Source organism: Amphiprion ocellaris, chromosome 19 (genome assembly GCF_022539595.1).
Source record: "Amphiprion ocellaris isolate individual 3 ecotype Okinawa chromosome 19, ASM2253959v1, whole genome shotgun sequence".
Lineage (NCBI taxonomy): Eukaryota > Metazoa > Chordata > Actinopteri > Pomacentridae > Amphiprion > Amphiprion ocellaris.
Genome location: NC_072784.1, coordinates 9,195,680 through 9,267,315, shown reverse-complemented (window position 1 = coordinate 9,267,315; position 71,636 = coordinate 9,195,680). Strand labels below are relative to the sequence as shown.

At 39.3% G+C, this 71,636-nt stretch overlaps 4 protein-coding genes across 6 annotated transcripts in view; all 4 read left to right on the top strand.

Annotated features, from left to right (window-relative positions):
- The window catches only part of LOC111583643 (zinc finger FYVE domain-containing protein 1-like), a 10,264-nt gene extending 8,959 nt beyond the window's left edge, over positions 1-1,305 (top strand). The window contains exon 11 of the mRNA XM_023292826.3: positions 1-1,305. This exon is cut by the window's left edge and continues 1,222 nt beyond it. The gene's annotated coding sequence lies outside the window, so the exon portion shown is untranslated.
- Positions 1,306-1,552: 247 nt separating this feature from the next.
- On the top strand, positions 1,553-20,582 carry LOC111583644 (zinc finger protein DPF3-like). Of its 2 annotated transcripts, none has more exons than XM_023292829.3 (11): positions 1,553-1,649; positions 7,985-8,145; positions 9,828-9,935; positions 12,147-12,274; positions 13,578-13,673; positions 13,847-13,907; positions 14,425-14,466; positions 15,071-15,211; positions 15,603-15,716; positions 16,958-17,718; positions 18,552-20,582. In XM_023292829.3, exons 1-10 carry the CDS (start codon positions 1,618-1,620, stop codon positions 17,116-17,118), a joined length of 1,044 nt encoding a protein of 347 aa, XP_023148597.1. In that variant the 5' UTR covers positions 1,553-1,617; the 3' UTR covers positions 17,119-17,718; positions 18,552-20,582. The 2 variants fall into 2 exon arrangements, with proteins under 2 accessions (XP_023148597.1, XP_023148595.1); XM_023292827.3 differs by having other exon boundaries at positions 1,554-1,649; positions 15,603-15,749.
- Positions 20,583-36,306: 15,724 nt separating this feature from the next.
- On the top strand, positions 36,307-59,012 carry glyr1 (glyoxylate reductase 1 homolog (Arabidopsis)). Of its 2 annotated transcripts, XM_023284157.3 has the most exons (16): positions 36,307-36,428; positions 38,650-38,686; positions 38,783-38,862; positions 38,954-39,092; positions 40,678-40,788; positions 41,906-41,989; positions 46,444-46,497; positions 47,529-47,579; positions 47,795-47,868; positions 49,256-49,355; positions 49,782-49,892; positions 50,578-50,679; positions 51,955-52,117; positions 53,369-53,548; positions 54,642-54,766; positions 56,208-59,012. In XM_023284157.3, the coding sequence occupies exons 1-16, from the start codon at positions 36,391-36,393 to the stop codon at positions 56,280-56,282; spliced, it is 1,524 nt and encodes a 507-aa protein (XP_023139925.1). In that variant the 5' UTR covers positions 36,307-36,390; the 3' UTR covers positions 56,283-59,012. The 2 variants fall into 2 exon arrangements, with proteins under 2 accessions (XP_023139925.1, XP_023139927.1); XM_023284159.3 differs by lacking the exon at positions 41,906-41,989.
- A 2,120-nt stretch (positions 59,013-61,132) lies between these two features.
- rogdi (rogdi atypical leucine zipper) lies at positions 61,133-70,583 on the top strand. Its single transcript, XM_023284186.3, has 11 exons — positions 61,133-61,317; positions 64,115-64,186; positions 65,043-65,125; positions 65,321-65,375; positions 65,473-65,553; positions 66,065-66,160; positions 66,271-66,369; positions 68,403-68,516; positions 68,607-68,656; positions 68,922-69,048; positions 70,121-70,583. Exons 1-11 carry the CDS (start codon positions 61,243-61,245, stop codon positions 70,160-70,162), a joined length of 894 nt encoding a protein of 297 aa, XP_023139954.2. The 5' UTR covers positions 61,133-61,242; the 3' UTR covers positions 70,163-70,583.
- Positions 70,584-71,636: the final 1,053 nt, after the last annotated feature.

The following is a 71,636-nucleotide window of genomic DNA, read 5'->3' as shown; positions in this document are numbered from 1 at the left end:
CATGTTTAAATTTGTTTTCTTGACACTTTCATTTTAGTTATTATCTAAATATTCGATTGGTTGTATGGATATTGTCTTTCAGACCTGAAGAATATCCAGATTTGTCTTCAAACTAGTTTTATGTATTACATTCACGCCTCCAGGTCTCTGTAGGCTTCAGTCCGACAGCACAAGGACGCCTGACAAAGCTCAACACGATTTGTGTTGAGCTCATCACAGCTTGTTTTTCTGTTCCTTTACATCCGTTATTGAAATCTATTGTATATTTTCTTTTGCTGGATTTTGTTTGACACTAGTTACTGTATGGATATTTATATACTTTGTAGTAGCAGTACGTGAACCACCCTCTCTCTACCATCTTCTTTATGTTTTTGTCTTTCAGCATTACACAGAAATACTAATGCTCAAATGTGGCAATGACGAGACATTGAACCATATTTAGTGACTGAGAGCTTTAACTTGTCTTGCTTCTTTACTAGTTTTTGTGTTTTTGAGCAGCGAGACCATTACGTGTGGATATCATGCAAAGCACAAGGTGATGCCTTTTAGATGTATGCTTGTATTTTATTGATAAAAATAAGAAAAAAGGGGTCTTTGTTGATTGTAAGCTTTGTAGATAAAGTTGATTCTCCCTTTTGCTCCTAACGTGGAACTTTTTGGTTCTGATGAGAAGATGTGTCTGCCCTGTCTCAAAATAGATTTATCTGTCTGAATGCTTCATCACACGCCCTCCTCTGAGATGCTAATATTGCACAGGATAGAATAGGAAATACATCCTGTCAGATTACTGGAGTTCATTCCCATGCATATTTGTGCAGTCTGTTTCTGCAGATATCCTTCATGGTGTACATACATTTCGTCCAGTTTGGGTCAGGTGCTATTATCAACTCTCCTCACCCACAGACTACAAATCGAACAGGAATGACTGACTTTAAACTGTTGGAAGCTAACTTGAAGAAATGATGTGTGAACACTTGCTAAACTGGTGGAAGATTTGCATAAGATTAAAGTCGTATCAGCTCCCGTCTGTCAAAACATAATCTGGAACTGCCTCCATGTCTTTAGTGTGTGTGTGTGTGTGTGTGTGTGTGTGTGTGTGTGTGTGTGTTTTAAATCTCCCTGTGTCAAACCACTTACTGTACTGTATGTGGGAGGAATAGATCGTGTGCACGCCTGTGTTCTCAGCCTTGCTTCCACTCCTCTCCAGCACTGCAGCTTCAGATAAAGTGAGGGAAAATTATCTGCTTGGTGCTTATTGATGATGATAAATGATTTATAATTATTTTAATAAATAATGAAACACGAGCTTCCATGTTGATATTCTGTGCCATTTACACTGCATGGTGTCAGTACGCCAGAGGGGGAAACTGCACTTGATATCTATCCAAGCTTACAGTAAGGGTCTCTTTAAAAGTGCTGTTATTCAGTTGTGTACAATATAAATACAAGGGAAAACCCTTTAAAATAATTTTGACAGTTTACCCCATTAGGCCACGCCCCGTCCGCTTATGCTGCAAATGTATTGGTCCACGAATTCACCCCGAGCTCTGATTGGTCAATTCCCCTAGGTTTCCCTCAGAACTGCAAGACGCCGATATTGCGTTACATTGTAGCAAAATGGCGGCTGTCATTCAGAATCCACTAAAAGCGTAAGTAATTTAGACACTGAGGAAATTGTGAAATAATTACTTTGTTGCCAACTCGTACGTTGAAAGCGGCTATTCGTGCATGTCATTTCCAGCCGTGTGCATATGGCAGGTTAAGCTGTCCAAATTCATTTTATGTACTTCTTGCATGGCAAAGTAGCCTCGTATAGTTCTTTTATTCCACCAGATTCCAACATTTAGTGTTAAACATGTAACGTGGGGCTGCCTGACATTTTCACTGCACTAGAGGAGCTTCTCGTCCACACGGCTTTGCACACAACACCGGAGAGTGTCGTCTTTCCTGGGCTGTAAATTTATTTGAAAACTGTCGACAACGTGCCTTTGCGCTGCAACGAATAATTAAAAGCCGATTTTCTTCGTGCTCGGTTGGACACAGTGGCGGAATATCATCTGACATTCCGAAAGTCGTTTGTAGTTGGCGTGAATTGTCGACATGTCAACTTTGGCTCCTCCGAGCGCAGACGTGGTCAGGACCCGGTAAAGCAAAGGGAGGAGGCATTTTGTATTTGCATGCTTGCTGGCGAAATCGACAAAAGTGACAGCAATTTGAGTCCGCCGCTGAAAATAGACTGTCACTCCGAGCTCAGATGGCCCGAGACATAGTCGTTTTTACCAGCTCAACTTCGAAGAAATACTCCACCTTTTTCTCCTTTGTTCTTCTGTATTGTTTCAGCAATTCCACTGGTAGACATGTTACTGTAAGTTAAGGCTCACTTAACCTCTTAGCTTCTTGGCATTTGGTGTTGAAACTACTTGATAATTCGGGTTTTTTTTTTAATCTTGAAACGCACATTCAGGTGTACGTGACAGCAGCAGCAGTCAGCCTGTATTGATGGCTTATAATCATCATGGCTCTTTGGGACTGTGGAGGTAGAGCAGGCACTCCACTGTGCCTTTAAGTGGAGGAGTGCTGGAGATTAGCTTGGTCCAGGATCCTGGGCCCATCTGTCAGAGAGATGCTCCGACAGAGAGGAAGTGTTGGGCACAAGCAGGAGAACCATCTGCTCCTCCACAGAGGTACCCTGCCACCTCCGTGGACTGTAGCACGAGGAGTGGACCTCCACAGCTCCTTGCACATCACCCACACTGCTGCTATTGTTGTTGCTACACCTTGAAAAAGGGATGCAGCATCATGTTTTTGCACCTCAGTGCCCATTTCAAACTTTTTTTTTCTCCCATTGAACATTTCACAGGGGCATATTTTTTTGCAAGTTAATTTTAAGATTCCACGCAGAGGCCGTGCATCCTCCACCTGCACGCTCACTGGATGCTGATCAAGACTGTTAGCTTAATGAGAAAAAAAAAATCAGTTGAATCTGTATTTACTCATTAGTCGACAGAGCGTGCTTGCACTTTTCGCACAATGCCCTGCTTCACAGTTTTTGCTCACCAGGGAATCACCCAGTACAGTCACAGCTTCCCTCTGCTGGCACCTGAACAGCTCAGTGAAGCTGCTTGATGTTAAAGAGTTCAATGTAAATGTTAAATAAATAATTCTTCCACGCAGCTGCCTCTCATCTGTGTTATTCACCAGAGCAGGATTATTGCTGGAAAGTACATTTCATTGTTGACTCTGTCTTATGTCCCAACAAGCTTCAGTGTGCGTCTGCTGTCAAGCTGCTGTTTCATCTCGGAGACGTTTTAGCATTCTGATGTGGAATGTCTCCTTGCTATAAGCTGTGCTTAATGAAGTGTTTCAATCTGCTATAATTAGCCTCTGTCTCGGGTTTCTGACTTCATTTCACACGTTTGTCAGATTTTAATTAGTCACACTTGACACTAATTGGATGTCGCTCCTGTGGACCAGTTTGACCTTTTTTTTGTATTAAGATGATTCACTTTAGGGAAATGAAAGCGCTGGTTTGACTTTGTTGTAGAGAGATGTGGCGGATGAAGCTGCAGCCTGCAAGCCGGCGCACGTCTGTGTGAGGTCTGTCCCTCGTCTGAGCATGGGACGGCAGTAATCTCCAGAATCTGCTGATTAAAATGGAGTCTGGAATATTTAATTAATAAAGAAGCACATAAAGCTGCTCATTAAAATTTGAGCCACAGCTGGAGTTGTCTGTGGGCTGGACACGTCTTCCGTCCACAGCTCTGCTGATAGAAGCCTGATCCTTTCTCCTGGTTTGTCGGCCTCCTTGTCGCTAGTGTTGAGTAGACTTTGAGTGAGTCAGGCCTGCTGTTTCTTGGCACTGCAGTGTGCAAGCTGTATGGTCTGGTTTTACTCCTGCCCTCGCCCAGACTGTGCAGGTCTGATTGGTGTAATGTGAGGTTGTTCTGAGGATGCAGTCTCTCCGTAGGCCCTCCCCTCCCTTGTTATGTGGTAGCTCTAGCTTCCTGTGAAGCAGCAGTGCACCTGCAAATTTGAGAAACCCTCCAAACACAGCACAAGAGACAGACCTTGTGCTTTTGGATTCAAGTTTTATCCCCTCATGCATTTTACACATAAGCCCGATCTCTCGAGGCCATTTTAAAGTTTTGTCATGACCGCTGATCGCTTTTGTAAGCTGCTCTCCTGCACGCTGTAGTTTGTCGTCAGATATGCAAAATGTGTGTTGACACATGCTCACATTACGGACGCAGCCATGTGACACGGTGAACCGTTGACAGGAACACTCTGATAGCGGAGGCCCCACTGGCCACAAGATTTGCTTTTGTTCCTTGCCCTCTTGCACACACTCACCTTCTGTACTCAGCTGGAAGACGCTGAGGATGTGTAGCTCAGACCTCTCAGGCCCTGACACGCACACAAGTTTCTGGTGTTTCTAGTTCACTCCGAGTCCCTGGGACGTTGCCACCATTAGGCAGCTAGACTCAGAAGGATTATCCCGGTTTAGTGCAACTTGGGTAATTATTTTGTCAGTTTTGGGAGAACTGTTTTCACGAAACTAATTGCTGAGATGTGGGAGCACAGGAAAATTAAAAGTCCAGTGAACAAGCAGTCAGGCAAACAAGCATGTTGTAAACAGGCCAACAGTTTAGCTGGATTATGTAAACCAGCGGTTCCCAACCCTCTCAAGTGGTTGCAAGATGAATTTGAGGGGTCTCATGATGATTAACCTTAGAGGAAACATATATATTTATCCCTTATGTTCTAATGATTTGTTTTCATTCTTCAGGCCTGCTTCAAATATTTACTTGTCTGTAAATGACTGTATAAATGTATTCCAACGGGGCTCAGCAACATTATTTGTTAGTAAAACTGAAAATGTTTACAAAGGAAAACTGCGTGAACACAACGAATACAAGGACGTCAGAGTTGGTCCAGGGAGCCGGTCTGTAAAGTGTGATGGATCTTTACACCGGACAGTTTGGGGAGTAATTTCAGCTTTGTGGGTTTTGTCTGATGTCGTATATTTTTGCCCGATCACATATCATAATCAGGGGTTTTCCTGCATAGAGGAAGTTTTAGTACACCACAAAGACATTTTATGTGCGCTCCTCAAAGAGGTTTTAGTGAGTGCTAAAGGAAAATCCCCAGCACTAAACTGTAAACAATTAGAATAGAACAATATATATGAATATTATTTTAAGCTAGGTTTGTTAATTGGGGTGTACAGACACATTGCCTTTATTTTATTATGCTTGATGTCATGCCCAGTCAAACCCCAAAGGTCCACTCTGAGCCTGGAAAAGCCTGATAATATTTCATTCTTAGATCCCAGCAATTCTCTTGCTCCATTTGAAATGATTATAACTGATAGAAACGACAGCGTAAACAATAAAAGCAGCACCTGAGTCGCAATAAACTAGAGTAATCCTTCAACCACTGGTCAACAGACGGGGGACAAACAGAAACGTGTACCTGAAAGAGGGGGAAAAGTCAGAGTGCTGACGTAAAGGTGGTGTGTGTGTGTGTGTGTGTGTGTGTTAGGTCTGACTCTCTCCTGTGCTGCTGGATGCGTGGGTCATGTCACTCATTACAGGTGTCGGAAAGATCTGTCACCTAAGTCGGTGCACCTGCTGCTCGGGGCTGCTGATGGTGAACGCTGCGCAGCCGAGCTAGCATCCACCACGAGACTTTCACCCACTTACTTGTTCCGTCACTCCCCCCGCCCACCCAAGCCCCTTCACATTTCACTTGAGACTGATCAGCATCCTCTCCTGGTCTGTTTCGACTCGAGTAATCACAGGAGTTTCTTGGCACCGGCAGCGTGCGCTCGTGGCCGACTTCGGGGAGCATTTACAGCTGGTCTGCTTTTAGTAAACTGATATGTCACACTAAGTCCCATCACAGCTGTGTGTTGATATCAAGGAAGGGCAGTGAAGCACACAGGTTAGTGTGACGGGGATTTACTGTTGGAAACGATACGGCGGCTCCACATATGGTGCAGATTTGACAAACACATTTTTTTACATTTCATTACACAGCTGTGTGCTATTATTTTTTATTGGCCAAATATTTATCTTAAGCCCCTGATCAAGCTACTGGTTAAGATGTCAAATCTGTGAACTTGAGTGTTCAGCTCTGTGGCGAATCTGTTTTCAGTCTATCGCTGTGTGATTTCTCTTGTAAAAATTCCTGCATCTTAAAGCCTGAGGAAGTTCTGATGAATCAGTGTTGTTTTTTGGCTTTATATGCAGTAAGAAACCTTGCATGAGGACTTTACGAGGCACAGAGAGGTTTTGATATGATTATTAACTGCAATATAGGCACTATCATGGTACAATAAGAACACGGGGAGGGAAAATCATTCTCAATTTTATTAGTCATGGTCTGCTTGTTAGCTGTTTTGCACGCCCCCCCCCCCCCTGTCTTGCTTTTTACTTTTCCCTCACCTCTCTTCCTGACTCCTCTCCCTGCACTCACTGTACCTGCGACTGTTTACTCTTCTCAGTCACACTGACACGAAGCCTCCCTTTCCCAGCAGCCCTGCACACTGTGGCTTTGTCTCCACCGCAGAGCCGTGGGCTTTGTGCGGGACAGCATTCCTAGCACGGCTGTTTATCTGCTGGACGTAGGGCCAGAGACGGAGGGAGAGAAGGAGGGCAGGATCTGGGAGACGCTGACAAATCAGCCTCCCACCTCCTCCGCCACTAGTTTAAGATTCCAGGCTCAACTCGCAGCCCGCAGCTCATTAGTTTCACTTCAAAATGGCCGTCTTCCTAATGTTGTAATTGAGAACACGTGGAGGAGCTTCATTATTCGGATGTGGGGATGTTCATACCAGAGGAACCAGGCTACTATTTGCCCTGTTGGCCCAGTGATATAGCAGACAAATGTGCAAAACACATACAAAGTACCTTGTCATGATGTCAGGGGTGCAGCATTTACCCCCATCTTTGATATAGTCAAATTAGAACCTGCCCTTGTGCTAGACACTCTGAGATTAATTAAGTAGGCTAATTACCATACCAGGCGTGTGGCAGCGATTGAGGGCTTGAATGTGAAATATCCTCCCCCATTTCACTCTGAATATTAACATTGAAAGCCTGAGGGACTGCCAAAATCTCAGTGGTGCTAAGAAAAGTGGAACTAAAGTGTGAGAGTCTTAGCCGCTTGCTGGCCGGAGGAGTGACTTCATATCAGACCTCAGATTCACTCACAGTGTCGCTGTGATAATCTAACTCCGTTAGCACCAACATAGCTCTCAGTCTGTCTCAAATCAGATCAAACAAAGAGCCCACAGAGGTAATAATATGTGTAACCTCAGGAGTGGGAGCAGCAGAGCTGTTGAACTGTTGTAAATGGGTTGCATTATTTTTCCTTTTTTCTTCTACAAATTCTCCCCGATGGCAAACTGGAAACAGGAGAGAGGCTCAGCTGTCAGTTTGATACTTGGATCGAACCAAGTTGATTAAAAGTTTGAACAGACGCTAACGGCATTATTTAGGTTCGAGAGGGCTGTAAATGGAGTTTCATATATACAGATGGTGTGAAAAGTTTAGCTTACCTCTGCAGATTTGCACTTGTTTTAACGAAGCAACTAGTTCTTCTTTCTTTATGTGGTATCGATCTGCTTTCCACTATCTTGTAGCTGCAGCAGCTAGTTTCCATTTATTTATTTATTCAAATAAATTTTGCATCTTTATCCATCTACTCAGCTACAATAAAACTTTGGTATTTTGCAGATTGAGATTAGAAATTCAGAACGTCATCAACAAATAAATTAGAATACTTTATTACAGATAAGAGTTTATTGATGCCTGAAGCAAGAGTCACAAGCTTGTCGGCAGTGTGTAGCAAAATCAAAATGAGTCCCGCCAGTGTCTGCTGCAACATTAAAGTGAATCATCAATGCACCACTAATATGATTTGCAGAATGAGAACTTTTGGTACCAGTGTCGTTGACCGCTCCTGCTAACGTTCTCTCCAGGTTGGGCGACCAGTTCTATAAGGACGCCATTGAGCAGTGCCGCAGCTACAATGCCCGCCTGTGTGCTGAACGCAGCGTCCGCCTGCCATTCCTGGACTCTCAGACCGGCGTGGCCCAGAACAACTGCTACATCTGGATGGAACGCCACCACCGCAGCCCTGGTGGGTGAAGACACACCAACATACACAGAAATAACGTGTTTTGGGAGGCTTGGAGCTTGTATGAAGGGTGTCTGCAAATAATTATTTTCATTACTGATTAATTTGTAGATAGGTTTTTATTATTGCTGCTTCACTGATCAGTCATTTAGTCAATGAAATGTCAAGGTGCTTCTTACATCTCATCTTCAGACTATTTTTGTCCAAACGGTAGCCAAAAATCCTAAACATATTCAGATTTAAAACTGTTTCCAGCCTTTCTTTGTTACAGGCCATTAACTTAAATATCTTTGGCTTTGGGGCAGTTTTGATTCAGATCATGCCCAAATTCAGAAGAGAAATAAATTATTTTGAACATTAGTTTCATTGAACAAATTGTACATGATTACCCAACCATTCAAACAGTGCATACATTTAAACAAGATATAACTATAAGAAATTAAAGTTTAATTTCCCCTGCTTCCTTCAAACTATTTTCCTCTTAGCTCAACAAAAACATTTCATGTAATTTTCCCTCACCTTTCTCTCCTTTCTTAGCCATCATGCGAATAATCCTTAGTTAACACAAAATTGCCCCCAATTAAACTGAGGGTAGATGTGGCTTCATCTGATTGGTGTGAATGTGTGGCTCATGTATCCAGGCCTCTAGCTAATAATAGGTCGAATATGTGCATAATGAGTGTGAATGCATGGCAGGTACACTACTGTTTGGGGTCATCCAGATAATTTCATGTTTTCCATGAAAAGTCACACTTTTATTCATGTGCTAGCATAATTGCACAAGGGTTTTCTAGTCATCAGTTAGCCTTTCAACACCATTAGCTAACACAATGTAGCATTAGAAGACAGGAGTGATGGTTGCTGGAAATGTTCCTCTGTACCTCTATGTAGATATTCCATTAAAAATCAGCCGTTTCCGGCTGGAATAGTCATTTACCACATTAACAATGTCTAGACTGGATTTATGATTCATTTAATGTTATCTTTGTTGAAAAAAAATTTCTTACAAAAATAAGGACATTTCTAAGTGACTCCAAACTTTTGAATGGTAGTGTATATTTTATTTCTTTATTTTTTCATTTCATTCATTTAGGCTTCTTGCGATATGTTTATTTCTTCAGCTAATATAAAAATGCAATTTATCTGTTTGGTATTTGAACACATCAATCTTTAAAACTGTTAATTTTTCACTGTCTTCCAACTTTTTATAGACATACATGTAATCGTAAAAATGACTCATGTATTAATCTGTGATTAAATAAATCACTAATTGCTTCACTGAATCTTATAAAAGCAGTAAATCTTTACATTTTCGACAGTGAAATCAGTAGATGGACTTTATTACTGTTAATAAAGTATTAAATGTCAGTATTGTTGCTGAATAATTTTTTATCACCTGCCTATTTTAGCACTTCTTGTTCCATTTTCAAAGTGGTCTCAATGATCAGTTGTTTGAGAAATGAAAATTGTGTCAAATTAAAATAATATGATTGCTGTTGCAGTTTGTCTAGAAGATCGTTGTGTGGTTCGCAATATAGCTGTTATTTTTATCTCCTAAACTGCAGTAAGATTGAAAAATAGAAAAACTACAGTCTGAAACTTTTTTTTTTTTTTTTTTTTTTTTTTTAAACAATAATCATGGTTCAGCAGCTGAATCTGTCTTGTGGATGACTGTTATTATCCAGGGGTTGCAGCGGGGCAGATGTACACGTACCCCGCCCGCTGCTGGAGAAAGAAGAGACGGCTGCACAACACCTCAGATCCACGTCTGGGCATCTACGGTCTCCAGCTCGGTAAGACCCTCCAGCCTCTCCTCCGCGAGCCACCTGCCCGTCGTCACTCTCCGCTCCTCTCGGCTTCTCCTCCCCGCTCAGCCTCTCCCTCCCCTTCCGTCTCCACCCACCTCCTCCACCTCCTTCAGCTCATGTGATTACTGGTGATGATCTGGAATAATCTCGCTAAAAGCATATCACTCTTTCTCAGCGTGCTGAGCAGAGCAGGCTGCCAGTCATTTTTCAGAGGATGAAATGTGGCTGTGTTCGCCCCGGCTGGTAAACTTGTTTTGTGAGAAGTAGAACATGTAATTAGATTTACCACTGCTGGGAGCAGCGAGACAGAGTTCGGCCACTGCAGACAGTATTTAATAAATGTTATGGAATGGAGTTTGGCCTTCTCTGGCTGCCACTTGAAACAGCTCACTCAACACATTTACCCTCTCCTCTATATTCTCGCTCTATCTTATTTTCTACTTACCACCTCCCTTGCTGATTGGTTTTGTCTCTTTCTCTCTGGCAACTCTTTCATCTCTCCGTCTCTCTGTAGTCTGCCATGCAGTCTGTGTGTTATGTGGTCTGTGTTCCTGAGCTCAAGTAACTTGTCCATTCTGTGCCCAAAGCTTTCATACCCACTGGGATGTTACACTATCCCGAGGAAAGATTGCAACGAAAGAGAGAATCCAACACAGAAACATGTTACTTCCATTCTTTCTAGTGGTTTCTGTAAAAAAACGTGAGAAATGAATTGTGCTTTGACAGAAATCTCCAGGAAGCTTTAGTTCAGATGTAATTTCTGCATAACTCGTTAGAATGGCAGATTTATGGGAAGCAGAGAGAGACCCAGAGCCTGGAAAGAGAAAGCAAGATGTAGCGATAGCATATGAACCAAGCCTTTGTTTCCCCAACACATCCCATTGTAGCCTATTGTTTTCCACTGAGCTTGTGCTCGCTAAGACCCCACCACCGTCCTGCTGTCCCTTCCTCTCTCCAACAAAAGTGAATTGTATGTGCTGTCTGAGCATGCCCAGCGGAGGGGAAACATACCCTGATTTAACCTGGCGTCTCTTATATGGAGAACGTTGTGCAGCTGGCCAGAGGTGGCCAGCACAGGGCAGCAGCCAGAGTCTGTCTCGCTGTCTAACTGATGCTGTGCTAGAGAGACTGGGGCTGCATGCAGAATCAGCTCCGTGCTGCAGGCTGCTGTCGGCTCTATTTTTAGCCCCCCAGCTCCCATGGGTTGAGGGTGGGGGGGGTTGTCTCGTCGCGGAGAGTTGAAAGTCAACGTGTGCAGACACAATGGTGAGGGGCTGCCGCCACATGGTGGAGGGGCCCATTTCAGAGAAGCATGCTAAATCTGCTTCTCACGCCTACCTTTCCTATCTGCCTCTTACCTATGCAGCCTTCTTCAGCCCTTCATGCTCAATATTCTGTAACAGTCTTTCTAGTGGGCGCAACGGTAAGATGAAGGGCTGATAGAAAGCTGGAGTCAGGGGGCTTTGAAGTGTGTCCTCTTTTCAAAGATCCACAAAGCAACTGGATGATCATGAAGCTCTCGGTGGAGAAGAGATTGTGTAAATAAGATGTGCGGATCCGACTGACTGTCAAAGCTTTTGTTTGTCCTGCTTTGTCTGCTCAACCTGCTCGCCTCCCACACTGTTTGTTTAGATCTTCACTGTAGGAGGAGATATCTGCATGATGTGTTCAGGTTAAAGTGATAAGCCACTTAAGGACATTGTACCTCAGAGATTCCTGTGGAGAAAGGTAACCTAATGTCTGCATAGTGCAGCATTATGGAGAGCACAGTCACAAGGCATTTTCAGTGACTGTGCAACATGCATGTTTTTACTTTCTTCCAGCAATAAATAGTGAAAATAGTTGCGATGACACGTTTTGTTGCTGGCAAGAAAAGAACCAAGATGACAGCCACTGTAACAAACAAATGTCCCAGCGAGTTGCCACATACTTTAATTAGTTCTAGTAAGAGTGGAAGAGAAGAAACATAATGGAAATGTGGTGATAGAAATCCATTTGCTCGGGTCACAGTTTGGAGCACTGGTGTTCCTGTCACAGTTGTAGTGCTTGATGGTGACAAACAACACATGCTAGAGAACTGTAGCATTTTCACCTCAAGTCAGCAGCAGACATGTGTTAGCAAGCCACTGTAGTACAAACATTAAGCTGGTGTTGTGATGATTCATCGTGGGGGCTTTTTTTCTCCTCTTTGTGGAGACGGTGGCCTCATGTCCAAGGACACTCTGCCGACCCAGAGCACGACTCTGGAGGCTCTGCTGCGAGGAGAAGGACTAGACAAGAGGAACAACTCCAAGAATGACGAGGAGAGTCTGCTGGAGATTCAGGTGGGTTCACTGTGTTGTGTCGGTGTGGTTAAGAGCATCAGCTAAACGTTTAAAATGTAAATGTTCTCTTCTCACTCAAATGACTGAGGGCCCTGGCACTCAGAGGGATGTGTTGCGCCCCAACTGGTTGCCACGGCAACTTGCCAAGTTTTTCCAGCTGACCTGCAGGACTCGTTAGCTGACTGCTGTGTCACTGAAAGGCATTTTAGACAAGTGGACTGCCTCAATACTGACCGTTTACTGGCCATTAGATTTGGTGATGATGATAATAAGTGTTGCCCACGTAATGACATGATTAAAAACAGGAAATATATGAAACGCCAGTTTAATTGCAGTGCCAATAAAAAGACTTATTTACAGATAGACTTGGAGCCAAATGACTCCTCTCCTCTCAAGACAAAGCAGCAATGCAATAAATTTAAATGTAAGTATTTCAACATTGCATTACAACATGAAGTTAGGCAAGTTAATTCGAATCCTACAACTTTTTTTTGCCCCTTTGATATAAAAAGAAGGCTTGCTCAGTTATTGTTTTCTATGACTAATCAACAAGAGAAGCCTGTCTTCTAACATAATTTGCTCCTTTTTTAGACCACTGGGGGTTTTTCATTGCAGAACACAGAGTTTGTTGACATGCGGGCTTCACATGTGCACAGGAAAATGAGTTAGAGGCAGGAGAAAAACACTGAAAAGGAAGGTTTGGTTGCAAAAAAACAGCAAACAAACATAGTTCTATAGAAATATATCAGTGTCTTGCAATTGTTGCCACAACAGGAGGTGATTTGTTTAGGTTGTTTGGCCATTTAAATCAGCACCACAAAGCTTTGTAGGATGAGTGGAAAGCCAGATCTGAATGTCATTAAAAGCAAAAAATATATATATTAAAAGTATTTGAATGGCTTTGCCAGTGTTAAACCACATCAAGGTTTGAAATGTCTTTTCACCTCTTTAAATTTTTTTTATACTTTTCATGCATATACACTCCCCTACAAAATCACCCCGGTCATTCTAAAACGATGAATTCATTTCCAATAGTTGTCCAAGTCATCTGGTGAAAATTCCTGTATTTTTCCAAATTGCGAAAAAAAACAGATAAACAAAATATAGTGTTGTCAATTTTTCCAATATTGTGCAGCCCAAATAGAGACTATTGTACAGAAACGAAACGTACCCTTAAAACAAGCTTGTTGTATTAATAACTGATAATCGGATTTTACTTTTATTGCTTCTTCTCTGTGTTTTGTTTGTGTTTTTGGGGGAGTTTTGTTGCGTATTGAAGCAGCCTATCTTCTGTTTGTCTCAGAGGGTTCTGGAGGCTGATGCAGCCGAGGACGCTTTCAATGATGACGATGATTACGAAGTGGACACTCCCAAGAGAAGACATCGGGGCAAAGGAAGAGTAAGTGACTGGAAGGACAACTGTGATCATCTTATTAACTTACAGTTTTACACCATAATTACATCAAATCACATATAACTCCTCAGTGCAATTTGTTCTCCGATGAAGTGTTTGTGTGCACATTAAAACACAGGTTTGATTTCAGGTCGTTAACAGGATCTTTTTCCCCTCAGGGTCGGGGTTCGGGCCGCAGGAGGACAGATCTGGATGATGACAAGCCATATGTCTGTGACAGTAAGTAGAGAGGAATTACTAAATGTTGTTGGGTTTTTCACAGTTTGTACATTTTGCTATTTTCTGTCCAGTTGCGTTTATGCAAGACCTTATATAAACTTGCCAGTTCTTTATTTTAAAATATTTTTGATCTAATTAGAAGTTTTCTTGTCTATGTAATGAAAATTTTACCACAATATTTAAGCTGTTATAAATAAATGCCTCCCAGGATCTTACAAATGAGACTTGGTGTTTGTCTTAGCCTCTTTTTTGGTATTGGAAAGAGGACACAGATCTGTATAGAACACCAACCTTCTGTTATGAGCATAGGTCTGTAAAATGGAACTATGCGAGGAAACCAAGTGTTCTAGTGTTACTGGAGTCTTACGTATTCCTGTACATGCAAGTTGCATGTGGAAAATCCAAGGAGGGGGTATTGGATTTTTCCACAGTTGTTGTGGATGTTCATGAACAACACATTCTCATGTTGTTTTCCCCTTCCAACATTTATTTTCACATTCTGTCTTCTCCATTTCAGACAGATACAAACAAAAGCAGAACTCAAAATCTTCGACCTCAGGTACGTTGGTTTGTTGAACAGCACTTTTTAAAGATATTTGTTTTGATAGATTGTTGAGTGTTCATGTTGCAAGTGCTGTGATTATTGATTTACCCCTATATTATCTTACTTTTCTGAAGCTAAAAGGGCCCTTGATGCTGTGAATGTGAGCCATGGTTATTATGTTGTCTGGGTTGGCGTTTTATTTGAGTCACTACTGTAATCAGATCTTAAAGTGCTTACTTCTTTCCCTTTTGGAGCTAGAAGTAAAATAGTTATCTCCATTAGATGCCACTGGCCATTTCTTCCATACTTGATGATATCAACATTCTACTCTTTTTTTTTTCTTCTGTAAATGCACTAAGTACATGTAAATATTTGTAGATATGTGGCTTTATAACTTGCAGGCAGCACTTTCCCACCAAACTCTGGGTGGGTGTTTGACTCACAGCTTTGTGAAGATCTCATTACAATCAAAGGATATTGAGGCCTTCATCCTAAACACTACTGGCCAGAAAAAGAGGGGAAAACTGTCTTTAGGACTGGTGTGCTGCCAAAATCAGATTTATATAATGGAAATCAGCCTCAGTAGTGAGACTGAACATCTGTGCTCCGTGTGTTGCAGTCTGTGCAAAGCGCTACAGGAACCGCACAGGACTAAGTTACCACTACACCCATTCCCACCTGGCAGAGGAGGGCCGAGCCGGAGAGAGGAGCACGGTGGCATCCCGATCCCCCTCTGCACCACAGACTGACAGACACAAACGTAAGACACCTGACATCTGTTAACAATGCTTTATGGTGCTCTGTTTTTTGTTTATCACTACATGATATATGGACTCATGTCCCATTAGATTTCTCCACTCCAATGTCTCGCCAAGTACAGATTGCTTTGTCATATTTTAGGTCCAACATATTCTTTAATTTGATAAATTTTTTTCTGTAATCATGTTTTTTTTGTGACATTTTGCATTGAAAGCCCTGCATAGCTGCAATGCAGTTGTTTTCTACTTGTAGAAATAAATATTTCTGCAAACTGCCTTTTGTAGAAAAAGACTCCCTTATGCTGTACTTGTATCTGTGAGCTGTCATGCATGTGCCCAAGGTTAAATCAACTGTCACCAAATCTTTGCCTTTTTTCTGGAATTTTGTTTTAGGTCCTAAAGGTCCAGGTGGGACCAGCATTCCCAACAACTACTGTAATAAATGCCAGGGCTCAAACAAGAAAACGGGTAAATCTGGCTCTCCCTGCTCAGCCTGCCAATGCACAAGTGAGTTCGTTTCACCTACAGTGCACAACAGAAGTGAGTACAACCACGTGAAATGTCACTTAAATCACAAATGCTTCCGAATTGTATCACCTTAGTGGAACTGCATTAAGTGGACAATTAGATTTTTCTTCTTTTGAACAATCAAATGCAATTTCTTCAAACTATATTAAAAATACAGGCCCTGAAGTTGAAACCTGGTTTAACACTGACACACAATTTTGTAATTATTGAAACAAAATTGAGTAGATTTGGGATTTTCAATTAGTGTAACTGCATGAACATGATTTATAAATTGTGTCTCTTTCTGTGTGTCTGCATCATGGCTCCATATGTACAAAAAATAAATTAAAAAATTGCTAGAGGAGCTCAAAAGCTGGATTGTGAAGCTTCACAGAGATGGACAAGGATACAGGATTGGTGACAAACTTCAAATCTCTGTAAAAATACAGTTGCAGCAGTAATCAGAAGGTATAAAACAAGCCATAGTACCACTAATCAGAGCCACAGAGCCCTCTTTAAATGATGCCCCAGACAGTCCACAATCTAGCTCAGAAAAAGTCAAGGGCTTTGAACTTTGAATCAATGGAAATTGAAGTTTCTGTGAACCCTCAGACTCTGTGAATGACACTACATGACATCTACCTCTATCCTCCATCTGTCCTGCAGAAGAGAAATATTCCACTATGATAGTGATCCAAAGCACACTGCCACAATCACACAAGAGTTTTTAAAGTAGAAAAAAATCTGAATAATATGACTTGTATGTGGTAGTGACTTTGCCTCCAGCAAAGAGCAGCTGAAGAAAATGTGTGCAACAGCGGTATCCATGCTGAGGAGGATGGTGTCTATCATCAAAAACAGAAGTGGACATATGAAACTTTGAAATGATAAAATATTTGAATGTCAGTAAAGAAAGGTATAGATAGATTCATCCCCTTGGGGAAATTCAAGGTATCCAGTAGCTCCTAATTCCTAAAGAGGAGTGTGCATTTTATTACAATATATCTAAAGTGTTGTGATGTTGCACAAGTGTGTACTCACTTGTTGTATACTGAAACTATGATATGCTATACACCTAAATTTTATCTACTCAAATTTATACTTCAGCGTGTGTGAATTTCGAAATGCAAACTGTAATGTCTGAGGATTTCCCCAAAACTGAAAAGTTAGCTATCTGAAATGTTTCTGCTTGTTATCGCTCACCTGTTGACTGACTGTCGTTTTTCTTTCCTGTGTGCCAGCTGACTGCGGAGAAGAGAAGGAAGACGGGACTTTTACTGGAGCCGAGGAGCTCTTTGGCACCACTTCGGAGAGCGACACTTCCACCTTTCACGGCTTTGAGGACGACGAGCTGGAAGAGCCGGCCACAAACAGCAACGGGATATCCGGCCGTCACAGATAGAGCGAAACTATTCAATTTGAAGAGATGATGTTTTTATATGGATTAACCTCTGGCAACATCTGCTGCTTCTTTTTCAATGTTTTTTTTTTGTTTGCAGAAAGCACAAAGTGATAATTTCAGGACAGAGATGCAAGTGGTATTTTATCTACTGAACATTGTTGAATAATTTATGAACACCTTTTTTTATATATGAATATATATATTAACTTTTAAGGCAACGAACGACCGTCAGTGTTTCCTGACAAGTGACTCCGAGCAAAATAGAAGATGTTTTTGGAGTGGTTTTTTTTTTCCCTCACTGGAGCAGAAGGAGCTTAAAGGTTATGAACAAAAAAAACACTGGAGAAATTGGAAAATTGAACAACTGAAAAATGTAAAGGCATGAATGATAAGTTTGGATAGATGACTGAATGTCATTGCACAACTACTGGATGTTTTTGAATCAGTAGTTGGTGGAACTATGAAGGCCTCTTTTTCTGCTCTAACTTACACATGTATGAAAATGAAGGAACCAATGAAAGGACTGCCACCGGCCACTGGAAATGTTTGGATGAAGAAGCCTTTATAGTCTTTACAGATAAGGGACAAAACAAATGAAAGGTAAGCAACAAAATGAATAAGTAGCCTTGTAGTGCATCACTGAGTGTGTGTCAATATAAATATAATTAAGACTAAATACAGTATTGCCTATTTATCACTCAAACAGATTCAGTGTATGTCAGTATTTCTACTTCCTGCTTTTGTTTGACTCTGCACAGATTAACAAATGGAGTTCCATATCTAAACCACTGTGTACATGATACAAGTATTGTATTTTTGACCAATTTGAAGGTTTTATCACATTTTGTTCTTTTATCCACCCTTCTGGTGATATCAGGATAGTCTAGATTTTTTGTTTTTGGCTCACATGTATCTTAACACACTGCATGTTTGATTCAGATCAAAACTAGGACTGGATAATGGGATCTAGTGAAATTTATAGAATCTGTTTTTTAGTTATTATTTTGAACCTGTTTTTCAAATTTTCTCCAATCTGATATTTAAAATTTGATTGATCGAAAATTTACTTCTTAACAACTGAGCGCAGAAGGTGAATCCTAATGACTGTGGTGGTGCCATGGTTTTTCCTCTGGTACCACCATGAGGTTGACATTTGTGTTTTGATTAAAATATCTCAATAACGTTTTGACAGACTATTATACAATTTCTTACCTCCTAATATTTCACAATTAGTGCTAAATATCAAATGTTAGTGTGTTAATAACATGCTAAATATTGCACTTGCTAAACGTCAGCATGTTAGCATGCTGACATTAGCATTAGCTCAAAGCACCGATGTCCCTGATTGCAGGCCTGCTAGCATGACTGCAGACCTTTAGCTCTGGTCAGACATATTATGTGTCAGTCTAACCATTATTGTTTGTGTTATATAGGAGCACTCAGCACACTGGCATGTGGCCCAGGGCTGAGGGTGACCAGTGAAGAAGAGGATTTAACCCTCAAACTAATGAGCCTTCATGTCCCTCCTGATTTGGGCCTAAAATAACTGACTGAAATGGATGCACAGACATCCATCACTTCTACAGGCCATGTGGCTTAATTGAAGCAACTGCTCCCTTGATAATATGTATCGACCCCTTGTGAACATTTTGAAATGTGAGTATCCAGCTTCGTCTCATCCTTTCTGCACTGTGCTGGAGCTCCTCTCTGAACTATGGGAACACTAAAGGCCAGGCCTTTGGACTGTTTGTGCCCAAAGGGTGCATTTGGGGCCCCACGGCCCAGCCTGCCCACTCCTGCTCTGTGACTGTGTCTGCTGTGTGATCCGATGTGACACTAAGACGTCATTATCCTCATCACTGTGCCAGCCTGCCGCTCTGCACTGGAAACCAGCTCTGACAGCCATGACCCTCCAACCTGATTGGACCAGTGACCCTCTGACCTGCAGCCATAGAGATGGTGCTCACATCCACCACTATTACATGCAGACCTCCGGACTACTGTAATAATACTCTGACATGGACAAAAAGGTTTTCTGCTTCTGTCCCTCTGTCTGTTTTTGCTCGCTGTTTCCTCAGCCTCCCTGATCTCAAATGGATCGCAGTGATTTAGCTCACTTTTTCTCGCATCTTTTCTCTGTTGTATAATATTTCTATGTTTTGAACTCTTTAAAGTTTGATTAGTACGACTTCTTGGGTTTGTTCAGACTGTATTAATACCTCTGTCCTGATCAGGTGCACAATAGCCACAACTACTCAGGCATCTTTCATTTCCTCTGCTGTTGATTGTTCAGCCACTCAGCCCTGATTCATGTGATTGTATTCAGTTGGCGAGGAGGGACAATGACACCCACACAAGGATCCCATTATAATCAACTCCCAGGAGGGATTTGGGATACTGCAGTCTCATGCTATAGGAAAACATTGCAATAACAAGCTTCAGCTTCATCTGTTCTCTGCTGATTTTTGCTAGTGTCACGCTTGCAATGAAAAACCTCTCCGCTTTCCGTTTCAAAATCTGCAGCTTGAGCGGGTTTTGGCAACAGCGAGATTCATCTCAGATGCATTTGAAAACAATACTGTTGCTCGACAGACATGAGTCTGCTCCGTTTCACATACTTAATGAGGAGTGACAACTGTAAATCCAAGTTTCTGTGACATTTCCGTTGAGTGCTTTAGAGGGCCTAATTGCTTTATGACATTTAGCAGGTGCTTGAAGTACTGTATCAAAAAGCCTTTTAGGTCCATAGGTTGCACATACTGTGTAAGAGGTCTGTGTCCTTCCATGTGATTATTCAGTATCGCTGCAATGTAAGCCGCTCCGTTTTTGAAGCTAACCATTACTCCTATGTGTCTGTTAACTTGCATAAAGTCTTTGTGCATTGGAACCATCTTTCTTCACTTCCCTCAGGGACCCTCCACACAGCAGTTTATCTCCACTGGACAAAGAATGCATCCGAGACATGTCAGTTACCCTCTCTTGTATCAGTTATGTGGTGTTTCCATGGTAAAATGCGTCTTTAATCTTCCAAAGTCATGCCAGTAAGTGAAAGCATGTGTCATTAGTCATAACCTGCTACATGTTATCTACCGTATATGAACAGGCCTAGCGTGGTGCAGTTCTGAACAAAAGGAGAAGCTCCTAAATACAAAAGTTAGCGATGTCTGCTTCAAATAACGTGTCACCAATCATTGAATAGCCTGTATACCTCGTCAAAGACACAGCAATAGGCCCTGGTACTCTCTTGTGAAGCCTGCCGGGGGTGGAGAGGGAGGATCGGGGTGGGAACAGAGCCAAGAGGAGATGAAATGGACGTGACCGGGTGTTTTTTTTTTTTGGTTTTTTTTTCATCTTCAGCTGTAAATACAAGTCAAAATGGAGAGAATGAAGAAGTCTTTGTTTGTTAAACTATTTTTATTGTTCTGAAAAAAATAAAGAAAAAATAAAGGAATATTAGTGCGTGATGTTTTCTTCTGAGAAGGGGTCATTTTAAAAAGGCAGCTGATACAGAGAAGAATTCTAGACTGGATCAATCGGTGGGAGTGATCCTCAGACTCTGAGCAGACGGAGAGGGAAAAACAGCACTTGAGTACGTGAGAGCTGCAGTAGCTCTGGATTCTAAATAAGATACAAGATGACAAAAAAAAGGTAGCTCACAGAGATCTTATTGATCGGTAGGTGCTGCTCTGCTTGAGAAATCACAAGTGAGTCTGTAGAAGTCAGAATGCAGAGAGAAATATTTACTGTTGGCAATAATATGGGACCTGAATGTTAACTGCAGGTATAAAGAATAGTTTGGGAGTCTCAGGAAAGACTGAGGAGAAATGTTTCACAGCAGCTGTCATACAGATCCTATTAAATGTGTCAGACAGGAAGTATACTGTAGTAGCATTTTAAGCAAGAGCTAGAACCTGGATAACCAGATGGAAAACATTTCATTCTTGGAATTTCGAGAGGTCAGCATAAGAATTTTACTATAAGATTATCTGGGAAGCAGTGAATGGTCCAAAAAAGGTGTTTACTATTTGTTTTAAGACTCACATAGCTTATTTTATGGGTCTATTTATGGGGCCAACACAGGCTGAGGCATGTTAACTTCTTAGTCGCTAGTAAGAGGAACAGCTTCCAAAACTCGTATCTTTTTATTAAACACTCCACCTCCTCATAAATGCCCTTAGCTGTGTCCCAAATCCAAACGACTTTATAATTATATGATTACCGAATACCTCAGTTTGTACTACACACTACTTACTGTAATATATTGTTCCTGCTGTTATTTTACAAAAAAAAATTATTAGCACACTGTACCACTTTGTACGATCAGGAAATGATAGAATATGTGAGCAGTTTTAGAAAGCTGTATTCACCACCCATATTTATTTAGTTTTTTTTTTTTTTTTTAATTTTAAATTTTTACCAGCTTTAGGCTGTTGCTCCATTTTGAACAACACACTGCCAGTCTGTAGGGGAAGTTTTCTGCTATACATTCTTGGTCTCTAACCAAATCTGATGACATAATACATTATTTTCTCAGACTTTACAAAGCTCCTCCAGAGCCAAAGAAGACACTGCACAGCTTGTTGTAAAGACTATTTTAGATTCCCTTGTTGTTGTTTGGTTTTTAGTCTAGCAGCTTGGCTCAAAGGGTTGAAATCGAGGTGTTGCAATATAGCAACATTGACGATAGCAGTGATAGGTCCACCACACTGAACAGCCACAACATTAAAACCACCTTTGTAGGTCCTTCTTTTGACACTAAAATAGCTTTGACATATCAGCACTAGGGCTGGACAGTGGCGTGGTGGTTAGCACTTTCGTCTTGCAGCTAGAAGATCCCCGGTTTGCATACTGGCCTTCCCGGGATCTTTCTGCATGGAGTTTGCATGTTCTCCCTGTGCATGTGTGGGTTTTCTCTGGGTACTCAGGCTTCCTCCTACAGTCCAACAGCATACTGAGGGTAATTAATTATTCCAAATTGCCTGTAGGTGTGAATGTAAATGTGATTGTTTGTTTCTATATGTAACCCTGTGATAGACTGGTGACCTGTCCAGGTGTCCCCTGCCTTCACCCCAAGTCAGCTGGGATAGACTCCAGCCCCCCACAACCCTCATGAGGATTAAGCAGTGTATAGATAATGGTGGATGGATATCAACACTTTGGTCGTGGGACCTTCGAGGGTGGCAGCGGATCCTTTGGGTCCTGCGAGTTGCGAGTTGGAGCTTCGATGGATCAGACTTGTTCCTGTTTAAGAACAATCAGATTTGTATCTGGGCAGTTTGAAAGCTGTTCCTGAGAAGTTTTTGAGGAGTTGCGGGGCACATAATCTCAATATTTAGGTGGTAAGTGTGAAAGCAAGATCCATATATGAATGCCAGGACCTGAGGTTTCCCATCTGGATTGTAATAAGATGATCAATGTTGTAGCTTTAATACTGTTGCTGATTGGTTTATCTTCAAAATACATGTGATAAAATGGCAAATAATCCAACATATTCTATCGTAGGAACCTTCCTACACTTGTATTCTGAATTTGCCAACGAAGAGACAAAACATTCAATATTTAAAGGTAAATATCATTTCAAAATTGAGTATAAATATCACAATAATATTGCTTTCATGATTTGTATTGCCCACACTAATTGTGTCGTGAACATCTGATATTATGAGCTCTAGTATGTATCAGTCAGTCAAATGTTGCAGCTGCTATTAGACTGTTTGCACCAACAGATATTGATGCCGATGACTGCTTGCGACTTTATCCTCAGGTGTAACATTGGTGCATACTATAGCTTATCTGCAGCATGAAAAGTGTTCTCTGCACCTGATTAGGACATCATCACCAGTAAATCTCAGCCAAAACAAATTAAACACATCCTTCTTTTTTCTTCATAACTCAGCAAGGCAGCAAACACCAACAAGACAGCAGCACAGAGCAGACAGGGTCCGTGTACGGATCTGGCAATTGGATTTTCCGTTCTGAAACGGGTATTGAAAAACAAAAAAACGAGTGGTTATTTGATTTTCGTTTTAAAATACAAAAATTAAAATTGAAATACAAGGCGTTTTTCCTTTTCATGATCAAAAAGGGATATACGATTTTTTAAAAAGGATTTGATTTTCGTTTTATATTTAGAATTACAAGAAAGTAAAATCAGTAAGAGACAGAAACGAAAAAAGGTCAGTTTTTTCATTTTCTGAGACCGGAAGTGGTCATCAGCAAGTGTGGAGCCAAACAGAGTACGGTGCATAAACTGTATATACATTTTTTTCGTTAGTTTTCATGGTCAAAATGAGAGAACAGGTGGCCGAGCTTAAAATAAATTAATACTGATTTTTTTATAGAGCGTTAAAGTTTTGCAAAGCCAGGGGGCGGGACTACTTGATCGACAGTCCGGACTGGAATGATTGACAGGTCCTATGGAGGAGGCAGCAGAGACTCTGCTCTCCTCATTTGGATTAATTCTGATATAATAACTGTTGGTTTTTTTATCGGTGGAGCAGCACAACATTTTCCACAGACAGTTTTCCTGCCCGTTGGCTTGTTTTAGCCAGTTTTCTACCCTCGGCTGATTCTACCAGCAGACACTGAAAGGACTCTGATAGTTCGGTAAGTAAATGTTTATTTTCGTATCGGTGCCGCTTTTAATGCACTTTATATGCAGCTTTAGTGTCAGATATAATGTGTGCCATGCACTCCAGATGTTGGTGGAGCTTGTTTCAGTGTGTGTTGACCAGAGAAGAAAGTTAGCATAGTAAATATTAGCTTTAATGTTAGCGATGCTAACCGAGCTAGCAGTTCAGTTGTAGCCTGATTAAAGCTAACGTAGCATCAAGCTAATGTGTTGAGTTTCATGTAAACAGCTGAAGTGTGTTGTGTTCCAGTAATGTGGTTCATTAAGTTCATAAAAATTTGGCTGGGTGACATTAATGTAATGTTCAGGAAACTTAAATGTGATTAAAACAGTAACGTTAATGTTCTAGTTGTCAGTAATCAGCTTTAATTTGACACTAAAACAGACTCTGATAGTTTTAAATGACATCAGTTTCATTAATTTGTTGAAAATTGTCTCATTTGTTGTTGTGATGTTGCTGCTGATTCATTAAAAGCAGATGATCCGTGTTGAAGATACGTTTAGTTCTAGTATCAGAAGTACAATAAGGAAAATGGAAGTTTAGTTCTGCTACATCAAAGATTTCAGGATTAAAGTAACTAAATGAGTCTTTATGCCTCAAACTTTGTTTTTACAATAAAGAAATAATGAAATAATCACAGATAATAAAAATATAAATAGCAGAGAAAACCTGAGAGAATAATTTCCTGAAAAGTCTGTGAAGGAAAATCAGCTTTTTATCCTGAAAGATCAGAATCAGCTCCAACATCTGCATCTGACAGAATCAAGTCAACCAGAAAGAAAAGAAAAAAGAAAATGACTTCTTTCTGATCACATCTGTTCCACTGCTCACAGGTTGCTGCTGCTCACATTCTTCACATTTATAGTCCACTTTTAAAAGTTCAGCAGACAGGTGCTCTGCTTTGGAGTGTGATGATGTCGTCGGTGATGTGGAGAGTGAAGTTTCCGTTTCACCCACAGCATGCTTTAGGGCAGCCGGGTCAGACTTGATGTTTGAAATACTGACCGACAGCTCAGATTTAACTGTCTGCAGTTTCGTTTTGATGGATGTTAAATTTTCACTCAAAGCCGCCAGGAGCTGGGTCTTTAAAATAACCGCCGTCTCGTTACAGAGTGAAAGTAGCAATTCCTCCTTAAGGTCAGAGATTGCAGTCTTCAAAAGAAGACGTAGTTGATGAAGGCGTTCTGGAGCAGGACCTGAAAGCAGCCTTGAGATCTTAGGCAGGGTCTCCCTCAGGTGGGTGTCAATGGTGTTCACGGTCAGGTCTGTTGTAATCCCGTCAAAAAACAAAACAGAAAAAAATCTAGATTATTAATCAACATGTAACCAAAGCACTCTGTGTTTATACACTGAACTGCATCCTATACTATGGCATTATAGCCATAGTATAGGATGTAGTTCAGAAAATGTCAAAGTATAGTATACTTTTCAAGAATAACATAGTATGGCCTGTAGTTCATAGTATAGCATGTCGGAAAAAAAACACAACTGATTATTATGTGGTTCAAAAAGTACAAAATGATAGGATGTTGCTTAAAATTGTCATGTATGATATGTGGTTCAAAAATGTCATAGTGCAGTATATTGTCAAAATGGTATGTTTTTCAAGAAAACATCAGAGTATGTTGTCTAAAAAAATGCCATAAAATAATATTTCATTGCACAAGTAAAAGTATAGTAATTTTCAAAACTGTTAAAATTGTTATATGTTGCTAAAAAAACAAAAAAAAACTAAAACAAAAAAAGTCATAGTAATATGTCAATTTAAAAAACCTATAGTATAGAGTGTCGCCCAACAAACGTCATAGTGTAGCATGTCGCTCTAAAAATGTCATAATATAGCATGTCACCCTAAAAATGTCATAGTACAGCATGTCGCTCTAAAAACGTCATAGTATAGCATGTCGTCCAAAAAACATCATGGTATAGCATGTCGCTCTAAAAACATAGTATATCCTTTGGTCCAAAAAATGTCATAGCATAGCATGTCGCTCTAAAAACGTCATAGTTTAGCATGTCGCTTTAAAAACGTCATAGTATAGCATGTCGCTCTAAAAACGTCATAGTTTAGCATGTCGCTCTAAAAACGTCATAGTATAGCATGTCGCTCTAAAAACGTCATAGTTTAGCATGTCGCTCTAAAAACATCATAGTATAGCATGTCCCTCTAAAAACATCATAGTATAGCATGTCGCTCTATGGTGTGTTGCTCCAAAAACATTAGGACCCTGCTGTCTAGGGTCGCCGAGGAGCAACACAAAAACAGGACAAACGCTGCTTTCCAGGGGGTTAGGAGGCTATTTATTTGAAAGAGGAAGTTTACAACAACACGTGAGCAGAAAAATCACAAAGTCTGTCTTTAGTTCAGCTGAAAATATTAGTTGTCAGAGATTGAAGCATCTGAGGGCCTCTTCCAAGGAAAACATAGTTGATGAAGGTGTTCTGGAGCAGGACCAGAAAGACCACTACCAAGAAATTTTGGACGACATACTAAACTATGACGTTTTTGGTCGCATTTTGGACGGCATGCTCAGCTATGACTTTTTTCCCACATTTTGGACGACATACTTTTTCACGGCCTCCTTTACATTATTTCATCATATGGCACGTTTTTACAACATGTTGAAAAATCGCTTTTTTTTTAGACATAGTATACTATGGCGTTTTTTTGCGCCAAAATTCATGATGATTTTTTTTTTCAACGAAAACCTTTCTGGAGTGTTTTTCACGGCCTCCTTTACATTGTTTCATCATATGGCACGTTTTTACAACATGTTGAAAAATCGCCTTTTTTTTTTGACATAGTATACTATGGCGTTTTTTTGCGCCAAAATTCATGATTATTTTTTTTTTTAGAAAGAAAACCTTCCCATAGTGTTTTTCACGGCCGACTTTACATTATTTCATCATATGGCACGTTTTTACAACATGTTGAAAAATCGCATTTTTTTTCGACATAGTATACTGTGGCGTTTTTTTTGTGGCAAAATTCATGATGATTTTTCTTTCAGAGAAAAGCTTCCCATAGTGTTTTTCACAGCCTACTTTACATTATTTCATCATATGGCATGTTTTTACATCATGTTGAAAAATCGCATTTTTTTTTCCGACGTAGTATACTATGGCGTTTTTTTGGGCCAAAATTCATGATGATTTTTCTTTCAAAGACAACCTTACCATAGTGTTTTTCACGGCCTCCTTTACATTTTTTCATCATATGGCCCGTTTTTACATGTTGAAAAATCACATTTTTTTTCAGACATAGTATACTATGGCGTTTTTTGCGCCAAAATTCATGATTATTTATTTTTGAAAGAAAACCTTCCCATAGTGTTTTTCACGGCCTACTTTACATTATTTCATCATATGGCACGTTTTTACAACATGTTTGAAAAATGGCATTTTTTTTCGACATAGTATAGTAAGGCGTTTTTTTGCGCCAAAATTCATGATGATTTTTTTTTTTCAAAGAAAACCTTTCTGGAGTGTTTTTCACGGCCTCCTTTACATTATTTCATCATATGGCACATATTTACAACATGTTTGAAAAATGGCATTTTTTTTCGACATAGTGTAGTAAGGCGTTTTTTTTGCGCCAAAATTCATGATGTTTTTTTTCAAAGAAAACCTTTCTGGAGCTTTTTTCACGGCCTCCTTTACATTATCATTATTTATTTCATCACATGGCACGTTTAGCATGTCGCTCTAAAAACGTCATAGAACAGCCTTTGGTCCACAAAACGTTGTTTTGTCCTGGCTGTCTGAAGTAGGTGAGGAGCAACACAAAAACAGTCCAAACAATGGTTTCCAGAGGGTTAGACGAGTATTAATGTGAAAGAGTAGGTTTACAACAACACAACATGTGAGGGGGTTAAAAGCAAATGGGCGTTAGTAAATTAAAAATAAATAAACAGAACTAAAAGTGAACTTCATGTTGACATTGATGGGCATTTCAACCAGCAACAAAGTAAAAGATAATCAATACGGAAAAAAACCTCTTCCTGTTCACCTCTTCAAGCCCAAAAACACACCGCAGTAGCACCCTAAACTAAAACTACCAATGGGTTCTTTGTTTTCCTTTCTGAACAATTCAAAGGTGCCTCTCTATCTCCCCAGACATCCACCAACCACTGGAACACATCTCCAAAGTTCTGCTGGGCCAGCTCAGCTTCCCCTCAGAAGAAGTGCCGCCACCTGCCAGATGAAGGAGCCTTTTGAGAGGCAGCTGGCATCGTGATTGGACTTTACTTTGGTCTGTTCCAATCCAGCTTCAGCTCCAGAGACGGCAGGCTGGACGAGTCAACGGAGGCCGGGTGGACGAAGGCATGCAGCTGAGTACAATCCAGAAAACAACAGAGGAGGAGTGCAGCATCCCAGGGCCAGAACAACCAGAGTAGCATCGTATGTCTCTTAGAAAACATCATAGTATAGCCTTTGGTATGAAAAAACACCATCATATACATCGTATATTGTACAAATAACAAGTCAAAGGAAAGAGACATACATTGTAGAATTGTAGTAATTGTGGGCTGACTGATTTACTGATTATCAGTATTTTATTTTTTACCGATTTACGGTAATAAATCTATTTCAAAATGGCGCTACTTTGGCTCTGAACCTTTATCTACCTGTGGTCGCTCTGTCTTCTGGAGTGATTTGATTGGTTATACGTCACGAATAAAACTCCTTTAACTTAACATCTGTAAACAAAACAAAAACGTATCAACAAAGTTTTCTGTTAAAGTTTGTGTTCTTGTAAGTTTAACTCCAAGATTATAAATACTTTCATTTACTGCAAATGAATATCCAAATGAATATACTCCAAATGTCTCACTAATAATCATTATCAGCCTTAAAAACCCACAAAACATCCCTCTATACGCGACCACACTTAGTACAGTCCGGTTCCCCCTTCTATAAATCTGCTTGGAATCTTCCACTTCCTGTTTGTCAAAGTGGCCTTCTACCTGGACAGGTTTTGTTGGAGTTCATGCAACAAACATTTTGGGTAACTGCACTTTAATATGGATGGATGACACTGAATAAGAGTTTGTTTTCATGAGACTGAGTTAAGATGTGTAGCTCTGTCATTAAATAGGAAATTATTTCTCAGAATTCACAGAGGAAAGTCTGAAATGTTTGCTAGGTTAGCGTCCCACATGTTCTTTGGCTCAGCTAAAGCTAACTCTCCAACTTCGGATCTCTTGAGTTGCTTGTTGTTAAAATATCTTGCTAGATTTGCTGAAGCTCAGAAAGTCTGAGATGTTTGTTCAAAATAAGCTCATTCTCACGTCTTATCTGAACTGTCCTCTTTTGTTTGAACTTTCCCTAAACTTAGGAGTTAATGACAGAGCAGCACATCCAGACTCAGTCTCATTTATGTAGAGATTAAACTTCAGTGTCATTTATTGATGTTAAAGTGCAGTTTTTCAAATGTTTGTTGCACATGCTCCTGACCAAACCAGTCCAGGTGGAAGACGATGTGAAGAGAAAGCTCCAGAGGATGAATATCACACATTTACATTGGAAATAAATGTCCTTTAATTTGACATTGTCATGCAAATGATGTTCAAATCTTTGTTGAGTGTTTTGTTGATGTTGGTTTCTAAATGTTTTCTGACACTCGGCCCCAAAGATTAAAACCTTCTACGGCTCACAAGCTGCAACAATTCACACATTATAAACTATCTTTCTGACTAAACTAAGATAAAAAGTGAAAAACTGCCTGATTCCTGCATCATGAATGTAAATCTTTTTGGTTTTTATGACAGTAAACTTAATATATTTGGGTTTGACATTTTATAAACCAAAACAATAAATGAATTACTGGAGAAAACAATCAACAGATTAATGGACAAAGAAAATGTGTTTTCCAACATATATGGCTGAATTACTCCAACATTACAAGATATATACAATTTTAATTCAATTTTATTTATATAACACCAATTACAGGTCAAATTGTCTCGACACTTTATTTTTATATTTTTTGTCATATTTAAAATATGACAAAGTAAGAAATGTAAACCTCTTGACTAATCCAATTTATTATTTGGTTTTTAAGAGACTATTGGACAACTAAAATAACTTTCTAAACTAAAACTAATAAACGTGAGGTCAAATAGAAGGAAGAGTTTTAAATACTGCAGTCCCACAACGACAAGAATAAAGTTTGTCAACAAAAAGTAAATCTGCTGGTGGATTCCATTAAAGTCCTAATAAATGATGATAAAGTGTGATACTAAAGGTTTGTGGTGCTAAAAATCTCCAAGTAAAGATATCAAGTTGAACATCTGGATGGAGGTTGATAAAAGTTGACCTCCCTTCATTTCTCTGGAGCGACTCCATGGATTTTATGGATGCTGGTTAAAGTTCTTCTAGTCGTCTTCCTTCTAGTCGCTGTAAAAAGTCAGTCCATCCTGGCCGACTTCAACACCTCTTCATGACAACTTGTTCTGCCTCCAACCTCGTGGAAACTCCAGAAACTCGGGAAAACCTGTGGAGACTCGAAGAACTCGTGGAGACTCGAAGAACTCGTCGGGTGGGGGAAGGTGTGGTGGGCGGTGGGGGGAGGTGGGGGAGTAGAGGGGGGAGGCCGCCACCCACCTCCCCGCCTACTCTCCGCCCCAGCTCCACCCAGACTCCGCCTTGGCTCCACCCATGTGGTCACTTCAGGAACTACGATGTCAAAGGGACGACGAAATCATTTCTTTTTATCTGATCTGTAGCTCAGTGAGTTAAGGATTTGCCTATGGAGCTGCAGGTCGCTGGTTCAAGACCAGACACTTCTTAAATTTTCTCAAAATCCTGACAAAGACAAAGAAAGAAAAGGGCCAGTGGCGGGTCTTGAACCTGCGACCTTCCACTTGGTAGTCTGTCTCTTATCCTCCTGAGCTATTCGCTCAGATACTAATTCTTCTCGTTTTTGCGCATTTATCATCTATTTTTTGTCGTTTTCGAATTTTTTTTTAACTCGAGTCTCGACTCGACCGTTTTTCTCAGGAGGTTGGACTTCAGCCTTTGTGCTGGAGGGTGGAACCCTCAGTTCCAAGACTTTCCAAAGCCTCCAGACCTCCCGAGTCCTCAGGACCTGAGCTTTCACAGTCTGAGGGCTGAAATTTTCTAAGTCCCACAGTAGTTCTCTGTTAGTTTGAACCTTCAGACAGTCTGAGGGCTGAAATTTTCGAAGTCCCACAGTAGTTCTCTGTTAGATTTAACTTTCAGACAGTCCAAGGACTGATATCCTCTAAGTTCCTGAGTAGTTCTCTGTTAGTTTGAACTTTCAGACAGTCTGAGGGCTGAAGTTTTAAAATTTTCTCAGTACTTCTCTGTTAGTTTGAACTTTCTGGTTAACAGAAGCCTTAAAACTTGTGACCATGAGTCTTGATTTCACATTTAGACCATCAATCTGAGTTCTTCTCAGACCTTCACCTGTGGGTTTTTTAGAAATCCTCAACAAACTTTGATTCTCTTCACTGAACAGTAAAGTTTGTGGAGATCAGAAGGTAACATTAGCTTGATCAATGCCTTCAACTACTAGTAGACTTTATCTGGAAAGCAGTTTTCTTAAATGAGTTCTTAGTAAATCTGTCCACAATCAAACCAAGAACATAGAAAGAGGAAATGTTTGAAGAAACAACTTGATGTTTTCATTTCAGACTAGAAAACACTTTAAGACTTTCATCTGTTTTTGCTCCTTTTGATCGTTTTATTGTCTCTTCTGTTTAATTTGATCTTCTAAAGTTTAACTGGTGTCTTTTCAAATGTTTTGTCTTTAGTTTGATTCTTCTTAAATGTTTAGTTTTGCTCTTTTCTCACATTTTATTATTTTCTAATGTCTGATTTGATTTCCAAATGTTTTATCTTTTTAATGTTTGTTTTTTCAAATGTTTTATCGGCTTGTTTGAAAAACTTCCTTTTCTTTCCCGATGTTTAATTTTTCAATTAAATCTTTAAGGTTTTACCACCTTTTAATGTTTAATTTTCTTTTTAAATGCTTCATTGTATTTTCTGTTTAATGCCTATTTAAAGTTTTATTGTCTTTAAGATTTAATTTTCTAATTAAGTATTTATTTTTTTAATTAAATGTTTTGTCTTTTTAAAGGTTTAATAATCTAATTTAATGTTTTGTATTTTTTTAAATGTTTAATATTCTTTTTGTTTAATTGTATTTTTTAAATGTTTATCTAAAATATTTCATCTTTAATGTTTAATATTTTGTTTAAGAAATTTTGTTTAATTTCATAATTACATGTTTTGTATCTTCTGTTTAATTATCTAATTAAATATTTTGTCTGTTTAATATTATTTAATTGTATTTGATATTTAATTTTCTTTTTAAAAGTTTTATTGTATTAAATGTTTTTTTCCTTTGATTTAATTGCTTTTTTCCCCCCAACTTTCTTTATTATTTTCTAATTGCTTTTTTAATGTAGTTTATTTCTTTAATCTTTTTTTCCTGTCAAGATTTTAATCCCAACCTTAAAAATGAAACAAACTCTTAAATCACAATGAAAATACTTCTGTTGTCACAATCATGAGTTAGTCAATTATTCAGTTTATCAATTCAACTTTATTTGTTTAGCATCTTTCACACAGATGACAAAACTAAACAAGCAAAGAGAAAAAACTATGCTAAAACTATGATTAAAACTCAAAAAGATATTAAAAAAAAAAAAAAGATTTAGCATCGTAATAAAATCTGTTGTGTCCAGGGGATGGATGGAGTTTATTGAAGTCTTCTTGGGCTCACATGGGAAATCATTTAAAATATAAACTTGATATTCAGTCTAAGGAAACTGCAGAGCGACAGAAGAACCAACAATATCTCCCGTTTTCTCCTTTAATGAGTTGATTCTTGTGCTTTCAGACCAAAGAACTACAGATTCTTCACAACCTGCTCAAACTCTTGGTACAGGACCTCACCACACGGGTCAAGAAGGTTTCTGTCTCATTTCTACTCTGAAGCTCACCTTCTCCTACTCAAACTGCTGACAAATGTTTCTGCTGCTCTAAAGTCTGGTCTCCAGAACTTTCTAAAAACTCTCAAAGTCTCTTCTGCTGCAGGTTGCTTTGTAGAACTGTTGCAGAAAACCTCACTAAACCACATGGAGGGGCCTCAAGATAGTTGTCCAAATGAAACCATACAAAAACCAAACTAGCACAACCCAAACGCTAAAGTCTCCTGCAGCCTACCAGAGAACTTCTGAGAACAGAGAATCAGGACAGGAACTCTTACCTTCTGGACAACCAACATCGGTTCTCAAACAAGAATACAGAATGTGTCTGACCAAAAACCTCTGAAGACTCACTACAGCCAAGATAAAGACACAACTCAGCTGCACCAAATCCACTAATCACTGCACACATTATCACCATGTGCTAACTGTGGCTAAAGAACCACATTTACCAAGACAACTATCCAGTACAAAGCCCTAAAACACACCAAGAAACACATTAAAGACGATTTTACTGCTGGAAGCTGCAAGCCAACGCCTAAAGAACAAACTAAAGCACGGAGCCAAACCCAGTTCACTGGTGAACAGAAGCAGAGGAAATGTTTGTCTGCAGCTAAATAAAGCAGGAAGACACTGAGCTGCTCAGGTGTTCCTGATAACACCAATCAGCCACCTGGACAGCCAATAGGAACACAGCTTACTGGAAGTCCAGAGGGCTGGGTTAGTGAAGGAAATTTAATTTAAAGTTGAAGCAGAAAGTTAACAAAGAAAGTTGAAAACCACCTTCTGATACCTGAAATCTCTGAGTTTTCACACAAAGAACACCTGAACATGTCAAACTGGTTCCATAGTAGAACCATCATTGTAAAAACATCATAGTATGGTGTGTTGCTCAAAAAACATTAGGACCCGGCTGTCAGGGACAAACATGTAAGAAACATGAGAACAGAGAGAATCCAACCAGTAGGTCACAGTTTATCATCCCCCAGTCATCTCCTGAAGTCCATATGGTGAGAGACATCAGTATCTGGTTGTTAATTTACCAGAGGATGCTTATAATCATGCTGATGTGGTCTGTACTCTACAGTATTTTAGTGACTCAATAAATGCCTAAGTTGTTTTTTTTTAATGCTTTTCAGTTTTTAATAAACATTTAAGAGTCTATATGTAATCAATAAATGGCCTTTGCCTATCTTAAGAAAAATTCACTCAGAACTCTGATATGTTAACAGTACTAAATAAATCAATAAATACATGCATACACACATAAATAAGTTAATACATTAACTGTGTTAAGATAAGATTTAGATTTTTTTTTTTAAATTTGTTTATGTTTTTGCAGAATCCAGTATTGCTCACTGGTTGGTCATTACATTTTGTTAGTTTGATTTCACTGTTTAAAATGATGCCACCTCTTTTCAGACAGAACCTGTGATAATAAAACAATACAAAATTTTTAGTTCTGTGTTAATAAAGCATTTAAAGCTTTAAGTATGGCTAAATGCTTTTTTCAAAATTAAATATATCACTCCTTAGGTGGTAGTGGCCCCAAGTTCAGTAAAGTTGGAAAGATATTCACAGATTCAGACTTCCAGCATCAACAACTCATTAGATATAGGTTGTCAAAACATAAACGGTGCCTCTTTCCCATTGTTGCAAGGCAGACAATGTGCTACAAGCCCAGTTTTATCAAAAGTAGCTGTCTTTCAAGCTACAGGAATAACATTGGTGTCTATGGAGTGAACAGGGTCCGTCTGCAATTTGCAAAACCGCTGCAACAGTAAAGAGAGACAAATATTCAATAACTTCACTCTTATACATTGTAGTGTCACTAAAATCACTGCAGCCTTCAACTGGCTCCTGTTGACAAAGTGTTTTAACAGAAATGTAAATGCTGTACTTTGATTCTTTTAATGAACCATGTAACTTGAATGGATGTGATGCTGGTGTGACCACAGTGCACACGTCTGATGTTGCTCACAGTGGTCCAAGGAACGCTCAGGGAGTTTGTGTGTTTGCTCACACTCAGGAAAAATTACAGGGAACATTGTTTGGGACTCAAGCAGTTCCTTCTTTTACTCACTATCTCCCCAGCCTTAGAAAAAAAAAAAAAACCTGTTCACACGGCACAGATGAGGCTGAGGTACACAGGAAATGTTTGGCTCCATTGTACAAGTTTGGGTAAACGGTTTTGTGGGTTGCCCAGTAAGCCAGTGGGTCTGCCGTTCTTTCTACAATTGCATTCGCTGTGGCGCTTTGCATTTGCCAGGCTCTACTTGCGTCTTCGTCTAATAGGCTCCACAGTTGAACTGAAAAATATTGAAGATCATCATCATCATCACCAGAAATGTCAGTCATTCCCTATTCAGAAGAGAAAAAGAGTACCTGTGGAAGGTGCTGCTGGTGGTGGAGGACGAGGCTGTGGTGGTGCTTGTGACGTAGATGACTGCTGCTTGGTATTCTTTATGTTAATTGTTGTGCATTCTGTTATTAAACGTTCTTTCACACTGGCTGCCACTCTGATTGGTGAATCCAAAAGTTTTGAACTGCAGAGCCACAAGTGTAGCAACAGTCAGTGAACTGTTCTTTTCTTTGGTTTGTAGTCTGTCAGCTAAGCACCTGACAAGGTTCTGTGCCAGGTGTTGTGGCATGGGGGTGGTGAGTTGGGGAATATATATATATATATATATATATATATATATATATATATATATATATATATATATATATATATATATATATATATATATATATATATATATATATATATATATAATCTATCTATATATAATCTATCTATCTATCAATCTATCTATCTATTCTCTACGAAATACGAAATCTGACATACTACTAACTCTCAAAGCAAAAACAACAGCAAAAAAAACAATCTACTCTGCGAGAAACAATTCAAATGAATCTCCTAGGGATCTCCTATCCCGGAACACTCGATCCCGCTGAGTGATTCACATAACAAACCGAACCAATCAGGTGATTCGAAGCAGTTGAGTGCTTCAAACGTCACTGAAGTGATTCAACCGTCACGAGTCACGTGACCAAACCACGCCTCGGCATAGTGGCTCGATATGTTTGCTTCATGAGCTACAGCGCATGTGTCGAAGCCTCGGGTATCAGAGGACCATCACTAACCACTTCCGGTCTCAGAAAATGAAAAAACTGACCTTTTTTCGTTTCTGTCTCTTACTGATTTTACTTTCTTGTTATTCTAAATATAAAACGAAAATCAAAGCATTTAAAAAAAAATCGTATATCCCTTTTTGATCATGAAAAGGAAAAACGCCTTGTATTTCAATTTTAATTTTTGTATTTTAAAACGAAAATCAAACAACCACTTGTTTTTTGTTTTTCAATACCCGTTTCAGAACGGAAAATCCAATTACCAGATCCGTACACGGACCCATACAGACTGAACCACATACGGAGTTTTCATCTCTATTTATTTGATATTCTACGAGATGTTCAAATATGTTTATGTTTTTATATATATTGAAATTACTACACGATATATGTAAGTTGGCGCTTGAAAGGAGCTTTCATTGTTTTTGTAAAGTACTAATAAACAGAGTGGCGGATGTTACATAGGGAGGAAGGACCTGTCCTCACATGTAATTAGTGGGTGTGTGTTGTCTTTTCCACTCAGTGCGACGTTTTATTAAAGTTGTAAGATGGCGACGGTGCATCTGAGAATCGGGGATCTAGTATGGTGAGGCAACGTTTACACACTTTAAACGCCCCCCTTATCTCGTATTGCTCAAAGTAGTGTCGTAGCAGTTAGTTTAAATGTAATGCTCAGCTGTTGGTGTTAACAATGTATAATTCATGCTAGCTTTCACGTGCTAGGTTAGTTGGTGGTCAACCTAAATAAATTGCTAACTCAGCCAGCAGCCGTCGTTAGCTGCCAGCTAGCGGACAAGCGATCGGACAGGTTTAGGTTTTGACGAAAAATCTGCTTTTTTATAAAACACAAACTCGTATTTTATTGGTTGAACTCATGCGTTGAGGTGTGTATATGTAGGGCGTCGCCAAATTGATGTACTTAGTCGCGGTGCAGAAATGTTATGATCTGTGTCGAGCTTTACTAGCACCTTAGCTAAAGCGGATATGTAACCCAGTGTTAACTCCAGTGGCTGGCATTTGGTTCTGCTTCCGTTTTATTTGTAGCGTGTCTGTAACTGTCGTTTATCTGTGTTATTATAGAAGTTCGTCGTGAATCTTGAATTTAGATCAACTGAAAGTCGACTTACTTGTGTAGACAACATCGTAAAACTGGTCGCCTCATGTTGCACCTATCTGTCATGGAGCTATTGTCAGCAACATCATGAACTGGTACTTAGAGGAGAGACAGTTGGGGTAGTTTTTGGACAGTTGTTTCATAAAACCTGTATTTTTTGACGGATTTAGTTCAAGTTGCACTAGCAGATATCCCTTATTTCTTCCCTCATTTGCCTAAAGCTGTTTGTTCGTTGTCAACATAAGATAAGAAGGCTTTATTGTCATTATACACACTGTGCAATGAAATTCTGGATGACTTTCTCGCTTTTAAACATACAAGATAATTAAGATAAGAAAATAGAACAAGAATAAAAACTAAATGGTGTAATAAATAGAGATCTTTACAAAACGTGTGCAACATATAGCAAAATAATAGAGCAAGTGATATAGTGGCAGATAGTGCTACTGCAAAATGGTGTCCAAGTGAAAATGTGACTCTTGAGTTTGATGCACAGGCTGACAAACTGTACAAATTCACACAATATGGCAGGAGGAAAGGTTTGTACAACTTCTGAGATCATAATGGCAAATTAAAGTAGGAGATACTCATGGAACAATTACAGCTCAGTCAACCCAGGAGTGTACAAACCCCACTGGACAATCATTATGATTATACTGATGAAAGTATGCATCCCAAGCCACACTTGATAAACCAACAGTGACCTTCCATTGTTTTATATTACAAGATTGTTGCTATTTTATACAGTTGTGTTTTACAGTGTGTTTGAGTAAAGTTTCAGATCAGCGGGTGAAAATATTCACATTTAATTATCTATCTTTTTACAAAATACTATGAACAACCTGCTGTTTCTTTAGAAAAGTAAGTTCAGTTTCAACAATATTATGCCTCAGTTTATCATTCACTCATGTGCATTACAACTGAGATCACAGTGTATATACAAAGGCACAGAACATTTAGTCACAGGTATCTGGAACTGAACAATATAGTATTTTACTTTATGATCAAAACAGCTTGTTAAAATGTAGAAATTATCTTAAATTTACGTTCATTTCCACAACTATGTAGTAATCCTGACCACCTGAACCGACACACCACACATACTAAAGGGGGAACTATTAAGGAAGAAGGTTAAATTAGCCCCCTGCCCTGTAAATATATTAAATTTATACATAAAAATGACATAAAACTTGTGGCAGTACAGTGGTCAAATTAAAAACAGCTGTCACTTTTCTTGAAATATTGCAGTTAATGTCGTCTCTGTAATTTTTACACTTTGCAAAGTCGTCCCACGGGCCGGATTGGACCCTCTGGTGGTGCAGTTTTGGGCATGGGGTTGTATATTTGACACCCCTGAGTTAGATATTGTTGAACCTCAGACAAGAACTGAAATTAATCTAAATGTTGGAAAGTTTCAGTTTTAGCAGACACCGTCGTATTAAATATAACTCCGACAACACTTTTGATCCCAGTTATCTGTCCTGGGTCATTTTTAATATACAGTGCTATGGACACTTGTCAGTTGTTATCAAAAATGGATACCAAGGCCCGCCAACAAGTTGTGTAACTGGTTTGCAGAGATTAGGTGACATACAATACAATGAAGTGTGTTAACCCACCAAGAGTGTGTTTTAAAGTGTCTCTGTGCTGGAGAGAAAACATACACCAGGACTAAATCTGTCACTTGTTTCAGGGGGAAGCTTGGTCGTTACCCACCATGGCCAGGAAAGGTAAGGACTGACAACTTGCTAGTGGCCTATTTACTATCAATTCTAGCATGACAATATTATGTTAACGCAGCACTAAAATATTTATACACTTTTCAGATAGTAAGTCCTCCCAAGGACCTGAAAAAGCCCAGGGGCAAAAAATGCCACTTTGTGAAATTCTTTGGAACTGAAGACCAGTAAGTATGGATCATGAGGTACCTGTTCTGGCTGACTTTGCAATTCCTTCTCTGCCAAATGTCTCAGAGTTGTTTCTGTGTGCCTGTCCAGCGCCTGGATCAAAGTGGAACAGCTGAAGCCCTACCACGCCCACAAAGAAGAGATGATCAAGATAAACAAAGGCAAGCGCTTCCAGCAGGCGGTCGACGCGGTGGAGGACTTCCTAAAGAAAGCAAAGGGGAAAGAACAGGTGATGAGATTGTCTTCTAACAGTAAATCCAGCAATGTGACTTTGCTCGAGTCGAAACACTGTACTTCTTCCTTTTCAACCAGAAAAAAATCTTGCCTTTTGTAATAGCGTGTTGATTTGTATTCACATACATCAGATGTACAGATTTCAGGCTTGGGGGAGGCTGAAAGGCACACTGACTTCTAGGGCATAAATCACAGGAAGTTGCTGGTTACAAAGAGTGTAATGTAAAGTTAAAAAATGACTTGTTAAGACATTAAACATTACAGTCTGATGAGTTGTAACTTTCTTAGAGAACCTGAGATCAGATTATTCTGATGAAGATTTGGAATCTACAGATTTATGTTTTTAAACATATGAAAAAGTATACCACAATGTCAATTTTTTTTTTTTTAGTAAAATTATTTCCTGAGAGAGAGGCTGGGTACTTCTTGTATATCCCTTGAATCCATTTGGAAGTACTCAAGATACCTTCTGAAGATTAGAAATAGAACTTGAGGAACTGGGGACTCAAACCTGTATCAAAGCATCAGAATTTTTTTGGTCCGTCCCATTTTACACAAAGCAACATGGGATGGAGACATGACAGACTAAAAAGTTTTGTAAGCGGTCCTGTTTCAAACTGCAAACCGTTGCGTAATATAGATAGAGGAGGGTGATGGAAGCTTAAGGGCGAGGAGCATGTTGCAAACCCTGTTAGTTCACAGAGATCTCTGCAGACTCAGTGCTCTATGTTGTGTGCCAGGGAGTTCAGATGAACACCATCTGAACCATGCTAGGCTGTGGCACCACATGGCTGAAAGATCTGTCAGGAGGCAGGCAGCAGAGGCATTGCGTTTTGCTTTTTGTAATACTGCACTATGATAAATGTCTGAGTTGAATTCTGATGTCTGTTACAAATGATAAAAATGGTGGATCCTAGTAAAACATGATACTTGACATTCATGAATGTGATGTTTGGGGTAATTAAACAGTGTCTGTATATCATGTAGGTAAAATGTATTGGTGAAAATGATAGGTTATCTGCCGATAAGGGTGTGTATCACAAACAATGTCATCTCCAGTTAGCAACGTAGCTCTGGTTTCATTAACTGAAACAGTATATTTATGCCTAAAAACATTTGGCTAAGTGAATGAAATCATAGAAGGTTGGAATGTTAATGGTTAAGAGTCTAGTCCTCTATAAATGTTGCTCCAAATAATTTACGTTTTATTGTTTATTGTTTGGTTTAACAAATCAGGATATGGAATATATTTATTTCAAACACTGAAACTGATTGAAATGAACTAGCAATCATACAAGTGTGATTTCTGTCAGTGAGTCCTGTTCATCCATGCTGACTTCATGACATACTAGTACATGTGAAATTCAGTCTCAACAGATGTTTGTCCTTGTAAACAACAACTGTCCACCAGAGTTGGTGCATTCAACATGTGTCTTCTAATCCTTAGTGCACATGCAACCTGATCAGACAGGGTTTTTAATGCTATGCTACATTTCAAAAAGTTGTCAGACTGCTGAGAACTCTTTGACATGTCAGAATGGCAGCACGTAATGACAAATGACAATTTCTGCTTTTGACAGAATTCAGATGGCAAAGGTGATTTGAAAGGAAAGAAGACACCCAGCAAGCCACTGAAAATACTGGAGGAGGACGATGAGGATCTCAGTGCCCTGAAAGACCCCTCAGAGAAGGTCAGTCGGCCACTGGCGAGTTAAAACACTGTCCTGTCCAGAAAAGGTTTCACTGGAAACCTACACTATCTGAAACAGATTACAGAAGTTGGGAATGTCAGCTGTTATTGTGTTTTAAAATGACATTGGTGTCCTAAAATTTTGATTTAAAAAAAAAAAAAAAAAAAAAAAAAAAAACAGCAATTATGCACAACTCTTAAACAAGCTCAATTTAAATTAAACTTGCAAGATTTATTTAGTGGACTACAATTGTACAGTGACCACACCCTGTTAAATTCAGTTCATTATAACAGAAGCATGCATAACTTTCCCCTGCCGAGTCTAAAATACATAAGTGAACACTGCTCCTAACAATATGAATATGTAAGTGTTAAGCTGCACCTAATCCAAATGCCAGTGATGAATCCTTTTCCACTTATAAGGATATTCCTGGAATTAAACTCAGGCAAAGCTTAGGCAAGTAAAATACCACATTCGAGCTCCCGCCAGGGGTTCCTGATGAGTCTAGCGAGTGTATTTATTCAAGAAAATGTGCATAACAATACAACAAAAATAACCTCAGGAACCACCGTTTTACCCCTGCATCGACTGGAACAGTACTTCCAGGGTCCTTAGCCAAAATGCATCAAACTTTTTAAAGATTAGACAGGATTCCAATGTTGTTTGACATGTTGGATCTTTTGCAATTTCCATTGTGTTATTTAAGCATGAGTATTGTCATCAAAACCATACATCTTCCAGGTTTTGTGTTTTGTTCCATGCCAGCCTGGGTAATACCTGAAGTGTAACAGGTTGAACTACAAAGCAGCTGAGACTGTGGAGCTCATGGTGCCGCACTTTCATCTGTACAACATCAAAACCATTACATGAAACAGTGTATTTCACATGAAGCGTTACCTGTCCAAGGAGATCAGGTTGATGTTACTTTGTGAACGGTGTTTGGGGATTTCAGCCTTCATCTTAATACAGTGGTTAAGGATTATATGATTCTATATTTGGTGCTCAACACTGTCTTCTCTATATGTGACGGAGAAACGCTCCCTGCTACAACAGCCGAGGACTTCTACAAATTCACCGTTTGATCTAAAGGTGAATATGTGTCTTTCTCATCCTTAAGGACTTAACTGACTCTGACCCCGAGCCGTCCACTCTTGAGAGGCTGGGGGCTGGACCTGGCTCAGGATTCAAATGGGAAAGCAGTGTAGGTGAACCCCTCTTCCCACCAGGCCTGCCTTGCCTTGCCTTGTTGTTCTTCTACCTGACCCTTAACCTTTGGCTTCAATTTACAAACAACTGCAGACCTTTTCCTTCTGACCTGTGTGCTGCTCCTCTTGACTGCTGAGGCTGTTTGATTGGTGTGTGCTCTTGAGATGGCCAGCAAATTTGTATGCAGTGGCTTGAAAAAAAGGCTATGGTTTGCTTAACTTAACCCATAAATGCAATTTACTGATCAGCCTTCGGGTTTTTGTGAACTGTGAAGGAAAAGAGAGCCAGCCTGCTCTCCATAAAACAGGAGCGATAACCACTCTGAATTAATTGCTCTTAAGGCCTCTACACACTTTGCGATTTTCAGCCATCCCAGAGAAACGATAACAATCATGAGAGAATCGTGGCGATATCTTTGGTCTTGGCTCTAAATCGGTGGTCCTACGTCGCACTGTGAGACAGGTTCAAGGACAGCCGTTGTCGTGCTCTTGCGACCAAAGACAAGCTGCGATAAAATTCTGTCAGTGTCAGAAATTTGGGGTGATCATCTCACAGTGTGACCTCTGCTGTGACCTACGACAACTAACTAACCAATAGAAATGCAGGATGAAATGATGCACTAATCAGATTGGCGCTAAACCCAAATAAATGATTTGCAGCGACAATGGCAAAACGCATCAAAACAAGTATGTGGGATTTGAACAAAGAAGTGTGTTTTGTTGCAAAAATGACAGCCCATAATACTAAATGCTGGCGTAAAATGCTAGTAGATGCTTACAAGTACTTACTTTAAGCTCCCTTTGCAAAAATGGCATCTCAAATCGGCCTCTCCGAGGCACGACTGCGTCCATATTCTCCTGCTTTTTTTGGGATTTCTCTTCAAGCACATAAATGTCACAAGGGCGAGGGCTCCGTTCATGTTTCGCTAGTTTCCCTGTGATTGTAGGTGCTCATTTATACTTCGGTTGTGTATTTTTCATGGATGGATGACGCACGCTTATGACGTTTCATTCATGTGCGTTCATGTCGACTCATGTACATCGTAGGCTGCGATTCAGCAGCGTTTTCATTGTGCAATCTGCACAGAGCAAACTTCACGTCGTGCCCAAACAGTATTAGGTTCATGTCGTACAGTGTAGCAAGCTGTGAACTTATAAGATTGTTAAAATCGTAGTATGTAGAGGCCTTTAAACTGGTTTGACCATCAAGTCTAAATATGTGTGTAATGAAAATGCACTTCCAAAACTGTTGAGTCAGTACCTGTTTTATCTTTGTCGGTGGAAACATTTCAGGTACTGTGTTTCCAGTTTAGGAAGTACGGAAAAGTGGCATAAATAAAGTACTGTGAGACCAAAAGGCCTAAATTTACATAATTGTAAGTAGCTGCTCTTCATAGAGAAAGCAGTATCGGCCCCTCATTTGTAAATGAATGTAATGGCTGCCAGCTGGTGCCCTCTGCCTTTCTCAGGGCCTTTTTAGTGGTAAACAGAATTAGTCCACTTCCTTCTGTTGCAAAACAATTTTCTGTTTGTAGAATAATGGAACGTATTGGGCAAAAAAATTGTGCTTGTGTTATGCTAATACTTTTCTGCTTTAGAAATCCGAACTTGGTTAATTGTATTTTTGCCTGAAAAGGAACCGTGAAAGTTTTTGACTACTTTGGGTGTTAAATAAACTTCGCCAAATTCCACAGTGAGGAGCAGATAGTGATTGTCTTTGCGGATTGAGCTCATTTTAATAAAAGTGCATGATGGGAGTACCTGCTGGAATAGAAGCAAGAATCAAATTGTATCATTTTAGAGTTCTCATAGCGACTCACTACTCGACTGACTTTCAAACTTTGTAACTCTAATTTCTCCAAAAGATGAGTTATTTTCACTGTATTACTCTATACTTGCGCTTATTTTTTTCAGTTACAGAATTCAAGAGAGAATTCATGGCATTAGTTCTCTAAATCCCAAACCTGACGGATTACGTTATTTTTACAGAGCTAGAGACTGCAAATACAGAAATAAACATCTGATTTTCCACTTTCTGACACTAATTAATCATGTGGGGTTCCATCAGGAAAATGAACCAAGTCGAAGTTTAATCATGACATTTCATTAAAGTAACATTATTCAACATGTCTCATTTAAAAATTTGACAAAGATACACAGTTTGCACCAGATTCTGTAAAAAAAAAATAAAAATAAATAAATACATTTTTAAATTCTTGACTGTAATAGAACACTTTGGCTGAACTTGAGACTATGTTTACAAGGAGGAATTACAAGACAAGCATAGAAAAAATTGGAAAGATGGAGAGCAAAATAAAACATAGTTTGAACAAAAATCGTGGCTATGTTTAATATCACTTGAGAAGTGGTAATCACAGATAGCTGGAGGAACATTTGCTGATATTTGGAGCCTACTGTTGACATTCAGTAGTATAGGGATTGACAAGAAGCGCACTTTCATTTGTTTTCCAACATTTTAGACACGAAGCAGTTAATTGTTCTGGAAAATAATTGTTGGATGCATTGATAACAAAGGTAATTGTTGGAACCTGCCTTCCAGTTGCTTCCGCCTCTCCTCAGGCTTTTTATGCAAATTACTTCAATGTCTCAGTGAGATTTTGACAGACCTCCTCAGCAAGAGTTTTTAGAAATTAAATCTCATCTTTTGCTGTAATGTGGTGCTACATTTGACGTCCTTGTCCACATTGTCAACTGCTTTCAGATTAGGTGCTGCCACAGATATGCTCTCTCTTCCATTAATCAGACGGGAGCTAAACGTGTCGGCTGCATGTGTGAATGTGTCGCTTATCTGTAGGAGTAGTGCCGGCAATCTTACTAGGTCAGACCTAGGAACATTTCAGTATAACACGTTATTGGACAGACACGCACAAGCAGCACTTATGAGTTTTATGAAGATATTTGAAGGGATTTTTTTTCTCCCCACATTTCTGCACCAATATACTTCCAAAAACATCATAGAGATACTTAATGAAAGTTTGTGTGCCAAATCGCTACCCTCCTTTTTCACGCACCTTTCGCTTCAGTTTCAAATCTATTACTCAACTAAATGAAATATCCATAATAATGAAACCTCACTGCAATGAAAACAGACACAAACAGCTTAAAGATGAATGAAACTCGCAATTTTTACTGTAATCCGAGTGTTTTTCCTCGCAGAATGTTAAGAGGAGGGAGTTTCTTGGCTGAGTTTGTTTAATACCTGTAGCATCAGACAGGAGCAGGATCCATATGAGCGTCTCCAAAGAAAGAGAGTTGCGCACATTAACACAGTGAACAACAGCACAGGTCAGTTATTCCATTCATATTATAAATCATTGCTGAGAGAGCATGGCGAGTGGCTCAGTCTGGAGAAGGACCCGACAGTAAATCACTGTTTAGGTCTGCATGACTTCACATCAGACACAGAATGACAACTTAGTTTTCAGATGTTTAGGACATTTTTTTGTAGTTTCTTACAAATCTGTAGCAGATAGCAGTATAATCTAAGAGTCTCTCCAAAGAGACAAAGAGCTACACAAATTTGTGCATGGAGCAACAGTAGTAACTTTATTCATTGGGTTAAATTACAAATTACCCCAACATGAACACGGGGCTGATCAGGATCTAACAGCAGTTGTGAACTTTTCTTTTCGTATGACAGGTGGATTGTCTCGCAGAATCACCGTTTATCAACTGCAGTTTAATATTTTGTCACAGTCACGGTCTTCAGGTTGAGTCCTGATCTGTCAGTTTTACTGAAAGATCAGTAAAATCAGCTGTTAGTTATTTGGATACTTTGATCCGCTGGCATCAGTTTCTTCAATCCATCCATTATCTATACACTGCTTAATCCTCATTAGGGAATTAGAGTCTATTCCAGCTGACTTAGGGTGAAGGCAGGAGACATCCTGGACAAGTCTCCAGTCTATCACAGGGCTACACATAGAGACAAACACACTCACATTCACACCTACGGACAATTTAGAATTATCAGTTAACCTCAGCATGTTTTTGGACTGTGGAAGGAATCCAGTGAGAACCTGGGAGAACATGCAAACTCCATGCAGAAAGATCTCAGGCCCAGGCCAGTTTAGCTGTAGTTTGTTATTGCATTATTGTGTACCATACATCACATTGTGTGTTGACAAGTTTTGTATAAATGATTGATATTGCATGCATGCTGCTGCTCTCTCCAGCAGTGTAGGTGGTTACTGTGGAGCTTGGAGAGAGAATTGCAAAATTTATCTGGAAAATTTTCATCATTAATGTCAAATTCTCAGACCGTGTATGGAGCCAATCCTAAATTTGTTACAGGTCCAAATAATTGTAGAAGTTTCCCAAAGAACTACCGTTGGAACCCCAACAATATTCTCTGTCAAGTCAGTACTTATCCATATGGACAGTCACTTGTTGAACTTTTCTTGTGTTTTGTTTTCTATTTTCTTTTCAGCCTGTGAAGGACGACCCACATTTTCATCACTTCCTACTCAGCCAGTCTGAGAAGGTAAGAGGAAGCATGCTGCTCAACATCGTCACTTCCGCTTTCACCTATGATTTGTTTTCTTTTCTGTTGATGCTCATTTGTCGAGGATTAGGTTTTAAGTTTTGCTGGTAGCACTTCACATATGATCTCCTTTGTTGTTCAGTGTGGGACTCGTGTCTTGCGTTAGACTCAAACATGTCAGCTTGGCACTGATTTGATCAGTGCTTTATAGGAACCTTGTGTCGTGTTTGTTGCTTTTTTCTTGTTGAATTCAAGCTGAGCTGCTCAGCTGTAGTGTCTCTCAATGCACCAACCACCTCCCACCCTAAACCTACACACTGATGGGTGTCTGTAGCACTTACACTGAATCATCCTATGGCTAAGCTCATACAGCCTCTTTCTTTGTCAGGCTGCTGGTGAATGGCTGAGTAACACTTAGATTTGGAACTAAATGTCCGTCAGTACAGGCTGTTTATTGCAATAGCATCAAAAGGGCCAATAAAGAATATAAAAAATGCTCTAACAATCAATGCTAGTCCAATATGATGCTCAAAAAAGAATTTTAATGCAGTTTAATGATTATTTAATCGGTTAATGTAATTTAAATTGTGATTTTAAGGGTAACTGTAATTGCAAAAGGAAAGTTAGACTTTTCTGAATCTGCCACTGGCGTCATTCTTAGCCATTGTGCTGTGATCTACAACTGACTAAGTATCATATGGCCTGAATCTCTCATCTATGCTCTGAGAGTTTACAATGTGGTGTGGTGATAATGAATTACAGATTTATATGGTTAGCAGCTGAATTACCCCGGTTGTTTTTAAACACTACAGTACATCGTAGTAATTGGTGCCTTCCGAGCACAGACACAAGTCTCCACTGTTGACCTGATTGTTGATCACATTGTGGATATGAAGCAAAATTAAACCTAATTAAACCCTTACATACTTTCACTTCAAACACAGTGAACATCATGTGAACTTTGTATTACATTGTGATGTTTGTGTGGAGTGCATTTGTCACTCTTGTCTTTCTCCTGTTTTTCCCCATAGCCGGCCTCATCAATGGAACCCATCAGCAAGCGCCTAAAGATCATTGAAGAGGTAAAGCAGCAAGTGAATTTTAGTGAATGTAATCAGTCAAAGCATTTATTTCATAATGGCTGCTTTTTTGCCTGTGCAAATGAATTGCTTACATTTAAATGTTAGTGTGTTAAATGGCAAACAGGACATACTATGTTGCATGTAGAAAGCTTAGCAAAAGCAGAAAAGACTTCATTTCGTTGAGTGTGATATTAAGTGAGTTGCTATTTTTGCAGGACACAGGGTCAACATCTATCCAAGCAGCAGACAGCACAGCCATCAATGGCAGCATCACACCCACAGACAAAAGGTATTAATACATCCTCACTGCAGTGTTACTACACACCATCATCAACACAACTCACTCACTAAATGTAGCTGAAAACTCACCCAAGATTACAATTACTGGATTTACACTCACTGGCCACTTTATTAGGTACACCTTGCTATTAAAGGTTGGACCCCATTTTGCCATCAGAACTGCCTTAATACTTTGTGGCATACTTTCAACAAGGTGTTGGAAACATTCCTCAGAGATTTTGGTCCATATTGACACGATAGCATCACACAGTTGCTGCAGATTTGTCAGCTGTACATCCATGATGTCAATCTCCCGTTGCACCACATCCCAAAGGTTCTATTGGATTGAGATCTGGTGACTGTGGAGGTCATTGGAGAACAGTGAAGTCATTGTCATGTTTATGAAAAGAGTTTGAGATGATTTGATTTTTGTGACGTGGTGCATTATCCTGCTGGAAGTAACCATCAGAAGATGGGTCCACTGTGGTCATAGAGGAATGAACATGGTTAGATACTCAGGCAGGCTGTGGTGTTTAAACAATGATCAGTTGGTACTAAGGGGCCCAAAGTGTGCCAAGAAAATATCCAGCACACCGTTACACCACCAACAGCAGCCTGAAACATTGATACAAGGCAGGATGGATCCATGTTTTCATGTTGTTTATGCCAAATTCTGACCATCTGAATGTTGCAGCTGAAATGGAGACTCATCAGACCAGGAAACATTTTTCCAGTCTTCTATTGTCCAGTTTTGGTGAACCTGTGTAAATTGTAGCTTCAGTTTCCTGTTCTTAGCTGACAGGAGTGGCACCCAGTGTGGTCTTCTGCTGCAGCAGCCCATTTTCTTCAAGGTTCAACATGTGCATTCAGTATTCTGCATTCCTTGGTTGTAATGACTGGTTATTTGACTTACTGTTGCCTTTCTATCATTTCTAACCAGTCTGTCCATTCTCCTCTAACCTCTCACATCAACAAGGCATTTTGGTCCACACAGCTGGTGCTCACTAGATATTTTCTCTTTTTCATACCATTCTCTGTAAACCCTAGAGATGGTTGTGTGTGAAAATCCCAGTAGATAAGCAGTTTGTGAAATACTCAGATCAGCCCATCTGGCACCAACAACCATGCCATGTTCAAAGTTACTTAAATCCCCTTTCTTCCTCATTCTGATGCTCGGTTTGAACTTCAACAAGTTGTCTTGATCATGTCTACATGCCTAAATGCATTGCGTTGCAGCCATGTGATTGGCTGATTAGATATTTGTGTTAACAAGCAATTGAACAGGTGTACCTAATGAAGTGGCCAGTGAGTGTATTTCTTATTACTCTAGTAGTTTAGGAACCCTTTCATCACTTGTTTGTGTTTTGATTTGTTCAATATTTGATTTTGCCCTCCAGGATAGGTTTCCTGGGCCTGGGGCTGATGGGTAGCGGCATAGTTTCCAACTTGTTGAAAATGGGTCATGTTGTCACAGTGTGGAATCGCACAGCAGAAAAGGTACTGTATTACAACACACAGTCACTGTCAGACAGTGATTGCATCATACAGACTGAAATGATTACTGTGTCTGTGTCCAGTAACATGACATGTTACAGGGTTCCACTAGTACTTCTGAAAGTGTTTCAGCTCTTGTTCAGTCACTGCAGTTTTAGCACTTGCATACAATCTACTGTAGTAATTATAGATTTCTTTTTTTGTCAATAAATCTACATGTAAACAATATAAATTCTCAAATGTTTGAGGAAGGAAAAACACTTGACAAGTTTGTTAGGCCTTAGGCATACACTCAGTGGTTTTTGTTGAGCAACATGAATGCAACTTTTGTTTTCAAAACTCCACAGAGCTCCTTTTAATAAAAGGCCACATATGTTGATAAAACACAGTGTTAGCTTGGAGCTAATGATGCCTGCCTGCTTGTTTCAGTGTGACCTGTTCATCCAGGAGGGTGCCAGGTTAGGCCGGACTCCTGCAGAGGTGGCTTCCATGTGTGACATTACTTTCTCCTGTGTGTCTGATCCAAAGGCTGCCAGAGATGTGAGTATGATTTCACTTTAAGTAAATGTCATTGTTGAATTGTATCACTGGTTAATGAATAGGTAGTCAGACATGTACTGTCTCGTGGTTTTTTTTTTTTGCAAAAGACACTTCCGAGCAGTTTTGTCTACAATGTTAAGTGCCTACTGGTTACAACAGCAACTTTCAAGAAGCTAGGGAGAATTGTTTTCAGCGTTTTTGAATAGCAAGCAAATATATTTTGCAAAATTAGCTGACAGTTGGTAAGATGTCAAGGTCAGAGAGCTGCTCTCCCTTAAGGCCACAGAGTACATAAGTAAGCATCTTAATAGGACCAAAAATGTCATGATACGTTACTGAAAGCTTACTGCAATGTCTAGTAACCAGCCTTTGCAATTTGCATTGTTTTGAAATTCACTAACTGTTTAGTCACACACACACTGTATGATTATATCTGCTGACTTTCAACACCAAGTGACCCAGAATGGAACAAGTTCAGTCTAGCATGCTGCAGTCAGTAGCACACCCAAATCATGCGCTAATTTTTAGATGCCAAATATTGCACTTGTACCTTCAGCTGTGTCTGTTTCTGCCTATTGATGAGGAACATAGACGTGAAAGTCGGTATATGTATGAATGCCACAAAGTTGTCCAGCTTTTCAACATGCCATGTCTGACAGGGGATCATGTCTTTGTTGCTCTGCAGTTGGTGTTAGGACCCAGTGGAGTGCTGCAGGGAATCAGGCCAGGCAAATGCTACATCGAGATGTCCACTGTAGATCCAGAAACCATCACAGAACTCTCACAGGTATACACCATCACACACACACACCAACAGAGCCTTTTTTTAAGTCTCTATAATGTAGAGCTGCAGCTATAGATTATTTTAGTTATCAAGTATTCTATCAATTATTGTGGCAATTAATCGAGTAATAGGATTCCGTGCTTGGCTTGTGCATTACAGCATCAAATTGGGGAAGCTGTGCAACAGATATAACCGTCCTGGCAGAACACAGGCGGACATCTGCAGTGTATTGTACATATATAGTAGAGTACAGGGGTATTCAACTAAAACTAAAAACTAAAAACCATGGGAACCCGTAATTAATTGGTCATGCTGAAATTGCATAAATACGTTTTTATGTTTGGTCCGTTTATAAACTGCTGGTACTGCCACTGATAGAACACAAAATAATAAACTGATTAGTTTAGCAGTATTTATTACAGAGAATATTCAGTGTAACTTTAGTTTCACTTTGATTTGGCCACAAATTATAGTGATTTCCTTCATTATTACGAGACAGTGTCAGATCTAGATGCGCTTCAATACAACATGATGTTTGAATATATGAAGTGTGATAGTTTTATTGTGCAGCTGTCTGTTTTTTTATTATTTCTCATTAGTCTCCATTAAAACAACCTGTTGACTGAAGCAGCTGCATTTCATTTCAGTTAATTTTGTGCAGAAAACAAGCCAAGTGATGCGTCAGACACTCCTTTTGTGTGGACGAGTTTAAAGCAGAAAGTCTTAAGAGTTAACAAAGGATGTTGAAAACCGCCTTCATACCTGTTAACTCTGACTGAGGTTTTAGTTTTTGTCGATTCGACTCACACAAAGAAAGCCTGACTATGTCAACTTGCTTTGTAGTTCACCCTCTGATCTGCCAAATGCCATAAACACTAGAAAAGCTACGGCGGTTAAAATAGAAACATCCCATCACATTTAAAATCCTCTTAGAATTTATTGATTATAGGTTTGGGTCAGGACTCAGACCGTGGTCCACCAGTTAGTGACCTGGAGTCTAGTATGTAGTGGATTATAGGAAGCCTTAATTCAGAGAATTTTGTCTCGAGGAATTTTAGTAATTTAATAACTCGAGGAATCATTTCAGCCCTACTATAATGCAACTCTACAGTCTAAAATCTTTCTTGATTAAAAGAAGAATGTAATCATAACTTTTTACTGATTGGCTACTCTCCTAACCCCTCAAAAGGTTTGTAGTTTTCTTTTTCATCTGAAGTATTTACAGTAGCAGCAACTGTTGTAGCATAAGTCCATTTTTATTTATTGTTTGAATGTCAGGTGATCACGTCACGGGGTGGACGCTTCCTGGAGGCTCCAGTGGCAGGAAGCCAACAGCTCTCCAACGACGGGATGCTCGTCATCCTGGCGGCTGGTGACAGAACGGTCTACGAGGACTGCAGCAGCTGCTTCCAGGCTATGGGCAAGACCTCATTTTTCCTGGGTATGCACAATACATTCATGTTTGCAATCACCTCAGGAAACAATATATTTTGCAACTGTTGTGGCAAAGTTGAAATGAACAAGAACAAACAAGTTTATTAGACACATTCTTCTTATTAGAATACTGCAGAGGAATGAAGAATGGCAGTTTGCCATTGTCAAATGATGAGACTTAAGAAGCAGAAGAGAAACAAAGGACAGATGACATGCGATAAAAGCAGTCTGTCCAGAGTTTAGTATTGCAGTTATTTAGTTTTTTTTGCCCATCAATCTATACTGAGTAGCCCATATATAACCAACATATTTTGAGAATTCTTTACTCTGTTGCCATTATCTAGTTTCATCATTAAAATGGCAAATGGTCAGCACTTAAATAGTGCCTTTTTACCCTAAGCTAGGTTCTGTAAAGCCTTTTTTATGATGTATTTCTCATTCACACACACACCAGAGTTCAAAATTGGGGTACCATTGGGTTCAATGTCTTTCAATGGGAGATTTTGGCATGTGAAGGTGCCGGGGATCGAACTGCCAACCTTGTGATTGGTGGAAAACCCATTGTACCACCTGAGCCACTGCTACCAATCACGTCAGGCCTGTACCTGCATGTTTTGCATCAGTTCCAGTCAGTACCTGTACACACCAAACAGAATCACTTTAACAACAATCCTTTGAAAGCTGCAATTATCTGAGCAGTCACCCCTCCAAGCCTCTGCTTTAACATATTGCAAGGTCTAATGAGCTTATAAGAAGTTTTCAAGTGATTATTTTTTTCCAAGAAAATACATGGTATGAACTGGGAGGCTGAGGTGAGTTGACATTGAATGACACTACTGTAGTTAAATAAACCATCAGTGTGAGTCAGCAGAGTTGTACATGACTAAAATTACAGGGCCAACAAAGTTTTGGGAGGTTTATTAGAATATTTTATGTATCTCCTAATAACTGAATCCATTTCTAGCAGTTTGGTAGCAGATACTTGTTAATGGAATAGCTATAAATATGGTGGATTATATATAGATTGTTTTTTGTCAGAGTGACGCAAATACGTATCTGCAAAATTTACTATCCAAGTCTTACCTCTAGTTTCTGTGTCCAAAAAACATGTTTCATATACATTAATTGGTAGAACTTTAACTGTAGGGTCCAAAATAAATGTGAACATGGGTAGACTAATAGTTATTTCACCGTAGACACTATTTGAGCATTTCTGTTTTAATGTGTATAGAAACAAATGCGTGTATGTGTTTATTAGGTGAAGCAGGGAATGCAGCAAGGATGATGCTGATCCTCAACATGGTTCAGGGCAGCTTCATGGCCACAGTTGCAGAGGGACTAACTTTGGCACAGGCCACGGGCCAGTCACAGCAGACATTCCTGGACATCCTGTGCCAGGGCCAGATGGCGAGTACCTTTGTGGACCAGAAATGCCAAAGTAAGTCGACGAAAAGGACGTTTAAAGGCACAAGTTTACAGACCTTCATCTTCCTTACATGAGCCTTAAAGCATACGTATTACTGTTCCTTGAGCTTCTTCTTAATAGTTCTTCCGACACAATTTTCAGTGCTTAACTCAACCTGCAACTTTGAGAAAAAACTCTAATTCACTCATATCGGAGATGGAAAGTTTCAGGTGAAAATCAGAAACAGAGTGTCTCTCTGACTTGTTTCCAAATATATACATTACCCAGTAGGTCTATGAAAGTAAATGTGTGCTCAAAACAAGATTGTGCTTCCCATGGTGACAGAAGTTTTTTTTTAATATGACTTATAGCTTTGAGCTGTGGCTCTTTGTTCAAGAGGGTAAATCCTACTGTTTACCCCCTGTTCTTGACTCAAGAACATTTCTTCCTCCTTGGATTATGTATAATGTTCTTGTGTGCTCTATCAGTAGGACACATCTAACAGCAGCTTCAAGATAAATCAACACAGCTGTTACTGATAATATTAACAAAGCCTCGGTACATATTCTAGCATGTCCCGGGCTAATATCTACAAACCACAGTGTCTCGTGTCCATCCTTATCTGTTGGGTTAAACTTCTAAATAAGAGTCTCTCCCAGGTATCAGTAGTTTAAGGATATAGCAGCTGCATGTTGACCGCATTAAGACTCATATAAGGCTAAGGGAAGAAAATCACATATGTGGGCTTTACAAAACAAAAGCTCCAAGTTTGCCAAAAGAAAGTTGACAGGATGCATTGAGGTACACTACACTATCAAAATAAAAGTTCTGACATAATCCAGAAGTTTTACCGGACACTCTTGAAATATGCTGGCTTTTCAAAATAAATGTACTTATGTAAATTACACTTTATGCATAATTATAGCAGGACATAACTAGCAGAGGCTGCACTGGGATACTTAAAATTTATTCAGTCATTTTCTTCTTTTTTTATGTACTATGTTTATTTGTTTTTCTTTTGGTTTGTAGCAATAAAAACTGACTATGTGAACATTCTAAGACAGACTAATATAAGCCTACTGGAACATTTCTGACTTATAATAACCTTTCCTCCTGTCTCTCCTAGATATTTTACAGGGCAACTTTAAACCAGACTACTATTTGAAACATATTCAGAAGGACCTGAGGCTAGCCATCTCTATGGGTGACATGGCTAACCATCCAACCCCAATGGCTGCAGCTGCCAATGAGGTACGACTGCGCACCCTAATTATGTGCTATTTTTGTTTGGGTTGTTGAGTCGAGGATGAAGCATTAGAATTTGATGTTAGATCAATGTGACATCAGAAAACAAATTTTTGACCATACCTCAAAAATGAATACGGGTGTCCTCGGTTTACGACGTCCTCGACCTACAGCGTTTTGTCGTTAAGTCGGAACTGGTTATGTGGAACTAGATGGCGAGCGGAGAAGACTAATACGTCGTCACGGGGCGCTATAAGATGGCTTTGTTTACATTTGCCGGTTGTACATAGTCATAGCAAACTTGACTTTACTGTGGCTCTTGATACACATTACAGAGTGAAAACTGCAACAACAACAGAATAAAACAACAGAAATCCATGTAAATAGATCCTTTCAACTGAACCAGTAAGTCCAGAAATGAAGTTAATTACTTACGACATTACCTCTGTGGAGTTTAGAAAGTAGAGAGCTGTGCATCCAGAAAAGCACATACATGTATAAAGCTATACATCCAAATAGCAGACAGGAAGTGGCAACTGTCAACAGACAATTTCAAAAGAAAGGCTTTTTCAAAATACAAGTACATCGATAATTCTGCATTAAGGGCAACACACCATGGAAGTGAAATTAGATTCAATAAAACGCTTAAAACAGGGTGAAACACCAATGAACATCGGCATTATTAAACCAAGTTGTAAAACAGTGCAACATATTCTTTTATCTTCATGTAAAATGACTCAAATGCATTGAAGTCATTGGTATTCATGACTTTTATGAAGAACTGATCGATATCGTGATGCACGTAATGGCTTTGTTTACATTTTCCGAGTTCCGACTTATGGCAAAAATTGACTTACATCAACTCGGACGTAAGTCGAGGACCCCCAGTACAATATTTATGACATTTCACACAAATGTCTCTTAGCATAAAGTTGTTATTTTACACATTTTATCAGGTCCAAAGTCAACTTTATTGTGACAAAAACATTTTTCTGATCACTGGTCAACACTATAACTCTATAAGTTGTGACCATAGGACACATTTGATTTCATAGCGAGTCGGTTACATTAATCTTTCTCCTAACTGAACTCTGTGATTTCCCAACTAAAAATATTAGAAACAAATAATTAAAGTAAGTTATTTAACAGTTAAATAAACAAAAGCTCTGGCTCAGGGTTTGTTAGTTCCTGTATCTGTTCCCAGTAGACCCATTCAGCAATCTATTCATTGAGAAAGCGACATCCCTGGATACAGAGAAGTACTTTAATTTGTTTTTCTTCACAAGTCAGTGTGTGCTTTGCCAGAGTATAGAATTTGCCTTGTTATTAAAGCTGAGACTTTCTCCCTGCACCTGTACTAATACTGGATCATTAGGAGTAAAGCATAGGGGTGAATTATGTGCAATCCAGCTAAAACAGTTGTTCTTTGTTTTTTTTTTTTGGGCAGGTTTACAAGAGGGCTAAGGCACTGGACCAGTCAGACAATGATATTTCTGCAGTCTACAGAGCCTACATTCACTAGAGCGAGGTGTGACTTATCCTCTGGACCAGACAGTCTTTAATCCTTTCTTATTTCTCCCTCGTCATCTAATGAGTTTTTCTTTGTTGTTGTTTTTTTTTTTTTAAAGTGTAGTTCTTCTGTTTCATTTTGCCCTAGTGCCAGACGTTTTACCTGCCCACAAGTAAATTTTTCCTTTTTTTTTTCCTCTCGAGGCAACCTTGAGCATTGCACTGACTGTATGGGGGGGAAATATGCTGTAAGAATGCTCAAAACAAGGTTGTTCTGCTGCAGTTTGCTATGTGTGGTGGGGAGGGGGGCAGTTTTTTTGGTTTCTGAAAACTGAAAAAACAAGTAGAAGTAATGGAGGGTTCCTGGTGAGGATGTGAGATCCGGTGCCACTGTAAAGCCAGAGAACTTGCTGTCGGGTTTTGTGGATGCAGAAACCGTAAAGAAGATTTATTTTTTGTTTTTTTTCTTCATGTGTTTATTTAATTAAGTGTGATCTTTGCTTTTTCTTTTAATTAATTTCTTTTATTGTCCAGAAATCCACGGGAGGAAACACCAAGAACATGCCACTGCATTGCCTTAATATTGTAAGCCCTCAAGTCTATCGATTCTAGATGTATTTATTTATGTTTCCTTCTAGGTCTTCTTGGTGCAGTCTGGTCATGGCTTCCCTCTGTGTTTGACGAGATGATTTATGCTTTAACATTGGTGTTAACGACAACAGATGTGTTAAGCCCTTAAAATGCCATAACAGTTGATGTTTTTCATCAGGACTTGAGAACCACGTATGAAGCCCTTCTTTCATTTGCTTGGAAGAGTTCTCATTTCTTCTGCATTTTTCTTTTTTTAATATATGAATTCTGAAACTACATGAATCCACCTTTTTAGTTGTATTTTAACTAAAGTTAATAATTCAGCCCCGAGGTCAGTCATGTTTTTATTTTATATTATGGAAGTTATAGAAAAATCATGGCTGGGTTTTGAAGGTCAATTTTAGACTATCTTGGGACCCAAGTATTAAAAACCAAACCAATAGAAGTTTCATATGTGGTTTAAAGACTGACGCTTGAAGCTGTACAAATGAATACAACATCTCCCCCATCAGAAGCATCACTGAGAAACTGTTACATCAGTCTAATGCACACACAGCTCACCTTAGCTTAACTATTTGTTACATTTCCATATTCTCCCAGTCTGGGTCCCAAAGCGAATCTAGAAATGGAGTCCATCTTATTATTTATTTCTTGTTTTTGGTTCATTTTTCAGGCAAAAATAAACAGAGGAGGAGCTGTCTGGACTATAAAGTAGAGGTCCTCACAAGTCAGCCTAGTTTTTGGTACACAAAACTTGATTGACCAGTCAGTATGTTTTGCTGACAACAGATTAATTAATATATATTGGCTCATAATTAGGAAGAAATGTCAGATAAATACCCAAAATATGCTAGAGGTCATTTGGAAAATGTCTACATTATTTAATTACTCCATTATTCTGATTGTTATTATCAAAATATGCATGTTGCTAAAAGAAAAAGCAGATATTTTTATTACAGTTTTTAACTTAAATGTTAGTGCCAGCTACTAAATTTCTGAGGCAGGTACCATCAATTATTTTCAGTCTCATCTGGGCAGGTAGGGTTGTGTTCTGTTACTGCAGGTCCCAGGTCTGTATGTCAATATGTCTGATAGGCAGACTGTCATTTCTGATATAAAAAGATTTTTTTTAAACACAGATGTAAAGCTCAGGTAAAGTGGCACATAGTTTGCTGATGCCCATTATTTCTGAAAAAAAAACATTCTGGAAAATCATGTCTAATTTCCCCTACAATCTGTAGTAGTTGGTTATCATTATTCTTTAAAATTTTTTTCCATTAACTCGTTTTGGATTGAGTTCAAAATTTTGGACCCTTGAATACTTCTGCTTTGTAGTCTAACACATACCCTACATGTGTATCCAGATAAACATGGCGATTTCCAACAAACCACAGGAGTCCTTGAAAGTGAAACAAGGTTCTGGTGTCGCTTCTCGAAGACCAGACAGAAGCACCCATTAAACGATGCCTTAACTATCCCTTAAGGTGTTTGTGGGGGTGTCGCTATCGTTCTGGCTCTGATCTCTACCATGTAGTGTCAGGAAGTAAGTGCAGAAATGGGCCTACTGACTGTTGAAACACAAGTAAGTTGTAGCAACAAGCCCTGCTGTTCTTCCACTGGAACTCATCTAGTAAGGAAACCCAACAGAGAGGGTAACCATCAGAAAATGCCAAATTGCAATTTAGTGCAACAAAAAAAATCGCAGTGATTTGTTCTTTTGCAGTTTAAATCATAAATAGTTTTCTCACAAAACAGAATCCACGGTGAAGAATTTTTATTTAGGTTTCCCAAATGCTCAAGTGTGAAGAGCTGTTTTTAGAAGATGTGTAAATAGCACATTAGGCTGAGTAGGGTTTCTTTTGTATCTACAATAACCAGGATTAATGAAAACAAATAGGTTTGGTTTTGATTCTACAGAGTGGCTGTCTAACATCTGTGTCTTCTTACTGTAGATTGTTCAGCTAAGGTGTAAATGGTTTATAAATATGTGGCTTATATAATCTGGCTTGTTATTGCATTGAAATGACAATGACTCGGAACCCATTCTTTGAAGGAGGGTGGAACTTTGGTTTGGGGGATATTTATGATTTTGTGTACATGTGAAAATACCAAGACTTTTGTGCTGTTTAATAAATCCTCTCCTGATCACTGACCTTACTGCATGCTGGGTGACTCGTCCAGTTCTAGCTTGTTCTGGTGTTACCATTTGTACTGTTAATATGATGAGTTATGTGAAGTGAATGAGCTCATTTAGATCTAATATTTACCCCTCAGTGTCACTGATGACCAACTGTATTAGTTATAATTTCATTTTAACCCTTTAAAGGGCACTTACTGAAATACTTTGAAATCCAAAATTTCAACCCTAGAGTGTTATTGGAGGATATAAGACTTTTTCGTTTTACTTTTATGATATTTTTCAAAATTTTAAATTTTCATGTTGAAATTCAAGGTCAATGAAGTTACCATATATGGTTTCTTGCCCATTAGTGGTTAAAAAAAAAAAAAAAAAAATCCAAGAAATGTACATATTATCACTTAGCACAGCTATTAAATTGTAAAATGTGTGTATTTTGTCAACTAAACATGGTTAGTTTTTATGTTTCAACCAAAAATATGGAAGAGGACCGAGCCGCAAGTCTTGTCTTTTTCCAACTCGGAGAAAAGAAATAGTTTGATGCGTTCCAGGCCTCTGCTGATTGGTCAAATGACACGATATAGTGTGCTGTAATGTAGAGTGATCTTCGCTGATTGGCTGGGTGAAAACCACATGCTTCTTGACCTCACTGAGAGGCAGATATTTAATGTGTGTGAAAGATGCCAACTATGATCACTTGCACATATATATATAGCATATAGTGTTTGACTATTGTCAGCATTTAGTGCTCTAAAGCAGTGATTTTCAGTGTGTTTGAATATAAACCAACACTAATACTGTTTTTATCTCTGTGTACAGCACTTTGACTGAAAGCGCTTTATAAATAAATGTATTATTATTATTATTATTATTAAACTTGTCATTGGCTACACTCTACCAACACCTCCAACCTGCTGTAGAGGTGTTGGTCGAGTGTAGTGAATGATGTTGAAGAAATTTCATTCTTAGTCCTTTGAAGTTTGCTGTAGTGGGGTGTTTCTTGGTATTCCGGCATACGGTGGGTTTACCAACACAGAGCATGAGTCTGTGAAGGTAACCTGACCAAGAACATTTGCAGAGTCCACAATTCATAGGGATGGTCAGAGAGTAGGGCGGGACTGTATGTAAATACAAAGGTGAATAGTGGATAATTTGCGTATGGTTGCTAATCGGTAACAGAGGTAATACAACAAAGAACAAAAGGTAGTTGAATCAAGAGGTCTGGAAATGGTTGCAAATAGCAAAGGTGCAACAATAGAAGGTAAGAGGCAGTTTGACAGACAGTAACAAATAAAAGATGAAAGAGTTGTGGATAACTGTGGGAAATGGAATGAAGGAGTGACACTAGATGGTATCTCTTGTAAAAGGTGTGCCATTTTCTTCATCAATGACATCCTGCTATGAAGCATACCTTTGCTGCTGTTTCACTCGATAATGCGATCCAAGCGTCACATTAACAAAGAAATGTAGCTTGGGGTTGGTTGTCTTGACCACTTCTACGTGCCTCACTGCACCATGTGATTGGCTGATTAGATATTTGTATTACAAACAATTGAACAGGTGTACCTAATAAAGTGGCAAGTGAGTGTATATTGGTATAGTCCAGACACTGATGCCTGGCAGTGATAAGTGTCTTGACTTTCGCAACATACTGTGAGGCCTGTACATTTAACATCTTAGGGCGGAACTTGATTTCCCAAATAAGGATTAGTGGGCGGGTCCACATAATAAGGAACGTGTGACCGACCTAATGCTGCATTCAGGGTTTCTTGTAGCATTCAAAACTCTTGTGTCGTAGTGGTTTGTTTGGAATTAATAACTCAGTCCATCCGTCAGCTTACACACAGTTGATTTGTATGATGTACAATGTTTTAATTTTAAGTTAGAAGGTTGTTACCTGCCCAGAATAAGCCCTACATACTTAATAATATTGCACATGTAGCATGATAGAAACACGAAAATGACAAAAGGTGAGATTAAACCGAGAGTATAAAATTCTGTCGCTTCTGTGGTGACACATCTTTAATTTTAAGATGACAGCAGCGTCTCTTAGCATCTTTATCGCTTGTATTTAAGATGAGTTTCGACGTTCAATTTGTGCGTGAGCACTATTTCCGACAGCAGTGAAGGCAACAGATCCTTCGCTAAGCTACTGGGCAGTGAGACACCCACCCGAGTCTCTTGTCGAGGAGAGGACAGGGTTTTAAGGTGTTAACGGAGGGGTCGCTTATGTTGATTCCACAAAATGCTAAACACGCAGAGATCTCTGTCCGAGCTGCCCAAGATGTCCGCTGCCAGTCAGGTGGAGAGGGCAGTGCTGGTAAGCTTGCTCGGCTTCTGTTTACTGCCCTGCTGCTGAAGCTGCTGCTACAGGCAGGCAAACACGGCGCTGTGTCACCGCTCTGCTAGCTGCGTTGGTGTTACAGTGAGACGGTGGGGTGTTTTTGTCGCATTTAACGTTTTATAGTTGGGGTTGTTAAAAGAAAGGAGCTGGAACAAGCTAACGTGCTAGCATGCGAGGGACGGGAGCATCCGCGAGCGCTACGTTGCAGGTGCAGTAGCCAGGGGCTCGCGCTCAGCTGTTATGTTGACAGTTAGCGGCCCGTTGAAATATCGTGCTAACTCTAACACCGCATCCACGCTGTAATACTGTCCGTTATGTCCGTCTGTACTATACACAGGTAGTATATCAGAGGTGAGGACACGTCTGTGCACTATCACTACACACCGGTCAGCCACAACATTATGACTAATGACACATGAAGTGAATATTATCTTGTTTTAATGCAAAGTTCTGCCAGAAAGCCTTTAATCCTGACAATCATGTGGATGTTTGACATGTACCATCCACCTAAACAGTGCAGTCTTATTGAGCATCTGTGGGATGTGCCGGGATAAGTCCCGCCCACTAATCCTTATTTGGAAAATCAACTTCCGCTGTAAGATGTCATCGTTACAGGCCTCACAGTATGCAGCAAAAGTCATGACACCTATCAGTGCTAAAATTCAAATCTTACAGATACAGCGCAGGTGCAGTAACAAGAGCTGTCATGTTGTTCTTCTGGATTTTGGTTGATTTTTTTTTGTGAATGTTCTTAAAGAAAATATAAGAAGTTTTACTGAAATATATGTAATCACTAGATATTTTTAGGAGTTTTTTGGAAGATTTTTAGTAATTTTTGGAAAATATTTACAAGAATTTTCTTGCCAAATTCGGGGAGTTTTTTTTTTTTTTTTAAATAAAAACTTTTAAGGGAAACTTTTAAGGAATTATTGGAATTTTCTTCCTAAAGGTTTTGCAGTTTTTTTGCTGATTTTTTTTTTTTCAGAAAAGGAAGCAATATTTTTTAGTGCCCATAATTGAAGACAACAGGGGAGTTAAGAACTCCAGTAACAAAATGTTATTGACATACAGTAGAAAAACTAAATATCCACACATTCACTGGGCTTCAGGTGAGGGTAACTGTGACTCTGGACTTCCTGCTCTTGCTTGAATTCGAAGCAGTCTTGGAGAAACATTAATGCAGGTTTATTGTAACTGACCTGCTGTGAAAAGAGTCCTGCACACTGCAAAATGTATTTGTTAACCGATGTGTAACAAACTAGCCTCTGAATTACATGAGGTGCAAAGTACAGATAAAAATTCATCACATGGCTGAAATGGTAGAGTCGTTTCGAATAACAAGCTCTAAAAGACAATAAAAAAGGTGCATCCATGTCACTGTGTTGCAACTTTATAACAAACTTCCATCTCATAAATGTGTACTCTCCTGTAAAACACTGTCCTTCAGCTGCTGTGCTCATGACTCCAGGCTGTTGGAGGCTCTAAAAGTATTTAGTTCATCCAGAATCAGAACCACTTCAGCTGAAAAAGTCCCCCAAAAATTTAAAAAAAAGATTCCTGCAATAAGTTACAGCAGGCTGTGCACAATATCACACAGCTCTTCTGACATTACATATATGTGTAAACTTTCCTTAACCCTCCTGTTATACATTTATATATATATTACGGGTCTAACTGACCCATCTTGAAGTTCAAAAAAAAAAAATTGTTTAAAGTATTTTTTCGGTATGAAACTTCCTCTGCTTCGCTTGATAAGTGTAATGAACATAAAAAATATGTGAAAATGGTTAATTTTACGTATTCACCCTGAACAGAAGAGGTGTCTTGTCTTAATTTATCAACGACACTCTATAAAAAGAAAAAAATTCAAAATGTAAAACAAAATTTAAAAAAAATAAATCAATATCAGGTGAAACTATTGTATTTTATATGTACACTGCCAGTCAAAAGTTTGGACACATCTTCTCATTCAATAGTTTTTATTTATTTGGATTATTTTTTTACATTGTAGATACTTTTTTGTTTACAACATAATTCCATATGTAGTCATTTATTATTTTGATGTCTTCAGTATTAATCTACAATGTATAAAATACTTAAATAAAAACTATTGAATGAGAAGGTGTGTCCAAACTTTTGACCGGTATTGTAGGTCTTTGTGATGTACAATAAAAAAAAGTTTTAACATGAATTTTTTGTGAGAAACTAGTGAATTATCCTCATTTACCATGATCTGTGAGAGGTAAAGAACATCACTACACTAAATATTGATTGAAATAGTTAGTAATGGAGATAATAATGAGATATAAACAATGTTTCTGACATTTTTATAGATTTAAATATCCTTGCTGTTTGTGAAAAACTGACCTGACAGGAGGGTTAAATGATAAAAACACATATTTTTTTTGTTTGTTTTGTCTATACTACACTTCCTTTAAGGGTTGCATGGGTCTGGAGCCGATGCCAGCTGTATTTCTGCACCACTGTACCACTTCACTCTGTAAATGTTATAGATACAAGGTCATTTTATGTGAGGAAAGAAGGTTTGTAATAATGTTTGACAAATTACCCTTGCATTGGAGGGTTAAAGGTCATAGATGGGAATTGTGCAACACATCAAGCTGTATTGTCCACAATGGTCTGTAGCTTCTTCTGACACCTCTGCTAGGGCATCTAACACCTCCCACATGACAAGCTCATCAGAAGTTGTCAGTGTTGCTTTATATTTGCTTGTTTGTTAGGAGTCAAATGTTTGCTTCATTTGTTTTGGTAGGAGGAGGAATTCAACTGGCTGCTGAAAGAAGAAGTACATGCCGTCCTAAAACAGCTCCAGGATGTCCTTAAGGTAAAAGATGAGCTTCTGTGGACTGTGTGTAAAGCTGTATTTAGGGCTTAGTAAAGAGTTGTTCCACATATCTTGTACAAGGATCTGTTCTCTTACCCTGAGGAGTCCTGGTCAGTCTGTCAAAATAGTTGTACATTGTGTTTTTGTGGCTCCAGAGGAATTAATAATCATCATAGTCAACTCAGCCCTCATTAATAACTGGTTGCGGACAATTTGATTTGATGTGTGTGTTTACCAGGCAGGGACGATCTAACAAAGAGGGGTATTATGGAATGAGCTTTACTCACAAAGGGAGTTCTCATAATATCTTTCCAGCTTTATGACAAGTATGTAAAATCATATTCAATAAACAAGGCAGTCATCGGTCTCTCACTGTTTTCATGAAAAAAAGCTCGTTTGATCTTACCTGTCAGGCACAGAGTACACTCTGAAACACTCAAGCTGATAACTGCAAGATCATTTAAAAGTAAAAGCAGCAATTAAGCAGTTTGTAGTAATGGAAAATCAAAAGTTAGCCTCGTATGAAAATCCATAACAAGGAAACAACACAACATTCTATTTTGAGGATAAAAGGCAATGGAAACCCATTGTTTAAAAATGACCTTTGAACCCTTTGATGCACAACACGGGTCAAAAGTGACCCATATTCAGTGGAAAATGGGTATCTCTTGACCCATGTTGTGCATCAAAGGGTTAAAAATGTTGTTAGAGACATTCACATAATCTCTAATCGTTTATTATTTTCCAATTTTCACTTCAGGATGGGAAATCTGTTGAGGTAAAGATACATGAATTCTGCATCTACAAGGATTTGTTCCAAATGCTAAGAAACTCTTTGCTCTGTTCTTTACAATAGGAGGCATCTAGACGTTTCTCAATGCCAACACCAGGCCTGGAGAGTCAGCTCAAACAGGAGAACTTCATCCTCGGCAGCTCAACGTAACACTTTATTTCCTTACTGGTTGATTTTAAAGTGTAACTCTTTATAGTTGCAATGACGAGGTCAGTCTTAGTTAAACTCAGCTCTGTCTCTTACATAACACTGTCTTCCTGTGGGGAAGTGCCTGCCATGTGATAACTGCTCTTCTGAAAGTGTTGGTCATTTCCTCTGGTTTTTGTGGTGATGTTTTGCAGCATGGATCAAGTGAAGGGCGTGCTGACTTTACAGGGAGATGCTCTGACTCAGACTGTAAGTTTGTAATGTTCCCATTCAGGCTTCAGTCCCCTTTTGTGAAGACAAAGCATTCATTTAAGCTTCAAGTGTGGCTTTCCTTTTTTGCTTTCAGGACATAAACCTGAAGGTTGCGAAGAGCAGCCAAGTGCTACACTTTCAGTTCAGAGAAGACAAGCAATGGAAACTGCAGCAGGTACTGTAGAGTGCAATAGCACCAGAAAAATAAAGAACTAGAGCTGAAGCTGTGAGGATTGTCAGAGGAAGACGCAGGAGGCATCCAAATCAGATGTCCAAATAGAATAGAAATACTTTTTATACTTTTGTATGGTTTTTATCTGTTCTGTTGTATTTGTTTTTCCTGTAAAGTGACCATGGGTGTCAAGAAAGGCGCTTACAAATAAAATGTATTGTTATTATTACTTAATTGATCCCCAAGGGGACATTCTATTGTTGTAAAGTGGCCACCACCACAATACAAATAAATTTTTAAAAAATGCTCGATATTCTTAAGTACAAATGCACAATAAAATGTAAAATATACAAAGATTTAAAAAGTACAAAAGTGAAAAATGCACAGTAAAAAACGTGATCAGTTGCAGTAAATCACAAAACGAGCTTTGTGTCACCTTGCAACTTTGTCACAGTCTAACTATCATGCCTTACTTACATCCTTCACCTTCCTTTTGTGTCTGTTCCTCTGTCAGATCCAGGATGCCAGGAACCACGTGAACCAGGCTCTGCAGCTGCTGAGCAGCCGTGATGAGAGCTACCACTTTAAGACCGGTGCTGAAGTTAACAAGGTCTGTCCCTCCAGTGCAGCAACGTACCGTTCAAATCAGAAATAAGATGAATGTGACCCCATTCTTTTACTGCCGCTGATACTAACTCCATGTTTCTGCTCCTGCTGCAGCTCATGGATGCAGTGATGCTCCAGCTGACACGAGCAAGAAACCGCCTCACTACCCCAGCCTCCTTGACACTCCCTGAGCTGGCCACCAGTGGTCTGATGGTACAGGCCAGCAGACTATACACAAACACTGCTTTAACACACAGAGGGTCAGGTTATATCTGACAATGGGTTTTTAAGATTCTCTTCCTCTAAATCTGACAGCCAAGATGAGCAACACATCATCCAGTGCTGGTCTTTAACAAACTTGCTACCATCTAATATTTAATACAAATCCCAAAGTAACTGAGGAAGTCTGAAATTTTATGGACAAAAGTATTGAGACACCTCTGTCTTAATGCTGTTTTTCCTGGCTAACCTTTGATCCAATTATTTAAAATCATTTTAAAACCCTTATTGTTCCTCCACTTTGATATCAACAGATTGTTTAAAAGTCACTTTTAAAGTTTTATGTAGACAAACTTGACCAGCTTTCACAGGGACATACACCTTTGGGATATACTTGGCAACCAGGCGTTATCTCCCAACATCAGTAAGGTTGTGAGAAATCCTGAAACTGCAAAAAGACGAAAAGAGTGGAGGCTGTGATACAAGTGCAATCCAACCTTGTATGCATGTTGTTCAAAGTGACATATGTATACAGTATGTATGCAGCATCAACTCATAAACACACCCGAAAATATATCTCAACATATTAGAATATTTGAAAGGATGAACTACTACAAGGATTTCTAATGCACAAATATTGAAACTCTGAAAAGTATGTTCATGTGTGCTCTGTCAATACTTGGTTGGGGCTCAAATTACTGCAGCAATGCGACGTGGCATGGTGGCAATCAGCCTGTGGCGCTGCTGAGGGTTGTCAGATGCCCAGGTGGCCTTAATAGCTGCCCTCAGCGCTTCTTTATTGTTGGGTCTGCTTTGTCCCACTCTCCTCTTGACAACACGTCACAGGTTTTCTATGGAGTTCAGATCTGCTGAGTTGGCTGGCCAATCTAGCACTGTGATGTCATGGTCAGTGAACCGTTTCTGAATGGGTTTGGTGGTGTGGGAAGATGCCAGGTCCTCCTGGAAGACAAAATCTGCATCTCCAAAAAGCTTTTCAGCAGACAGAAGCATGTAGTGGTCCAAAATCTGCTGGTAGACAGCTGTGTTGTTGTTGGACTTGATTATACACAGTGGAGCAACAGCAGCAGATGACATGGGGACTTTGGACCACTCAGCAATGGTCCAGTTCTTTCTCCGCTTAGCCCAAGTAAGACACTTCTGATGTTGTTGAGTGTTTAGGAGTGGCTAGACAATAGGAATTCAACACATCACAGCCTATTTCCTGGACATATATGTGTGTGGTGGCTCTCGATGCATTGGTTCCAGCCTCAGTCCACTGCTTGTCAATCTCTCCCTCATTCTTCAATCTGCTATTCTTGGCCATCCTCTCACTTCTGCAGTCATCCCTGTTGCTTGTGCACCTTTTTCTACCACAGTTTCGTCCTTCCACTCAGTTCTCCATTAACATGCTTTGATGTAGCACTCTGTAGAAAAAAAAGCCAGCCCTTTAAGCAATGTAAGTCTTGCAGTGGGGTGACAATTATTGTCTTCTGGACTTCTGTCAAGCCAGCAGACTTCCCCATGATTGTGGTTGTGTGTTTGAACCAGACTGAGAAATTAAAGGCTGTTTGTGTATATTTTGAATTAATTAGCCGATTAGAGCTGTTCTCAGAACTGTGTGGGAGCATCTAGGGTGCTTGAGTGACATCTCTGTGGCTGTTTGTGAAATTTTCTAATATTTAGAGATTGGGTTTGTGGGGGTTCATGAGCTGTAAGCTGGTATTATCAAAGTTAAAACAATAAAGGCTTAGAATATTTCAATTTGTGTGTAATGAGTCTAGAATATATACAATTTTCATGTTAAGCAATGTCTGATGAAAAATATTGAACCTTTTTCACCATATTCAAATTATATGCAGATTAATGCTCATGGTTTTAGCAACACAAGTTAAACTGTCTTAGGTGTGTGAATATGTAGTACAGAGCAAAATGTTTTAGTTGTAAACATCACACACAATTTCTGTGGATTTAGCATGAAGCCTGGTACTGATGTTCCATCCTTTCTCTGCTTAACCTTTCATCATCAGAAAATGTTCACCCCTCCCATGCCAGGAGACGTGATGGTCAACTTTTACATCAACTTAAGCAAACTGTGTCTGACTGTCTACCAGCTCCATGTACTTCCTCCAAATACCACCAAGGTGAAAATGTTTAAAGCCCTGCAACACTGTCTAAAGCTACAAGCAACACATGTGACTGACGTATCAATGTTTTATCTTTCATGTCCACAGAATTTCAAGCCAGCTGGCAGCTCAGTGTTGCACAACCCCGGAGCAATGTTGTAAGTCCTGTTTTCTTTGCTTTCTTTTTAATTGTCATCTCTGTGTTTCTGTCTTTCTTCCTTCTGTAAAATACAGTAAAACATACAATGAATGCTGAAAATAGGTAAATAGTAAATTACATCACGCGGATAGTTGCTGGTAACACTTATAACTCTGGAAGTTCTGCGATTCCAAGGCTCCATTGGAATCTCTGCAGCATTCAAAAAGTGCAGCTTTAAACTCCCGTTAACCTCTTGCTTTTTGCTGCAAACCCTTGCCTCACAGTGAGCTCAACAACAACCGCTTTGAAGTGAGTCACGTTCATAAGGTGGAATGTGTGGTACCGTGGCTCAACGACACGCTGGTGTTTTTCACCATCTCCCTGCAACTCTGTCAGCAGCTCAAGGACAAGGTGAGTATCTAAAAATGCATCCTTACCTGCTTGATCTTAGCATGAGATGGCGGGTAGATCGGCAGACGGAAAATACAAGAATACTCATAAGCAGCACTACAGTTGCTGAATTCATTGAAAAGTCACCCAAAAGTTAGAAATGAACAAGTTTACACTACAAATTTGAAAATCACTTTCTTCAGCAGCATAATCAACATTAGAATGACAATTGACTGTTTATTCTCCTCCTGGTCTAACAAAATGTCTGATGGTTTCAAATTGCTGTGACCAGAAATGAGGTAAAACATGGAAGTTTGCCCAATAACTGGAAATTATGTGCAAATGCTTCCAAGAAACATACTAATCACCTACGTTGTGGAACTGTAATTAAGGCCCAAAAACACAATTTTGGAAAAGCCATGCCCCTCACACTGTAAGGCCAACTGACTTGAAATTTGACAAACAAGTCTAGCTCAATACAGGATGTCCTCGATTTACAACATCCTCGACTTACATCGTTTCGCCAATACGTCAGAACTCGGGCTGGACCCAAATAATCGGTCGTTGTGGTGGTATCCGAATATTAATTTTGAGATCCGAATATTCGGAATACCCCCGGACCTACCAACTCTGGCATCCCACCTCACATCGCCCGTGTTAGTAAGCAGAAGACAAAAGCCGAAGACGGAGATATCCATGCTAATGCTATGCTAATGCTGTCGGACTCCGAAGCAAGATCAAACTTCTTGAAGAAGCGCTTTATGTGCAAATTATGAAGTAATTTCCTGACTGTTACTCTTGGCTTGAAATACAATAAATAGCTAAACACAGGTCCACTTTAGAAAGTATAGAGGCACCATCATGCTTTATTTTGTGTGTATGTTTTTTATGGATAAAATTCACCCATTTTTCCATCAATTTACACTCAATATCTGTTTTACCCATTTAAAATAAAACATATATACTAGAATGTGAAAAAAAATGAAGGGGTTGGAATACTTTCTGAAGTGACTGTATTTAAGCGTTGACTAGTTCATTGGTTTTTTGACTGTACATACATCTCAACATGCGGCTCTGACTTTCTGTCCTGCAGATTTCAGTCTTCTCCAGTTTCTGGAACTACAGACCTTTCTAATCTTCCTCCTGTCCATCCTCCAATGACCGGTCAGACCCAAACTAAGCACTCCATTACACCCTCAAGGATGTGTAAGGGACACCCTGGGAAGATTTTATTTTTATATGTGTTTTTCATGCAATCATTCAGCCTGAAATGTTGCATGATTAGTCAGGAGCCATTTAGATCCAAACAGATGTCAGCATTTCCTATACCCAGTAAACACAGCTGACCGACATTCCTCTTATATATATATATATATATATGTGTGTATTACATCTCAGCGTACTGACTTAAACTTCTTAATGACTGAATGTGATTGTTGTGCTTTACTATTGGAATAATTTTTTGTTACGTTAAAGCAATTTGGTTCTTACTATTTATCTAATTTTCAGCCAAACGTTATCAACTGTAACAACTGGAATACTAATTTTAACCAGTACTTGATCATTACAGTGGATTTTTTTTCTGGAATACTTTGAATTCCCTCACGGCAGTTCATCCTTTGCATTACCGAACAGTACAATTCTTTCTTCCTTCACAAAACACTGCAAATTTTACATGTTAAAGTCAGTTTTCTTACCATGGGCGGAACAACTCAACTTGTCAAAGTATTAGCATAATGTCTTCTTTAGGTCTGGATCAGGGATTGTTTGTGTTAATTCGAAAGCGTAATTATCTTATGTAACAGTACTTACACACTTTACCTCAAGAGAAACAGAATTATACAGACTGTAGCTAGAAAAATGGTAGATATTATGCAGGTCAACATATTGATTCTAAAACAATCCAACTAAAATATCTAACACGGAGCTCATTCATTACACTGCAGTTGTTCAAAAAACAAGGACAAACATCAGATACAAAGATTTAGCGAGCCACTTAGTGTGAGATACAGGCCTTTTCTTCACGACCAATCTGTCATGGAACAGCATGTTCGATGTCGATGACATGTAGAGGGTGCTGCTTCTATAGTCTAACGTGTAACACAGCAGAGAAACCAATATTACACAGATATGTTGTTGTGAATGGCAGTAGTGTCTTGTGTCTAATGTAGATAGAGTGATGTACTCGGTTTTAACGCTCATGATGAAAGGAAAGGAGCTGAAATGAAAGCACATTTAGGTCATTCATCCTTAATAGTGGCCAGTTATCTCTGTAGCACCCAACGGAGGTCATTCAGAGTGGAAATATATTCAAGCAGTGCACCAGCTTATCACACACTGGACAGACCACTAGTCAGCATGGTCACTTTGGAAAGCCATCTGACTTTAGTGTGTAACAGAAGCAGTTGTTATCACCGTCCATGCTCTTACAGGGTTCCTCAAATAAGCAAATAAGGAGTAATAAGGATGACACTAAGTCGTGACTCCAGTACTTGAAAAGTTTAAAGATTACAACTCTACAGCGGAGTACAATCCTTCAATGATGTGAGGAATTTTTAGCAGCTTTTTTGCTGGTTCCAGCGGCTCAACTGGCTCTAATGTCTGTGCTT

Coding starts and splice junctions, on each gene's coding strand:
- LOC111583644 (XM_023292827.3), top strand. CDS start 1,618: ATGGCGGCTGTCATTCAGAATCCACTAAAAGC. Junction 13,674..13,846: donor GACATCGGGGCAAAGGAAGA/GTAAGTGACTGG, acceptor TTTTCCCCTCAG/GGTCGGGGTTCGGGCCGCAG. Junction 13,908..14,424: donor CAAGCCATATGTCTGTGACA/GTAAGTAGAGAG, acceptor TCTCCATTTCAG/ACAGATACAAACAAAAGCAG.
- glyr1 (XM_023284157.3), top strand. CDS start 36,391: ATGGCGACGGTGCATCTGAGAATCGGGGATCTAGTATG. Junction 49,356..49,781: donor GGAATCGCACAGCAGAAAAG/GTACTGTATTAC, acceptor TGCTTGTTTCAG/TGTGACCTGTTCATCCAGGA. Junction 49,893..50,577: donor ATCCAAAGGCTGCCAGAGAT/GTGAGTATGATT, acceptor GTTGCTCTGCAG/TTGGTGTTAGGACCCAGTGG.
- rogdi (XM_023284186.3), top strand. CDS start 61,243: ATGCTAAACACGCAGAGATCTCTGTCCGAGCTGCCCAAGATGTCCGCT. Junction 64,187..65,042: donor AGCTCCAGGATGTCCTTAAG/GTAAAAGATGAG, acceptor TCTTTACAATAG/GAGGCATCTAGACGTTTCTC. Junction 66,161..66,270: donor CCGGTGCTGAAGTTAACAAG/GTCTGTCCCTCC, acceptor CTCCTGCTGCAG/CTCATGGATGCAGTGATGCT.